The sequence below is a fragment of the Phoenix dactylifera genome, chromosome 11, assembly GCF_009389715.1.
Source record: "Phoenix dactylifera cultivar Barhee BC4 chromosome 11, palm_55x_up_171113_PBpolish2nd_filt_p, whole genome shotgun sequence".
NCBI classification, from domain to species: Eukaryota; Viridiplantae; Streptophyta; class Magnoliopsida; order Arecales; family Arecaceae; genus Phoenix; species Phoenix dactylifera.
In genome coordinates, this window is record NC_052402.1 from 26,524,304 (window position 1) to 26,584,035 (window position 59,732).

General features: G+C 39.2%; 3 protein-coding genes across 5 annotated transcripts in view; 1 reads left to right on the forward strand and 2 right to left on the reverse strand.

Annotated features, from left to right (window-relative positions):
• The window catches only part of LOC103722488 (serine/threonine-protein phosphatase BSL3-like), a 23,828-nt gene extending 18,672 nt beyond the window's left edge, over nt 1-5,156 (reverse strand). The window contains exons 1-6 of one of the 2 annotated variants that reach the window (XM_008813064.4): nt 4,159-5,156; nt 3,779-3,839; nt 3,389-3,467; nt 3,213-3,292; nt 3,030-3,124; nt 2,795-2,894 (exon numbers count right to left, since the gene is read on the reverse strand). In XM_008813064.4, the coding sequence (XP_008811286.2) occupies nt 2,795-2,894; nt 3,030-3,124; nt 3,213-3,292; nt 3,389-3,467; nt 3,779-3,839; nt 4,159-4,543 (800 nt within the window). In that variant the 5' untranslated portion in view covers nt 4,544-5,156. The remainder of the gene's footprint in view (nt 1-2,794; nt 2,895-3,029; nt 3,125-3,212; nt 3,293-3,388; nt 3,468-3,778; nt 3,840-4,158) is intronic. The other variant, XM_008813062.4, reaches the window with a different exon arrangement.
• Nucleotides 5,157-37,798: 32,642 nt separating this feature from the next.
• Nucleotides 37,799-49,508, forward strand: LOC103722489 (putative deoxyribonuclease TATDN1). Of its 2 annotated transcripts, XM_008813065.3 has the most exons (12): nt 37,799-37,946; nt 38,059-38,079; nt 38,173-38,273; nt 38,365-38,422; nt 38,531-38,574; nt 38,675-38,755; nt 39,393-39,463; nt 40,171-40,281; nt 42,765-42,847; nt 43,284-43,500; nt 48,416-48,499; nt 49,184-49,508. In XM_008813065.3, the coding sequence occupies exons 1-12, from the start codon at nt 37,922-37,924 to the stop codon at nt 49,251-49,253; spliced, it is 966 nt and encodes a 321-aa protein (XP_008811287.1). In that variant the 5' UTR covers nt 37,799-37,921; the 3' UTR covers nt 49,254-49,508. The 2 variants fall into 2 exon arrangements, with proteins under 2 accessions (XP_008811287.1, XP_038987913.1); XM_039131985.1 differs by lacking the exon at nt 38,059-38,079.
• Nucleotides 49,509-49,873: 365 nt separating this feature from the next.
• LOC103722491 (RNA-binding protein CP33, chloroplastic) lies at nt 49,874-51,679 on the reverse strand. Its single transcript, XM_008813067.4, has 4 exons — nt 51,080-51,679; nt 50,883-50,984; nt 50,512-50,814; nt 49,874-50,415 (listed from the first exon to the last, which is right to left on the reverse strand). Exons 1-4 carry the CDS (start codon nt 51,488-51,490, stop codon nt 50,251-50,253), a joined length of 981 nt encoding a protein of 326 aa, XP_008811289.2. The 5' UTR covers nt 51,491-51,679; the 3' UTR covers nt 49,874-50,250.
• Between the last annotated feature and the right edge of the window lie 8,053 nt (nt 51,680-59,732).

Genomic DNA, 59,732 nt, shown 5'->3' on the forward strand with positions numbered 1-59,732 from the left:
AGTAGCTCAGAGCTCAGCCACAGGCACTATCATATGAGTTAGATGGCAACCGCCGACAGTAAGGAGAGTGACTTCAATTAAATATTGTATTATGCTTCCAAGGTTGCACTTTGTGTTGCATAAGTCCTTTTCAGAGTTCTATAATAAAAAAAGTGCTTTTTGAGAATAAGAAAAGTGCTTTTTGAGAAACCTTAGTATTTGATAACATCCTTTGAGAAGCATTTCTATAAGAAGAATAAGTCAAAAGGTGACTTTTAGGAGAAGCTAAGAAAAGTAGGTTCTGGCATCTCCTCTCATGAGTTTGTTCCTTGATTTTCAAATATGATAAGCACACCCACAAAATGTAATTCTACAATAATGCGATCGCCAAAAGGCAAATATCCAAAAAAGTAAAGCTTGTTTAAGCACTTTATATGAAAATGCTTCTTGAAAATAATCTTCTAAAAAGTACAAGCAACACCAAACACACCCTTAAAATCTGACCACAGTATTGTTGAATTAGAGCCCATGAAATGTGGATAGAAGTAACATGTGCCGACAAAACACTCTGAGGTTAAAAAATAACGAGTTTACCTAAATAAATGAAGGGCTCCACAAGCTCAAAGAGGTTTACCAGTCACCAGGCATAGAGAGAAGTGAGAGAGCTCAATAAAACAAAGACCACATTAAAAAATAAAGCAAAAGTGACAAGTGCATTCATCTTTTGGATTCATTAAGGGGAACAACTAAAACAAGTAGGTATGGTTTGCAACCTAAATTTGGTATTAAACAATATACAAAACAATCAGTAGACAGGGAAAAATAATATGTTTGAGGCTTTGAGCTGTCCAAATGGAACTGGGCATCCTAGTTTTATGCTTCATAAAGAACTAGAAAATGTGGAAATGTTACTACTCTCATTCTCTACTATGACCGAACAAAGTTAGATATGCAAGACATCACAAACAAAGATGGAAGTGGAACTTTAGGAGTATATTTTTCTTAGACCTCTTTTAGTACCTAGTATCAATTGTTCAAGGACAGCAAAACCCTACTTGTTTGGGCAAGAAGAGAGTTTTGACTACATGGTGCCAAAGTCAGACTCAAAAGGGTTAACACTAATGAATAAACTTGGTGCCCCTCTTCCCAAGAGATGAAGAGATGAAGCATTCTTAAAACATTAGCCCCGATCCCTAAAAAATAGTACAAAATATTTTCCTATAGTATATCTATGTATAACAATTAAAACATCCAAACTTTCAAAAAGCCATTGCTAGTAAAAAAGAAATCGACAAAAGGTACATGAATAGTTTAAAATGCTTTACAAGAATGGTGGTACTGGTAAAAAACTAGAAAGGGAAATTACACATTGATTGACATTGTAGACAATATTTTAGTTATATACATAAGTCAAATGACAGCCCTAGTCCATGAAATCATGAATGTCAATGATCAATAATGATAGCGTAAACCAAGAATGGCAAGTTGAACTACCATGAATCACATAAGAAAAGATGTTCTATTTCTGAGCATGGTGAGAGTAGTTTCTCCAATTCATGAGAAAAACTACCACTAGATATAGAACTGAAAAAAACTGAAAAGAACATAGAGACAAGCTACATGCCATGAATTAACAAACAGTGTGAGAACCATAATGCTACAATCACCTTTCAAGACTATATAAATTAAATTTCAGAAATGAAAAATCCTAAACAAGAAAATATAACAAAAGGCATCAAAACTGTTGTTACTAATTGTAATCCATGATCCAGATCTTATGATCAGGACAGAAATAGCTTTATATAGTCAAGTTCACATCCTGGAAACAGGATCTTTCAGAATCATAAGATCTAGATCCACATAATGGGTCATAAAATCCAACTTGATCATGTAATATACATATTAAATCACATAAAATACCTTAGAATTACTTATCACTAATAACCCTAAAGTGCACAAAATTAGCAAACCAAGCAGGTTTTTAGCAGCTAAAACGTAGGGGGAGAAAAGGGATTTTGGACTCTGTGGAGTTAAAAGTAAGAAGCAAATATCTGTAATTTTTATCCATCAATTAGAATTTAATTTATTTTTCTAAACTATTGTACCCAAAAAGATAATTGAATTAATATATTTGGAATGATGGCCTACAAGCATCTTGAATAACTGGAAATGATGTTTGTTTTATTAGGTCATTAGGCATGTTAAATATGGATTTATTATGGTGGAAATAGACTTACTACATGAATGGCTTTTTATTCTTAATTAAGCTTAATTTTTACATTTCTTTTATATTTTAAAATTTTGAAAGGAAATCAAAAAAAAAAATCTCATAATCGGGATTCGATCCACGATCCAATTTGACCCCCTCTATAATCTATGATCCAATCCCCATCTTAACAATATTGATCATAACAGGACATAGCTGGACCAACATACATAATTTGCATGATAAGCTGATAAATATATCCATCACATAGCTTTAGGAATCCTAACACAACTGTCAATATTAATTGAACAACAGATAAATTAGAAATAAACTTTTAAAGAGGCATGCATTCTTTAAATAATAAAGAAAGACCTTAAATAAGCAATACTGCCATGTTTGGCCATCATGAGCTGACATTGCTAGAGATAGCAGAAAGGAATGAAAGTTTGTTTGTGTCATTATGCTGGCAGTACAGAATTATCAACAAGAGGCCATGCACATAGACTAAAATGCCACAGTACCTTCTTAATGAACTGCATGATCATGGAACTAAATAATATGAAAAGACATTTATCTTATTGGAGAGAAACTGTTATTAAGAATACTCACATGCACGGAGGTGGGCCTTCACCTTCTGGTTCCAACTTCCTCCATTCGTAAGGCTTGGCAGCAGTGTCTAGGGCCCAAACATCAGCTAAAGGCCGCTTCCCTGAAGATATAGTTTAAACCTTATAAACTCATTTACATTAGCAGGAAATGCTGAAAAACATCTAAATTTTGTTGGCAACAATGACATGCTCATATATATATATGAACAAAGAAGTAGAAAAAGGAAATAGCTTACCATCATTTCCACCAATAGCTAATAGAAATCTTTGCCCCACCAAAGCCATCACATGTCCGTAACGTGGTCCAGGGCCAGGTCCTTGGACAACAACCCTGCATTTATGCATAAAGTACCGGAACATTGATTAATATAGTGATAACATAGTAATAAGCAATCAGGTTGCTTAGATATGATCATAACCTATGCCACCGTGGTCGCTGTTGTGTTAAATCCAGAACATGAAGATCCTCCGCAGACAAACCAGCAGGGCCAATTCCACCCTGATTGTATCGCAAAGAGATCCAAAAAAAAAAAAAATTGTGTCCAAACTTAACATAACAAACAAATCTTTCCAAGGTTATTAGCTATGCAAATACCTGAATTACCACCATCGTGCCCACAGCAGTTGCAGCATGTGCAGCCCTTGGGGACGGTGGTTCCCCCAGTGGTGTCAGCCTGAAAACATATGATAGCACTATCATCTCATTGCGGAAGTGGATGTCAAATGTTTAACCATATAGTTCATTAAAGGAGTTTGGAAGATGTTAGTTAGATCCTTATAGTTTTGTTCTGCTAACAGAAGTTGCTTCCAGCCAAACAAAACTCAAAAACATGATGTAAAACACACTATATATGAAAATAAAGTCACATCCCGCCATACGAGTCTTATATCATCTGTCATTTATCTACGTGAACTAGCATCAAGTATAAGCTGATGCTTCATGGTGCTCTATATATCAACAAGTAATCAGCTTTTATGAGGTTACCTTGTCCATTTATTTGACAACACATCGTAACAATGGACGTCAGCAGTTGCACCTGCGAGACCTGAAGCACAGAAAATACAACAGTTGGACGACAAAACAGCACATGAGTAGAAACTCTCAAACCAATTAGCACGGCAGAGCACTTGTATACGCCAAAGATCGAATTTTTAGTCCAATCGCACAGCTCTATGTTCTCCTATCTCACCATTCCCTAATTTTTTGATGAATACTGAGCAGAGGGTCCTCAGAATTTAATCTTCACAGCAACATATCAAGGCAAGAAAAGCAAAATATCTTCTTTGAATCTTTCTAATAGACGAGTATAATTAGGGTTTCATAAAAGGAGGACAACTGGAGGGTTAGAGAGAGAGAGCACATACGGATGCCAGCGCTCCCGGCGGAGGACGGCGGGGCGGCGGAATTGCCCTCGAGGGCGGTAGCGCCGCCGAAGAGAATAAGCCTCGGCCCGATGTACCCGGGCGTGCCCTCCTCCCCAACAGCAGCCACGGCGGTGAGCGTGTGCCCGCACCGGCACCCCGGCCCGTCCTCCTTCTTCTCGATGATCGCGTTCACCACCGAGTAGGTCGGCGCGGGACGGGGCCCGCCGGCGGCGGCGGCGGCAGCGGGCTGCTGCTGCTGCGACGGCGGCCCCTGCGGAGGAACCGGCGCCGGCGAGGAGGCGGCGGACTCTGAGGGGCCGTCATGGTGGTTGTCCGCGGACGTATCGTGGTCGGATTCCGTCGACATGGAAGCGTCCACTTCCATGGTCGCAGTCGGGTAGATCGGAGTGGGGGTTCCGCGGCGGCCTACCGGGGCGATGCGGGCCGAGCATTCCACATCGAGGAGCCCTACCGCCCGATTTATAGATAAAATCGGCCGGAATTCATCTCAGCCGCCGCGGCGGGGGCCGGAATTGATCGAATCTCTCGGCCGTATCGTCGCCGTGTCGGAATGGAAAAAGGAACGAATTATGAGAGTGAGAAAGAGAGAGATCCCCTTTATTTTTCTTTTATTTCCCTCTTCCGACCTCCGTGAACAAATCCCACGTCGCTCGCGCGAGCGGAGGAGGAGAGAGGAATAGAGATAGAAATGGAAATGGAAATAAAATTCGAGGAGGAGAAATTAAATTAGGAAAGGGAAGAAAGAGAGAAGAAACGGAGGAGAGAGAAAAATAGAGATGGAGAATAGAGACACAGATAAACTAATGCCTTGCTCGTCTCCCTTGTTTATTTTTGATTATTTTATTTTTTTCTTTCTATTTTTCTTGCTATTTATGGCCTCAGCTTTCTCTCTCAATTTCTGTCTTTCCGCCGAGGAATAAACGGGAGAAAATCTCCAAGAGAGGAGAGATAGTGAGAGAGAGAGAGACACACAGGGGTTCCCCTTGCTTGGTGGAAGGGGGCGGCCCGATCCGAGGACTCGAGTCTCGACCGTCGCTGGATCGCTTTTCTCACCGGCACGGACCGGTGTCTTGGGTAATGACGGGAAGTACCGGTTTTCCATCATGGGATCCGAATTAGAGAAAGAGAAGAATATAAGAAGGCCAACGGGACTCGTCTTCGACGTCAAAGCACGCAAGAGTCTGCGGTAGGGGTGGAGTGGACAGTGGGGGAGAGATGAGTAGGCTATCATGCAATGCCATGACCTTCTCCTAAAGTTTGTAGGGATCCCATAAGATAATTAATACTAACCGGTAAACATATCATGAAGTTCGAACTTTATGTCTTAATATACATAGGACGAGTCAATGGGAAGGTTATAATTGTGTCTTGTAACAGGACATGATGTTTCCTCGTTGCTTCCGGTAAATGAGGTCAGATGTGTGTTCCAAGGTGGTTAGGAAAAAAGAAAGAATATTAGCCTTAACATGGACACTCTGACATGGTCCTGTTTGCATTTTTGCCATCCTTGGATCCACTATTTGTTTTAAAATAATGGATGAGTGCGTTTGTGAATAAATATATTTGATTCTACCTAGGAGCTAACTGCCATTTGGAGTAGTTTGTTGTAAGTTAGATAGGACCGTGTTGGCTTATAGCTTTTTATATTATCATGGTCCTCTTCGGCCTTCTGTGGAATGGTGCCAATCTTTAGAAGATGTGACCCAGAAGAGTGTTCTTTCGGAACTATATTTGTATGGAGACTAGGTAAACAAAATGTAGGCTTCCTGGTTTAATAAGTCCCGTAACGAGAATGTTTAATAACTCGTTTATGATACTAACACCATGTGTATTTATGTCACTGTCGTGGTGAGTCATGACCTACCTACCTCTTCATGTCTGAATATAATAAACCCTCGATTTAGGGTTCCAATCCTCTGTATTTTAGGAAGGGAATGGGGTCCAATTCCTTAATCATGACTATTTGTGCATCTTGTAATGTCATGTAATATAAAACCCATGAAACTGGCCCGATCTACTGGACAGCCCAATCAGTTTGGCCCAATAAAAAAAAGAGGAAAGCAAATTCGGCATGCGTCGCGCACATGCCTGGAGAGTCCTCTTCCTCCCCAAGATGGTTGGATAGAATCTGACTCCGAGTGAGATTCCGGTCGCAGCCGAGCTCTATTTAGAGCTCCTCACTATCCTTTCTTCCACCTCACCAAAAAACCAGCCCCAATCGAAGCTCTTCGCTGGAGATCTCTTCGGTTTTCTCTTCGAAACTCGGTCGCCATTGAGCTGCCACCACATTCAAATGCCGTCGGAAGCCAAGTAAAAACCCGGGCCCCCTTGAGCCACCCTCTCTCTTCCTTCTGGATGCTTTGAAATCTTGATTTCGGCCAGTGATCGTCAGATTTTGGCTAAGAAGGGGCAAAACCCCTGTTTCTCTTATTTTGACCGGTCAACCTTTGTTTTTCCTCATCACTGGCGAGTTCCGTCGCTGGCGCTCAGCGCAGGAGTTTCCTCCTGATCCTCCACAATAGACTATCATGGTCGGCGATCCGGCCACCGGGTTTGTCTTGTTTCATGACTTGAGGAGTCGGAACCCTTATTTTTGATTGTCTTTGGCGTCGTCGGTTGCCTGTCGCTTGTTGGCTTGCCATGGGTCCCTAACCCCAGGCACCACCTAGAGTCACCCTCTTCCTTCTTCTTCCTTGGTTAGATAGAGAGAAGATTCCTTTCTCTCTCTTCTCTCTCTCTCTCCCATCCTTTCTTTTTTCTCTTTCTTTTCCATCCTTTCTCTCTCTTATTTCTCTCTCTAATGAACTTTCTCTCTCTAGAGATGTTGGATCTAAATATGGCATCTCTCTTCGTAATTCTGGATTAACCTTGGTGATAGTCCTTGATCCATGTTCGCCAGCTGACATGCTAGCCCCACCTTGGCCCTTTTTAGATATTGTTAGAATTGGTCACCCTTAATCTATATCGAAACTCCTGAATCCTAGTTCAGGCATGATGAGATGAACTTCACTTTGATCAGACCAATCGGGGTGTCGAGCACTTCCATTAGATTAGCCCTAAGAGGGTGTTGGAAGTAGGGTTTCTACTTTTGAAATAAAAATGATAAATTCTGATGAAAATATTATTTGTTAAAATATCAAGATCTTAGAAGGATTGTTGAAATTGATTGGATTGATACTTTGGATTGCTCGTAAAGTAAGTAATATTTCACTTTTCTAAATTTATCAATAATCATTAAATTATTATATTCATGACTTTTGAGTGGTATTATTCATGATGCATAAATTTGGTGGATAGTATATCATTACAGAATATGTTATTTTGGAATATTATGATGATAGATAATTTATTATGGATATGATTGATTGATTTTGACACCGCTTGATTTTCAAACTGAAATAGGAAATCTAGAACTATTTTAATTTCAACCTAGCTATGTTAGGGACTCCGCCAATAGGGGCTAATACATTGGCATATAATTTATTCTGAAGATTGTATCCAAGATGATGAGCAACATACCACAAGCAGATATGCAGTCCTGAAGAACTTTACTACAAGATGATATGCGGCTCACTGCAAGAAAATTAACTGATATTATGACCTTGCCATAGGGAAGATGTAGTCATAGCTCATGATTGATAAAATATATTGAATATTTGAAAGAATTTGAATTAATGAGCATAAATTTACTATTTTAAGAAATATTTCGTAGTATATTAGTACATGCATATATGCTCATTTTCTGCAAAATATTATCCATTTGATTGTATGATTTGCTTAGCTATAGCAATCATTACTTATTGGGTTGTTTAGCTTATCACGCGATTTCTTACTATTTTTATAGATCCGAAGAATTAGCACGATCAAGGTTTTTAATATAGAAAAGCGAATAGCAGAACTTTGGCGCAGATTATTTTAGATTAGAGTTTATTTAAATTGATGTTCTATCCTAGAATATTGTTAGAATCATGAGACCTTTAAATATTGAGCTGGTTAGTGAAATAAAGTTTGCATATTATTATTTAAATTGTTTCGCTGTATATTTATGATATTATGTTGAGATGCCTTGCATGCTTGTGGAAAAAAATTTCTATGAGATGGGTGGTTGACATGACCCCCGATTTGTGAACTTGGATCGGACGTGTGACATATAATGACCCGTGCAACGTATTAGATAGCACCCAATGTAATATTATGGTCATGTAACGTCTAACAATACTACAATACATAAATATTCATGATTGTGAAATTGGACTCTATTGTTCACTTATTTTTATATCTAATCTAAAAACTCATTTGGTTTGCAGAAAAAATATTATCTATCTAGAATGTTTTTCTAAGAAGCTGCTGCTTGGGTATATAATACCTAAGAAAGTAGTTTTTGTTCGTTTAGTTGACCATTGGAAAGTGGTATAGAAAACACACTTTTCAGAGTGACTAATATTTGGTTGAGTTTTTGCTTTCTTGAAAAAATTATATAAAATACATGTCATGCCTAACTTTGGATAATATGATTCCTAAGGCTACATAAAGATCTGCTATAAGATTGAGGAAGTGTTAAGTTCAATCTAAAAGAAGAATGAGAATAAGATAGAGAATAATGCTAGATTGATCAACAAGAAGACATTCTATGACTAGGATTCAACCAAGAGACCCGCATATATAATAATGCCTTGCTATAAAGATATCAACTCCACTCTAGAGACCTCTTACAAAATCTTCACCCTCTCCCACCAATCTTGAAGAGTCTGAAACTTCGGCTTAGAAGTATTTATCTCAGTTAGGAATCTGGAAGTTAAGTTTTGCATGCTTCTAACTGGTGCCAAGTCATATCCAAGGCTTAGAATTTTTTCTTATTACTATGCTTTAGCTCTGCTTTTTCATCCTCAAGAAGTTGTACTTCCTAATGAGACTTGGTTAGTTGCACTTTAAGAGGTGCAATCAGGTCTTTTCCTATGTGAAGCTTGTCTTGGACCGATGTGTCTGTGTTTGGGGCGGGCTGGATCTCTTTTTTCCAAGAAAGCGACTTTGATCTCCAATTCATCCATGCAGAATGACAGTGTGTCTACTTTCTTTGATAGGTTTGCGAACAAATGATGGATGTGAGAGATGTTGGCTAGCTTATCATGCAGATCAATGGCCTAATTCATCGAAAGATAAGCTGAATATTATAGAGTAAAGATTACATTCGAGAACTCGACCACATTCTCTGGAGTGATAAGCTTATCAATCAAGATTGTAAGAATGTGTTATAAAGCTTTATTCATCACCATTACTTCCACATTAGTGTTGAAAGTAGATGAATGGTCAATATGAGAGTCAACCAATCAGGTTGGCAATCTAGCAATGGCATTGCTTAGAGACTGGAAGATGAAAAAAGTACCAAGACCCTATAAAAGGGATCAGGTTAGTAAATAAAAAACTATGAAAGTAAAGGCATATAAATGATACCACATGGCCGATAGTTGAGGAGTTGGAGATTGGAGCTTTTGGGGATGCAATTAAAGTTAGAGTGAATAGAAGGTTGGACTCTTCAGTTCGAGGAATCTTAGTCATGGTTTCAGTAGAAGGGATAGAGGTGTGCCCCAATGCTGGAGGCTCTTGGGGATGATCAGGGTAAGGAGATGGAGAAGGGTTAGTTAACTTAGTCGAAGGAACATGGTCTCCTGCAAGCACGACCTGTGGCAAGTCTACAGTATTGGTAGATCATTAAGTGACTCATCTTTTAAGTCTTCGTTGATATCCAATACTATGATGGACTTGCTTTTCTTTACAAGACACTTCACCCTGCCACACTACTTTGAAGAGGTGTAAGTTTAGACTTGTGAACTACCTCTTTTATCTTTTTCGAGGTAGAGACTTCAACCTTTGCTAATATTGGCCGAATTGAGAGAACCATTAATAGAGTTGCAAAGTTAAGGATTAGCCAGAAATGATTGCAACTATGCATTTAAATTTTTGCCGTTGATTGGGATCAGAATCTTGCTTGCATATGGTAAAGATTTATCATCGATTGACTATGAAGTAGAAGGAACATCAGATGCTGAGTCAAGAGGAGAGCTGACATTGATTCGATCCAAGGTAGTGTCAGCACTCTCATAACGAATACTGATCATGCCAGCATCCCACTAGCCCATAAACTCTCCGATCATGGCAGGCCGAAGGTCAAGCGGAACAAAATGGTAGTCCAAGCATAATTGTTCATAAAAAAAGGTTTGTTAACGTACTCAAATGCAACTTGAAAATGAGCAGCCGAGCAAAAAGTTAAGTACTCGAAAAATAGAAGGGCGGACAAGGAAATATCTTGGACCAATCCGAATAGATGGGCAAATAAATAAGAAGAGTAGTGCTCAATCGTACACATATTATTGACGGATCTATCTATAATTGAGCCGACATGAAGATCTCTAGGGATCAGAAAATCTCTCGAAAGAAGTCCCACAATCTTGATCTCTATTGAGGATACATAGGCTTTTGGGAATACTAACTAGGCAAGTGTTGGAAAAGGAAAGAAAGCAAACTGAAGATTTATATATCTATAAAAGGAGCCTTCGTGGAAGAACTTGAAATACTCTGAGAAAGAGAGGAATGGATCCTCCAAGAGAGCATACTGATGACTGATAGGAATGACGTTAGCTACATCGGTTATAGATAGGCAAATCTCTAAAAAATAGGCATATAACGAAATATTAAGCGTCCTGAGGGGACCTCCGCATCACCAATGCTCAGTGGTGATCTCCCTATGTTTTTGGTAAAGATTGGCTAATTCAAGAGGAGCTAGGATTGTTGGATGGTCTTCAATTAGGGTAGCAACCAACCTGAGGTATGTTTTGACCACTTGGATTGACTGAAAGCATAGAAAATACCTACAGATTCGGACTAGAAAAAGAAGGCAATGTATTCTTCATGGAATATCGGCCTAGTACGATGGTGGAAGATTTGTATATAGAAATTATAGCTAGTTGATTTATTTAAAGGTAGGCCAAAATTATCTTTGAGAATGTTAATTGAGTTGTTAGCATTGAATTGTTCGCTTGTTGGTCTGAGGTTAAAAAAAAAAAACTCAAGTCTAGCAGGCTTAGGCTATTCATACCGTGATTTAGATGGAAAGTGTTGGTTAAATGAGACCAAAAATCTAAAGGGGCAAGAAGCAAAGGTCGATTAGCCAAAGGTGGGAAATAGAAAAAGATTTCCCAAACAGATGATTTCTACTGGAAAACACGATTGAACCACTGATTCCAGAGGTCACATCGGATGGACCATGGCCGATGATAACCGGGGTTCTTCTAAATCAAGATTTTAAAGCCCAACCTCCCATAAAGAAAAGTTTCTTTCAGATGGTGAGGAAAGATGGAAGAAAAAGGTTTGACTGCCTGCAATTTTAAAAAAAATACCTAATATGCAAGGATTGGAGGGTTTTTGATTCAGTATCTCAGGATCTACAGACCGCATAATCCTAAAATGTTCAAGTTCTTTCTACTTTTCATGGATAAGAGCATGGAGGAAAGTAGAATCTTGGCTTATCTTGTTGCCGAGCAAGAGTAAGGGTGCAACAACTCATGGAAGGCGAAGAGATCTAAGAGAGCAAGAGTCGCAAGAAGCAATGGTAGGAAACAAATTTGTTAATTAACTAAAAATTATATACACACACACGCACACATATTCCTCTATCCGTCCATTCCCTCCTCTAAATTAGGGACTTAGTTTTTCGTGAGACTTCAAATTTTCTTATAAAAATTAATTTAATTTATTAATTAAAAAAATATAAAAGTTGTTGCCCAAGGTGACAACCCAAGAGGGGGGGGGGTGAATTGGGTTTTCTAAAAATTATGTTCCCTAATTTTTACTTTGAATAGACTGCAGCAGAATAATAGGATGTTATTTACTTAAGCTCTAGGCAATTACAAGTAAAGCAGTGGAAGATTTAGCTAGAGCAATTATACTATGGCTTTAGGGTGCAATTGATCTAAAATTAACTTATAGTTGTATGATCAATCTTAATCTATGTGTATGGTAAGAATGGAGTGGAAGCTAAGCAAATCACTTATAACTCTATAGAAAACAAAGCTAGAGATATTACACAATCAAGCATGAATGGAAGGCATGAAATACAAGAGATAAGGCATCACAAACACAAAGATGTATAGTGGTTCGGTGCACCCCAGCACCTACATCCACTCCCCAAGACCTCTTGGGAATTTCACTATAATCCCTTAGATTACAGTCGGTTGTTTTACAAGCTCACAACCCAACTTGTTGTTTTGCGAGATCACAACGAACTCGGTCGGTTTTCACAGGCTCACCGACTAGAACCAACCGATTGTTTTCACGGGCTCACAATCCAACCCAGTTGGTTTTCCCAAAGGCTCACCAACCACAACCTTACAATGATTATTTTTCGGGTTCACAATCAACCCAGTTGGTTTTCCCCAAAGGCTCACCAACCACAACCTTACAACGTTGGTTTTTCCCTTTGGCTCACCAACAAACCTTATCCCCTTGATTCAATCCCTTGATTGAATCAAGTTACAAGATATTAGAACAAGAGTTTGAATCAAATACAAGCTTCTCAAATAAGCAAATATAGCAAATGTAAATAAGTAAAGAAAAGAGAAGAAGCCCTCAAACTAATTTGTAGATGGAGGAACTCGGCTTCTTCTTTACTTGATCCTCCTCTGATTTGGCATGAAGTAGAGGATCCCCGAGGCAGCACACGGATGGAGAGGAAGCTTTCGGATTCACTTGGATGCTCTTCTTCTCTCTATTTCGTTTTGGATGGCCCTTTTTGTGCTTATGGGAGATTTCCTTTGTAATCTCTTTGAGATCTCTTTCCTAGATGATCTCTCCCACTTCCATGACTTCTCCCCTAGCTCTCTTCTTGTTTTTATAGCTTTAGATGGCGTGGAAACAAGAATATAGCCGTTAGAGACAAGAAAAAGAGCCGTTGGACACAGTCTGCACTTCCTGACAATATTACCGTTGGGATCGGAGTCGACTCGCGCGATCAGGAGTCGACTCGCCTGTTGCAGGAGTCGGCTCGTGCTTTACTGGAGACGACTCGGCTACTGTTCCAAATTTGAATTAATGTGCTTGCCTCGACTGGGAGTCGACTCGACTTAACCCGGAGTCGACTCGCCAACTTCTGGAGCTGACTTGGCAATTCTGGAGTCGGCTCTTCCACTGAAGTCCGTGGATCCAATTTTGAATTTTGTCCTCTCGAGTCGACTCGACTGTCCTGGGAGTCGACTCGAATCTCAGAGCCCGAACTCCCGATCCTCTGTCTTTTGGCTCGTCCAGTCTTGGAGTCGACTCGAACTTCCTTGGAGTCGACTCGGCTCTCAGCTTGCGAAACACAGCCTTCTGCCTTTTTGATGTGAAGCTGTCTTGGAGTCGACTCGAGCTGTCTGGGAGTCGACTCGAATCTCAGAGGCAGTAACATGGTTTTCTGTCTGTCGATGGTCGCGGAGTCTCGGAGTCGACTCGTGCAATGCGGGAGTCGACTCGAATCTCAGAGTCCCAAAAATGCTCTCTGACTTTTTCCTTGTGTTCCGCTGAGAGTCGACTCTTGCTTTCTTTGGAGTCGACCTACCAACCATCGGAGTCGACTCGCGTTCCACTGGAGTCGACTCGAATCTCAGACCCGAAAACTGCTCTCTGACTTTTCTGCCTGTGATTCCTAGGAGTCGACTCATACTTCCCCGGAGTCGACTCGGTAAACATTGGAGTCGACTCGAAATCCTCAGGAGTCGACTCGAAGACTATTCTTTTGAATTTTTCTTTTGATTTTACTCTTCCAAATTGAATCCTTTGAACTTTAAGCTTGGGCCAATAAATTGTAGCTTTCTTCCAACTTGAGAGCTTTGGAGGCCTTCTTGTGTTCTTCCAACTTGCTATGTTCCTTGCAAAATAAATATCTTTCTTCTTGCAACATAAACATTAGTATCTATACTTCAAGGTTTTGTGATCATCAAAATCAATCCATGAATCAATCTTTGGGTCATCAATCTCCCCCTTTTTGATGATGACAAAACTTGGAGTATATGCAATATAAAAGATATTGATTTCTAGAAGTAATACATAGCTAAGTTGCATGAAGTAGAAAACATATATATTTAAAAACATACTTCATGATAATGCTTTAGATTTAATCAGCTTAACACAATCAACATATTTAAATTTTAAGCTGATTTGTATTCAATTCAAAGTAATAAAGCATTCTGAGTATATAGCATATACTTAAGATATTTCTCCCCCTTTTTGACATCATCAAAAAGATAGTGAAACATTAAGTACAAAGATCAGAGCAGAACACATCGAGTGTGAATTCAAGAGGTTTTTTTTTTAATATGATACCACAGATAGTTTTCTAATCAAGTGTAGGTGGAATCTTCCTTAGGTTAATTCAAGAAGTACCACATGAGTGGAAATCTAACCTCTCTTCACTAAGTATGAAAGCTTGTTCATTTAAGATCTTTTGCCCAATCTATTAAGTATTTTATCAACATGAGAGCAATTTAATTAATTTTCAGAGTAAAAGATCAAAACTTATATATTTGGAAAAACATATCATCATGTTGGATCATTAATTCTTAATGACTTCAAAGTTCTTATATGATAATAAGAGCATTGGGGCACAAATACCAAAATATGAGTTTATGCAATTTTTGATACATCTTTGAGCTCTTTTAAAGACTTTCTTTTATTTCTTTAGAAAATAAGCACAATTTGATACATAAAATAATGAATTGGCACAAAATAGAAGTTCTAAAGAGCAAGCCAATTAAAACTCATTAGTGAGGTTCAAAATAGATTTTCTAAGAGATACTCAAGAAAATTTAATACATTGTTCTCCCCCTGTTTCATTAAATTAGAGGCTCTCAAGATTTGTAATTTGGTTCATGAGTGATGCATAAGATATACTAACCAAATAACACGCCTCAAGGTGTATCATAAAAATTTTCAGATTTAAGTTTCAGATGATACATATTGGAGAGTATTAGGATTACTTTTCATTTAGTATTCTTTCTCTCTCCTTTAGCTATAGATTTATGCAATTAAGTCCAATAAGACCTTTCCTTCTGAAATTTTCTTTCTCCCCCTTAATTGATCATTCCATTTTAAGAGTTTAGAATTTGTAGATAATGTTCAATAAAATTGTCAATCTCAAAAATATGTTTTCTATAAGTTTCAGCTTATTTTCATAAGACTCAAGGTTTGAGATAAGACAACCTTTATAGAACTCATCTTAAGGTATAAACTTATAATTAAAGCATGTATTGCAATATAAGGATGTTCATCAAAATCAATCCATAAAAATCAAGGTATGCATCAAATTAAAGTGTCTTTGGGATAGGATACTGAATATCTAAAGCTCCCCCTCAAAAGATGCATTCTTCTTTAATCATTTTAAATTGTTGAATTTCAGATTATAGTGATAAACGTGAATAACACTGAAATTTTGTAATATCGAGAATGTAGAGTAATCTAGTATTATTCCAAAATTTGTAGTAATTACTCTTTCTAATTCTTTACGAACAAGTTATGCTTTCTCTTAATCTTAGAGAAAATGTATAGAAATATCAATCAGAAAATGATTCATTTGAAGCTTAGTTTCTTTCAACCGCATTTACATTTTCTTTCTTTTAGAATCATTTGAGTGAGCTGAAATATTTCTAGTTTTAAGATCATTCACTCTATTGATGGAAGTTTTTAATAATGTAGGGGAGAAAAACATATAGATGATCATTGAGGTATATATATTTATAGAACTCAATTTCTTAATCATAGTTTTTCACCAATGTATTCATGAAACACAATAAATCTTTTTAATATCAAAATAAAATCATATATTTAGAAATTTTTGTTTGCAATCAAGATCATCGAAAGACACATCATTTGGACCAATATTAGTACACTTTGAAGATAAGAAATGATATGTTTCGGATGCGTATCGGAGCAATCAACCAAAGGCATCAGAATTAATTCTGTTTTTCTTACATTAAGATTTTATTTAGAAATCATATTGAGTTTAAGCTTGTATACAAAATCAGATTCTGAATTACATAGGATTTTCAATTGAGGCTTTCAAAATCATAATTTGAGATATGTATCTTCCACATTATAGCTCATCTTAAATCATTACGATTGAAAATACATATTTCAAACATATAAGAGCATATTCAGAATCTTTGTATTAAATGTTGAGTTTTGGTACGAATTTGAATATTATACACCAAATTTAGGCAAGTTGAAGGATAGAACAAAATCAATTTATTTTCCCTAAATAGAGATATCCTTCTCTTCTCCTTTATTCAACTTTCAGGTTTTAATGATGATTGTTAACAACTAATCTGAAAATTTCTTTTCAATAATGCCAAACAAAAATTTTATGTAATATTCCAAACATTCAATCAAGTTGTCCAAGCATGGAGCATTACAAAATATTGAGAACCCATAAATCAAGACACCATACCATATACAAAATATATCATGTGTTGAGTCATGCATTAAAATACTAAGAACAAGCATGTCAAGAATCAAAATCTATTCCTTTTCAAATAAACTCCCCCTATTTATATATAATCTTGCACTGATTTCATCCTTAAAGTATGTTTTCAAGTGTTTAAAAAATTGACTTGATTCTTCTTATATACTTTTATTAACTTTGTCTTTCATTTTTACTTTCTTATGCTCTATACTCTATTTGCTCCCTATCCGGTGGAGTTGGGAAGGGGCACGAGGTACTACCACTAGCCTCCCTCTTGTGCCGTCCCTAATATGCCCTACACCGAATAGTTGGGTCAAATAGTGCCGGGTACTACCACTAGCCTCCCCATTGGCACCATCCCTATGATGAGCAATATAGAAAGGTTAAAATGTTCACTCCAAACTCTCCCTGTTTGAGTGTAATTAATTATAGATTTTATCCCTTCCAAATGTGCCGAATATATTATGCTTGTTTTGCTTTTCCTTAAGATTGAAGTACTTGCCTTTGCTCAGATTTTTCATCTCTTGAACAATGTCCATTTTCTTTTCTTTATCTCTCTCTCTTTTTGTCATTCTCCAGTGATTTACATGAAAGAGTAGAATAAAGAGATAATCTTATGTATCATATAGATGTATATTATGCAAACAACATTTTCATTGTGCTCAAGGATTCATAACTTCTCACAAGTTATTTTACATCAAAATTTTAAGCATATACTTGTGTATTTCATGGTTATGATATAAGCTAAGAAATCATTTAGTTTGGGCAAACCATGAAACAATTTCTAAAAGCATAAGTCAATTAATACATATATGGACATGATATCAAAAGATTAACAATTAATGATTTTAATCATGTCATAATAAGATTTAAAGTTATTGACTTTGCTCAGTTAATTTATGAGAGAGATATCTAGAATTACTTATTCATTATATGTTCTTCAAGCCAAACTACATTTCTTATGTGTGAACTTTTGGCTGAAGAAGATCCTCTCTCTTGTTTGCATGTGAATGTTTATTGTATCTTATGTGGAGGTGTCCTTCAAGCTAAAATCACTCATTTTCTTGCTCAAGGATTTTGCATTATTACCAAATTCCTTTTCTTTCTTGAAAGAAAGTCTTTAGTTTCTTTAAGATACAAAACATTCATATAGCATATTTCTTAACTAGGTAACTCAACCTAAGATATGATAATAATTGAATGTTGAGTCACTTTACTCAAGAAATTGCCTAAACATAAGCAAACATATGTCACTTGAGCTAAAGAGATAGTTTCATTAACCAAGACTGTTCAAGGACAAGCATGTGAAGCAATAGGAAGATTCATCAAGGTCAAATTAATTTCTTATTTTCAACATCAATTTAGCTTAGATTCTATTTGCTTAAGATAATTATCAATAAGGCATGCTATCTAAGTTTTGATCAAATTGCCTTAAACATTTGTTTCTATCAAAATTCAGATTATGATTTATTTGTTATCAATAAGATATGATTAATTAAAGTTAGATTGAAGTCTTGCACAAGGTCACATAATGAGCATACAATCTGGTCTACTAGCTGTATGATAAAATAATTATTCTATCATGCTTCAATACAGCTTTAACACAATAGATCTACTTTGCTCATCCTTTTCAAATTCTACAAGATGGGGTCATAGATATACCTTCTTCATGCCAATCTTCTATAAGAGTTTTCTTGTGGACTAACGTTGGTCAATGAAGATCCCCTTTCCTGTTTGTCTTAATTTGGAGTTTGAGAGAAGATGTTAATTCATTCATCATATTTCAAACTCACTTTGCAATATAACTCTTCATTAGTAGAACCAAAAATGATGTCATCAATGCATACTTTGAGCAAATAAGATATCACAAATTCATCTTTTTGATGCATAGATTTATCACTATTACTTTCTATCAAAAAGGTTGCTTAAGCTTTTATATATCATACTTTTGATGCTTGTTCTAAATCACATATTGCTTTATCATATATGTAATGTGTATTTTTAAATATGGTGGTTATTTTTCATAGATCTCCTTTTTAATGAAGTAACCACATAGGAGTGAATTCTACACATTCATTTGACAGAATATAAACCTCATGAAGCAAGCACATGATAATGATGATCTTTACTTCTAATCATGCAAGAATCTTTATCAAGATCTATTTTCTCTTTTCTTGATTTAGTCTTTTAGTAGTCATTAATTTTTCTTCATTAAGTGCATATGTAAAAGATTAACCATATAATTTGATTTTAGTATTTTGATAATAAATCATTAGTCTTATAAGGAATAAAATGAATTGATACTTCTACAACTAGAATTTTTCATGAATGTTCTATATGCATTGCTTGATGAATGATATCCAAAGATAGAAATATCTTTATTAGATTTGGCATTATTTTTCAAGAGAACATATCAAGCATAACATGTACGACTGAAAAATATGAGAGATACGCAATAGTTCGTTTTCTATTTTTCAGAAGATCAAAAGAAGTTTTCATCAAAGATAGATCTAATAGAAGTCATATGTATGACAAGCAGTGATGATAGCTTTTAAAAATCATTTAAGTAGATGACTATCATACAACATTGCCTTTTTCAATTCTTCAAAGATTCTATTAATCCTATTTTACCTAAGGTGTCCTTGGTGCTGAAATAATCGAATTTAATATTATTTTCTGTGCACAACTTGACATAAAATTGGTTTTCAAAACTATGCCATGATACATTACTTTCATAGTTTGCAAACCTTTATCATTTGATCGCTTTTTGTGAGTTTGTGCCAATGCAGAAAATATTTTAATTTGAGTGCCAAGAACAAGACTAATGTAAACTTTTGAAAACTTAGTGTTGGAAACAACATCTTTAGATTTAGAAATTGATTCTTGTTTGTTTCCTTAGTTAACATGCATAGCAAACTTTGACCTTTCAGAAGATAATCTAAGTAAGCCAATGGCAAGGTCTTTTGAGATTAAGTACATACTAGCATGAGTTGATTTTATATGCCAAGGATGGTTTCTTGGTATTCATAGTGCATATATTCAAAAGCATACCAAGTACACATTATCATATCTATGATCAATAAACAATAATGCCATGGATAATAACTATCAATCAAGCATATAGAGAATTCATAGAGTTATTCTTAATAAATTGATTAATCATTTAGCAACTTATCCAATAGTGAGTAAAGTATACTATAAATGAAATGATTTGATTATATTTCCAAAAGTATTTTCTATATCACAAAATTGATCACTACTAGCAATTTTTATATCAAATACTAAGCAAAAATAATGATGAGATGCAAGGATTACTGATTTTTGTTAATAACTTTTCATAAGTATATTTTAAGTTTCTTTTGTTCCATGGGTATCTTGGTACACCTATGTGTTCATCCTCATTTTCTCATTTTGGGTACCCAAGCTTGCTTGGGTCCTTGAGATTTAGGACATATGGTTCCTTTTGGAACCCATATCTGTTTAATATTAATAACTTTACCATTTGATTTAATTGTGTTAGAACGATAGGTAAAGTTGTTATGCCCATTCTTTTCGTTTTTGAAATAAGTTATCTTATTTAATGGTTTGTTTGGTGAATTAATAACCTTTTTCTCTAGAGATTTATTGTTAAGTACAGAAGTCAAGCCAAGTTTTGATTTATCATAAGTAACATATTGGCTTTCAAACATCATTTTTAATCGTTCTGAACTTACGGTGAATTTGTTAATAAAAGATTTTAATTGATTAATTTCTTTACTTAAGTTTTGATTTTCTTTAATTAAGCTATGATTTTTCTGAATCAATTCTTCTGAAAATGACCTTAAGCTTTCATTTTCAGAATTTAGTTTCTTAAGATTTTTATTCTTTACAGTTAATTTTCTACATTCACTATACAACTCATGAAAAGCATTTAATAATTCATCATAAGAGAATTCTTCTTGAAAATCATTTGAGGTAAGAGTAGATTCAGATTTTACCTTGTCTTCTTGTGCCATAAAGCACAAGTCAGTTACCTCTTGTAGTTTCTTGGAGCTAATATCATCATTGTTGCTCCTAACCTTTATTTTTTGGCTTGACTCTTTCTTGGTCAAGGCTTTCTTCCTTTTTATCTCTTTCTTCCTTTCTTCTTGCTTCCTCTTTTTTCTTGTCTTTAGGAAGCTGATTTGCCTCGGAGTCGACTCGGACCTTATTGGAGTCGACTCGGCTAGCTTGGGAGTCGACTCGGAACTACTTGGAGTCGACTCGTTCACAGGGTCTTCAAGACTGTGTCTCTGCCTTTCAGACTGTTCTCCTCTAGGAGTCGACTCGGACGAACTGGGAGTCGACTCGGCTACTGTGGAGGATTCTGCAATCTCATTGTTAGTACGCAATTGAAGCACATGTGAGCTAATCTGAGATTTATCATAAATAATTTCTAAAGTATCCCAGATCTCCTTAGCAGATAAGCATGCAGAAATTTCATTAAACTTCGTTTCATGAATAGCACAATATAATATGTTCATAGCATTAGCATTCAATTGTGCTAAGTCCTTTTCATTAATAGTTTTAGAGAGTGTATGAAGGTCATTTATTATGATCTTCCATAAATAATAGTTTTGTGATTGAATAAAAATGCGCATGCGTGCTTTCCAATATGTGTAGTCTATGCCATTAAACAGTGGAGGCCTATCAATTAACTGTCATTCTCCTAGAAAACTATCTATTTGAGTTGTCATGATCTTTGGCTCCTGATCGTGAGATCAATAATTAATCTTAGAGCACCTGCTCTGATACCACTTGTTGCCCAAGGTGACAACCCAAGAGGGGGGGTGAATTGGGTTTTCTAAAAATTATGTTCCCTAATTTTTACTTTGAATAGACTGCAGCAGAATAATAGGATGTTATTTACTTAAGCTCTAGGCAATTACAAGTAAAGCAGTGGAAGATTAAGCTAGAGCAATTATACTATGGCTTTAGGGTGCAATTGATCTAAAATTAACTTATAGTTGTATGATCAATCTTAATCTATGTGTATGGTAAGAATGGAGTGGAAGCTAAGCAAATCACTTATAACTCTATAGAAAACAAAGCTAGAGATATTACACAATCAAGCATGAATGGAAGGCATGAAATACAAGAGATAAGGCATCACAAACACAAAGATGTATAGTGGTTCAGTGCACCCCAGCACCTACATCCACTCCCCAAGACCTCTTGGGAATTTCACTATAATCCCTTAGATTACAGTCGGTTGTTTTACAAGCTCACAACCCAACTTGTTGTTTTGCGAGATCACAACGAACTCGGTCGGTTTTCACAGGCTCACCGACTAGAACCAACCGATTGTTTTCACGGGCTCACAATCCAACCCAGTTGGTTTTTCCAAAGGCTCACCAACCACAACCTTACAATGATTATTTTCCGGGTTCACAATCAACCCAGTTGGTTTTCCCCAAAGGCTCACCAACCACAACCTTACAACGTTGGTTTTTCCCTTTGGCTCACCAACAAACCTTATCCCCTTGATTCAATCCCTTGATTGAATCAAGTTACAAGATATTAGAACAAGAGTTTGAATCAAATACAAGCTTCTCAAATAAGCAAATATAGCAAATGTAAATAAGTAAAGAAAAGAGAAGAAGCCCTCAAACTAATTTGTAGATGGAGGAACTCGGCTTCTTCTTTACTTGATCCTCCTCTGATTTGGCATGAAGTAGAGGATCCCCGAGGCAGCACACGGATGGAGAGGAAGCTTTCGGATTCACTTGGATGCTCTTCTTCTCTCTATTTCGTTTTGGATGGCCCTTTTTGTGCTTATGGGAGATTTCCTTTGTAATCTCTTTGAGATCTCTTTCCTAGATGATCTCTCCCACTTCCATGACTTCTCCCCTAGCTCTCTTCTTGTTTTTATAGCTTTAGATGGCGTGGAAACAAGAATATAGCCGTTAGAGACAAGAAAAAGAGCCGTTGGACACAGTCTGCACTTCCTGACAATATTACCGTTGGGATCGGAGTCGACTCGCGCGATCAGGAGTCGACTCGCCTGTTGCAGGAGTCGGCTCGTGCTTTACTGGAGACGACTCGGCTACTGTTCCAAATTTGAATTAATGTGCTTGCCTCGACTGGGAGTCGACTCGACTTAACCCGGAGTCGACTCGCCAACTTCTGGAGCTGACTTGGCAATTCTGGAGTCGGCTCTTCCACTGAAGTCCGTGGATCCAATTTTGAATTTTGTCCTCTCGAGTCGACTCGACTGTCCTGGGAGTCGACTCGAATCTCAGAGCCCGAACTCCCGATCCTCTGTCTTTTGGCTCGTCCAGTCTTGGAGTCGACTCGAACTTCCTTGGAGTCGACTCGGCTCTCAGCTTGCGAAACACAGCCTTCTGCCTTTTTGATGTGAAGCTGTCTTGGAGTCGACTCGAGCTGTCTGGGAGTCGACTCGAATCTCAGAGGCAGTAACATGGTTTTCTGTCTGTCGATGGTCGCGGAGTCTCGGAGTCGACTCGTGCAATGCGGGAGTCGACTCGAATCTCAGAGTCCCAAAAATGCTCTCTGACTTTTTCCTTGTGTTCCGCTGAGAGTCGACTCTTGCTTTCTTTGGAGTCGACCTACCAACCATCGGAGTCGACTCGCGTTCCACTGGAGTCGACTCGAATCTCAGACCCGAAAACTGCTCTCTAACTTTTCTGCCTGTGATTCCTAGGAGTCGACTCATACTTCCCCGGAGTCGACTCGGTAAACATTGGAGTCGACTCGAAATCCTCAGGAGTCGACTCGAAGACTATTCTTTTGAATTTTTCTTTTGATTTTACTCTTCCAAATTGAATCCTTTGAACTTTAAGCTTGGGCCAATAAATTGTAGCTTTCTTCCAACTTGAGAGCTTTGGAGGCCTTCTTGTGTTCTTCCAACTTGCTATGTTCCTTGCAAAATAAATATCTTTCTCCTTGCAACATAAACATTAGTATCTATACTTCAAGGTTTTGTGATCATCAAAATCAATCTATGAATCAATCTTTGGGTCATCAAAAGTAAAATCTATATTCTTAAATACTTATTTACTTTGCAATATTTTGGATTAGAAAAATCATATTATTGAAATTGAAACTGCTCAAATTGAGTTTCACTAACATTCAAATAAAGAATCATGTAAACTATGATGAGTGGAGAGCTTAGCCCAAGTTTAGCCTCTATTTAGTTATATACTAGCATATAACCTTCACGATATGCATGGTGCTTCTTTTTTTTTTTCAATTATTCTTGAAAATGCTATATCAAATACGTATAATAGAATAGATACTAGATATGGAATACAATGTAATAGATATAAGAGACTAATTATTTTCTAAAATAAATATTTGATATTAATTATATAAGAGACTAATTATTTTCTAAAAAGGTAAATATCCATCCCTATCTAGTCTTTTGATGACATTAAGCTATACAAAGGGTGGATATAGTCTAGAGGGGTCGGATAAGGATTGTAGAGGTGGTTAAAAGAAGAAGAATCGGATTTTGACAAATTTTTCCGGCACTACGGAAAAACTGTGTCGAAGTCCTATTTTCGGCGAATTATTTAGGGAGTCAAACGGCCTCCGATGATGATGCATGTTATCTCTTTAGAATCCTCTGTGAGTGTAGAATGTTAGGTAAAAATTTTATCAAATTTGGAGTCCTGAAAGTGGATCAAAACTGGGATGAAGTAACCCACTGTCAGTTCGGATTACTGTTCATCCGGGTGGAAAATAGGGGATTTCATGCTATAATAGAGTATTAAGCCTAGATCAAGCTAAAAGGACCTTGTACTCATGCAAAGGAGTCCCTAATACACATAAATGGTGAGTTAATTAATTAAAAAGGAAAAGAAGAAAGAAAAGAAAAGATTTAGGGAACAGGGGAGTTGAATCAATTAAAGTTCCCTATGTTATAATTGGCACGTAGATTATAGCCCTTGATACAAGACTAAATGTATTGTAAATGCATGTCACAGTTGGGCAAGAAGCGAGGGAACAAGAGGAAGAAGTTCCCCACTGCCTGCTGTAGATTTTTGGAGGCGTATCAGGGCTGTGCCGGATTGACAGGTGAGTGGGAGTCATGTACTTTGCACCATGAGCATCCTTAATTCATTTTCATGAATGTCGCCAAGTGTGAATTGATTCCACTTGAGCATATTGATTGATATTGTAGTAGATTTCTCTATAATCTTGATTCTCCATGCTTGATTATTCTGTACATGCATTTGAGGGAACATTGAGAGAAATTACGAGGGGTTGATAAGTAATCAAATTGATTCCGAATTGTGAAATGATTTCTTTTGTAAATTGATTTCATTTCCTCTATTTTAAAGACTTGTGAGTCGTAGCTTGATTATACTCTTTTATGAGTAATTAAATTGGTTCCAAATTGTGAAATAACTTCTTTTGTAAATTAATTTCATTTCCTCCATTTCAAAAATTTGTAGAGCCTTTTTAGTGGTATATTGAGTTATATTGCACTTCCTTGACCCTCACTCCTAACCCTGATGTTAGTTTATGATTGGGTCAGGATCGAGTGAGTGGTAATCTTGATTATACTCCTTTTTAGTAGAGTATTGGGAGGGTGCATTATGGCATTTATGCATAGCTTGGCAGTATCTGCAGGACACCTATAGTCGATGGGGTTGAACATCGGCCTTTGTGCACATAGTAGCCTTCTGGGTGGGCGGAGCCCAGTCTCTTCCTAGGGGGGGACACGGCCCTAGGCGTAGGATCGGCCGATCCTACGACTTATATTCTGCTTGCCGCCGGGCATAGTAAGACCCCGCGAGGTGCAGTATGGCTTTCCGCGGATGTAGAATTCCCGCGAGGTGCCGTTTAGTATATAGATGTGAGATGGATTTCTGTCCTGGATACTGGCCGGCATTTATATGATCAGTATGGTGTCTTATCCTGCATATGCATGTGACAGTAGGAAGTTGTTGCTGGTTCGCCTGGGGCGTAAAACCCACCTCCCGATAGCTGTCTAGCATTTATGTTATCGGTATGGTGTCTTATCCTGCATATGCATGTGACAGTAGGGAGTTGTTGCTGGTTCGCCTGGGGCGTAAAACCCACCTCCCGACAGCTGTCTAGCATTTATGTTATCGGTATGGTGTCTTATCCTGCATATGCATGTGACAGTAGGGAGTTGTTGCTGGTTCGCCTGGGGCGTAAAACCCACCTCCCGACAGCTGTCTAGTGATGATTTACATATTGGTGTGGTGTCATATTCGATGTATGCATATGGCAGTAGAGAGTGGTTGCTGGTTCGCCTGGGGCGTAAAACCCACCTCCCGATAGCTGTCTTGTTGATGATTCAGCCTATTGACACCTGATTTATATGATTCAGTACTATGACATGTTGAGCATATTCATGAGTAGCATATATGTTGACTTGATTATTCCATATATGCTTCAGATGAGTTGATATTGATTGTGGTGATATTGATGACTTACTCCATATTCTTTATGTTGAGATCATGTTCATCTTATTATTGATCTTGAGATTTCACCTCGAGCCATGATTATATCTGGTCTCATGTGCATTGTACTCTCTACTCCACTCACTGAGTATTTATATACTCACTCCCCAGTTTGGTGTTTTTGATTGCAGGGCAGGTATTGTATAGAGAAGAGCAGGATTAGTGGTTGCCTGCTAGCTGTGCCGCTCCATAGTATAGTATAGTATAATGTAAATAGAGGTTTATACCTTTTGGTGTATTATAAGCCTTCTATTGTATATAGTGCATAGTTACAGTCATAGATCCTGTTGTGGATATGGGTTTGACCATGGATGGAATGGGAACCAGATTTTTATACAGATGAGTTATATGCCTGAGATAATGTATTGATATATATTGTCCAGGTTCATTATGTGACGGATTATGTGATTGCTGCTCTGATAGGTAGTGTGTTGTATGTATTGAGATAATCCTGACAGGTCACTATAGGAAAAGTGATCATTTTGTGCATGTATCATGCCAAATTTTTCAAGATCTATTGATGATTGATAGGTAGTAGGGTTCTACGCGGTGGCTGGTGGCCTTATGCCTACCCGCACCCTAGGACCGTCGCGGCGGCCCGCCAGGAACGGGGCGGGGGTCGTGACAAAGTTTGGTATCAGAGCAAAGGTTAAGAAGAGTCCTGTCAGAGCAATAGGATGAGTCAGGATTAAGTATAGGATTATACTATGGAGCATAGGATTTTTCTGTATGTTATTTTATGAGTCATTTACAACTCAGTAAAATATATCATGACTCAGTGTGTAACGACCATCCTCTCTTTTTGACTTTTTAGAGAGATATAAAGAATACCTCCAAGGAGAGGACCTGCTCGTCCTGGAAGGAGGATGGAGCCAGATATAGTATTGGATGCGGGTTCTGCACATGTCGAGCCCCAAAGAGAAAAATCTCCTCCTGCTAATAGACGGAGGGTTAATGATCAAGGAGAGGTAGGAAGTAGAGATGCATTGATGGAACGGTTACTGGCGGAGAATCAGGCTCTGAGAGAGCAGATTGCTCGGGGGAAACCTCCTGCCCCGTCAGTAGTATCAATCTCACCTCCTGTACCTGTGCCAAGAAGTTTGGCTAGGCGGGCTCTAGATGATGAGGGGATTACTGTACAGGAATTTTTGAGGCTCAGAACCCCGGAGTTTAAGGGGGAAGAAGGTGAAGATCCTCAGAGATTCTTGGAGGAGACTGAAAAGATGATACGGAGACTGCCCTGTTCTGATGCAAGAGCTATAGAACTTGTAGGGCTCACAATGAAAGAAGATGCCTGGGGCTGGTACCAGAGGCACGTGGAGGACAGATTGTACAGTAGGAATCCTCCAACCTGGGAAGAGTTCAGGCAAGCAGTGATGGATGAGTTTTTGTCTCCGGCTGAGAGGCAGAATCGGGCTCTTCAGTTTGAGAGGCTGAAGCAGATGCCCGGAATGAGCGTATCTGAGTACGCTCGTGAGTTCACTAGATTGGAAAAGTGTGCTCCTTACATCATCCCCACTGAAGCTGCCAGGATAGAAAGATTCAGGCGGGGTCTGATTTCTCCGCTTTATAATGCAGTACTGGCAGTAGAGGTCCCCACCTTGTCTAGGCTGATTGATAAAGCAAAACAGTGGGAGACCAGAAACAAAGAGGAAAGAGCTGAAAGAGAACAGAGGAAAATGAGTATGGGGAAAGGGCAAAGCAGTAGAAATAGATCTGAGGGAGTAGATCTCTCGGAGGGCCCGACGGAGCAGTCTATACGCTCAGCTCCACCTGCCCCACGTAAGAGGAAATGGAGGGAAAGAGGTCAATTACAAGATACTTTTCTGCCATCAGTACCTCGTCCTCCGGTCACTATGGCCAGAACGGAATCCAAGTTCCAATCATGGCCAGTATGTGGCATATGTGGGAAGCAGCACCCTGGCAGATGCAGAATGGGTCAGGGAGTGTGCTACAGATGTGGACAGCCGGGTCATTTTGTCAGAGAATGCCCGCAGGGTGCCACCCAGCAGTTTGTGCCTTTAACATCCTACCCTTCTGTGCAGATGGACAGGCCTAGTAGTAGGAAGCCTGTAGGCAGAGGTAGAGGTCAAGCACAAACATCACAGCAGAGTGCTGAACCATCTCAACTGTCAGCTCCAGTAGGCAGAGGGCAAGGAAGGGTGTTCACGGTAAATCCACAGGAGGCACGGGCATCAAATGCAGCTGTGACAGGTATACTCCTCATTGATAAGATTAAAGCTAGAGTGTTATTTGATTCTGGAGCTACCCATTCATTTGTGTCCCCTTATTTTGCTAAAAAGTTAGCTAAGGATAAGATATTAATGCATATCCCCTTAGCTATTAGTACACATGTAGGGGATAGTATAGAAGCGAAGTATGTATATCCTACCTGTGTGGTAGAGATAGAAGGTAAAACACTCCCAATTCATTTGATTTCCAATACCACACCGAGCAGAAAGTGAAGAGAAGATACACTCACCCCTTTGAGTAATCAGATAATTTACTCTTTTAAATTCGAGGACGAATTTTATATAAGGAGGGGAGGATGTAATAACCCAATTTTTTTTTTTTTTATATAAAAAGGGATAGAATAGTCCTTTAAAATTGATATAAGGGGTAAAATTGGAAGGAATCAAAAGATAATGGCATAGTTGTAGATGCATTGAAGTGGTAAGGGTAAAATTGGAAGGAATCAAAAGTTAATGGCATAACGGTAGATATGTTGAAGTGTTAGGGGCAAAATGGGAATTTAATAATATTAAACAAAGAGTGAATAGTGTTTTGATGTGATTTAATTAGGGGGTTTGCTATGGCTTTTGGATGGAAACCGAGAGAGAGTCACAGGGGAGTCTCAGACGGACAGAGAGGAAGAAAAAGAAGGAGAGGAAAGGAAAGGAAGAAAGGAAGAGGAAGGAGATCCCGGTTGCACTTCTAGCTGAAGGAAAAACGCAGATCTCCTTCCCCTCTACGCAAGGACCTCGATTTCCAAAAAGAAAAAGGTAAATATCCATCCCTATCTAGTCTTTTGATGACATTAGGCTATACAAAGGGTGGATATAGTCTAGAGGGGTCGGATAAGGGTTGTAGAGGTGGTTAAAAGAAAAAGAATCGGATTTTGACAAATTTTTCCGGCACTACGGAAAAACTGTGTCGAAGTCCCAACTTTGGCGAATTATTTAGGGGGTCAAACGGCCTCCGATGATGATGCATGTTATCTCTTTGGAATCCTCTGTGAGTGTAGAATGTTAGGTAAAAATTTCATCAAATTTGGAGTCCTGAAAGTGGATCAAAACCGGGATGAAGTAACCCACTGTCAGTTCGGGTTACTGTTCATCCGGGTGGAAAATAGGGGATTTCATGCTATAATAGAGTATTAAGCATAGATCAAGCTAAAAGGACCTTGTACTCATGCAAAGGAGTCCCTAATACACATAAATGGTGAGTTAATTAATTAAAAAGGAAAAGAAGAAAGAAAAGAAAAGATTTAGGGAACAGGGGAGTTGAATCAATTAAAGTTCCCTATGTTATAATTGGCACGTAGATTATAGCCCTTGATACAAGACTAAATGTATTGTAAATGCATGTCACAGTTGGGCAAGAAGCTAGGGAACAAGAGGAAGAAGTTCCCCACTGCCTGCTGTAGATTTTTGGAGGCGTATCAGGGCTGTGCCGGATTGACAGGTGAGTGGGAGTCATGTACTTTGCACCATGAGCATCCTTAATTCATTTTCATGAATGTCGCCAAGTGTGAATTGATTCCACTTGAGCATATTGATTGATATTGTAGTAGATTTCTCTATAATCTTGATTCTCTATGCTTGATTATTCTGTACATGCATTTGAGGGAACATTGAGAGGAATTACGAGGGGTTGATGAGTAATCAAATTGATTCCGAATTGTGAAATGATTTCTTTTGTAAATTGATTTCATTTCCTCTATTTTAAAGACTTGTGAGTCGTAGCTTGATTATACTCTTTTATGAGTAATTAAATTGGTTCCAAATTGTGAAATAACTTCTTTTGTAAATTGATTTCATTTCCTCCATTTCAAAGATTTGTAGAGCCTTTTTAGTGGTATATTGAGTTGTATTGCACTTCCTTGACCCTCATTCCTAACCCTGATGTTAGTTTATGATTGGGTCATGATCGAGTGAGTGGTAATCTTGATTATACTCCTTTTTAGTAGAGTATTGGGAGGGTGCATTATGGCATTTATGCATGGCTTGGCAGTATCTGCAGGACACCTATAGTCGATGGGGTTGAACATCGGCCTTTGTGCACATAGTAGCCTTCTGGGTGGGCGGAGCCCAGTCCCTTCCTAGGGGGGGACACGGCCCTAGGCGTAGGATCGGCCGGTCCTACGACTTATATTCTGCTTGCCGCCGGGCATAGTAAGACCCCGCGAGGTGCAGTATGGCTTTCCGCGGATGTAGAATTCCCGCGAGGTGCCGTTTAGTATATAGATGTGAGATGGATTTCTGTCCTGGATACTGGCCGGCATTTATATGATCAGTGTGGTGTCTTATCCTGCATATGCATGTGACAGTAGGAAGTTGTTGCTGGTTCGCCTGGGGCGTAAAACCCACCTCCCGATAGCTGTCTAGCATTTATGTTATCGGTATGGTGTCTTATCCTGCATATGCATGTGACAGTAGGGAGTTGTTGCTGGTTCGCCTGGGGCGTAAAACCCACCTCCCGACAGCTGTCTAGCATTTATGTTATCGGTATGGTGTCTTATCCTGCATATGCATGTGACAGTAGGGAGTTGTTGCTGGTTCGCCTGGGGCGTAAAACCCACCTCCCGACAGCTGTCTAGTGATGATTTACATATTGGTGTGGTATCATATTCGATGTATGCATATGGCAGTAGAGAGTTGTTGCTGGTTCGCCTGGGGCGTAAAACCCACCTCCCGATAGCTGTCTTGTTGATGATTCAGCCTATTGACACCTGATTTATATGATTCAGTACTATGACATGTTGAGCATATTCATGAGTAGCATATATGTTGACTTGATTATTCCATATATGCTTCAGATGAGTTGATATTGATTGTGGTGATATTGATGACTTACTCCATATTCTCTATGTTGAGATCATGTTCATCATATTATTGATCTTGAGATTTCACCTCGAGCCATGATTATATCTGGTCTCATGTGCATTGTACTCTCTACTCCACTCACTGAGTATTTATATACTCACTTCCCAGTTTGGTGTTTTTGATTGCAGGGCAGGTATTGTATAGAGAAGAGCAGGATTAGTGGTTGCCTGCTAGCTGTGCCGCTCCATAGTATAGTATAGTATAATGTAAATAGAGGTTTATACCTTTTGGTGTATTATAAACCTTCTATTGTATATAGTGCATAGTTACAGTCATAGATCCTGTTGTGGATATGGGTTTGACCATGGATGGAATGGGAACCAGATTTTTATACAGATGAGTTATATGCCTGAGATAATGTATTGATATATATTGTCCAGGTTCATTATGTGACGGATTATGTGATTGCTGCTCTGACAGGTAGTGTGTTGTATGTATTGAGATAATCCTGACAGGTCACTATAGGAAAAGTGATCATTTTGTGCATGTATCATGCCAAATTTTTCAAGATCTATTGATGATTGATAGGTAGTAGGGTTCTACGCGGTGGCTGGTGGCCTTATGCCTACCCGCACCCTAGGACCGTCGCGGCGGCCCGCCAGGAACGGGGCGGGGGTCGTGACAAAGTTTGGTATCAGAGCAAAGGTTAAGAAGAGTCCTGTCAGAGCAATAGGATGAGTCAGGATTAAGTATAGGATTATACTATGGAGCATAGGATTTTTCTGTATGTTATTTTATGAGTCATTTACAACTCAGTAAAATATATCATGACTCAGTGTGTAACGACCATCCTCTCTTTTTGACTTTTTAGAGAGATATAAAGAATACCTCCAAGGAGAGGACCTGCTCGTCCTGGAAGGAGGATGGAGCCAGATATAGTATTGGATGCGGGTTCTGCACATGTCGAGCCCCAAAGAGAAAAATCTCCTCCTGCTGATAGACGGAGGGTTAATGATCAAGGAGAGGTAGGAAGTAGAGATGCATTGATGGAACGGTTACTGGCGGAGAATCAGGCTCTGAGAGAGCAGATTGCTCGGGGGAAACCTCCTGCCCCGTCAGTAGTATCAATCTCACCTCCTGTACCTGTGCCAAGAAGTTTGGCTAGGCGGGCTCTAGATGATGAGGGGATTACTGTACAGGAATTTTTGAGGCTCAGAACCCCGGAGTTTAAGGGGGAAGAAGGTGAAGATCCTCAGAGATTCTTGGAGGAGACTGAAAAGATGATACGGAGACTGCCCTGTTCTGATGCAAGAGCTATAGAACTTGTAGGGCTCACAATGAAAGAAGATGCCTGGGGCTGGTACCAGAGGCACGTGGAGGACAGATTGTACAGTAGGAATCCTCCAACCTGGGAAGAGTTCAGGCAAGCAGTGATGGATGAGTTTTTGTCTCCGGCTGAGAGGCAGAATCGGGCTCTTCAGTTTGAGAGGCTGAAGCAGATGCCCGGAATGAGCGTATCTGAGTACGCTCGTGAGTTCACTAGATTGGAAAAGTGTGCTCCTTACATCATCCCCACTGAAGCTGCCAGGATAGAAAGATTCAGGCGGGGTCTGATTTCTCCGCTTTATAATGCAGTACTGGCAGTAGAGGTCCCCACCTTGTCTAGGCTGATTGATAAAGCAAAACAGTGGGAGACCAGAAACAAAGAGGAAAGAGCTGAAAGAGAACAGAGGAAAATGAGTATGGGGAAAGGGCAAAGCAGTAGAAATAGATCTGAGGGAGTAGATCTCTCGGAGGGCCCGACGGAGCAGTCTATACGCTCAGCTCCACCTGCCCCACGTAAGAGGAAATGGAGGGAAAGAGGTCAATTACAAGATACTTTTCTGCCATCAGTACCTCGTCCTCCGGTCACTATGGCCAGAACGGAATCCAAGTTCCAATCATGGCCAGTATGTGGCATATGTGGGAAGCAGCACCCTGGCAGATGCAGAATGGGTCAGGGAGTGTGCTACAGATGTGGACAGCCGGGTCATTTTGTCAGAGAATGCCCGCAGGGTGCCACCCAGCAGTTTGTGCCTTTAACATCCTACCCTTCTGTGCAGATGGACAGGCCTAGTAGTAGGAAGCCTGTAGGCAGAGGTAGAGGTCAAGCACAAACATCACAGCAGAGTGCTGAACCATCTCAACTGTCAGCTCCAGTAGGCAGAGGGCAAGGAAGGGTGTTCACGGTAAATCCACAGGAGGCACGGGCATCAAATGCAGCTGTGACAGGTATACTCCTCATTGATAAGATTAAAGCTAGAGTGTTATTTGATTCTGGAGCTACCCATTCATTTGTGTCCCCTTATTTTGCTAAAAAGTTAGCTAAGGATAAGATATTAATGCATATCCCCTTAGCTATTAGTACACATGTAGGGGATAGTATAGAAGCGAAGTATGTATATCCTACCTGTGTGGTAGAGATAGAAGGTAAAACACTCCCAATTCATTTGATTTCCAATACCACACCGAGCAGAAAGTGAAGAGAAGATACACTCACCCCTTTGAGTAATCAGATAATTTACTCTTTTAAATTCGAGGACGAATTTTATATAAGGAGGGGAGGATGTAATAACCCAATTTTTTTTTTTTTTTATATAAAAAGGGATAGAATAGTCCTTTAAAATTGATATAAGGGGTAAAATTGGAAGGAATCAAAAGATAATGGCATAGTTGTAGATGCATTGAAGTGGTAAGGGTAAAATTGGAAGGAATCAAAAGTTAATGGCATAACGGTAGATATGTTGAAGTGTTAGGGGCAAAATGGGAATTTAATAATATTAAACAAAGAGTGAATAGTGTTTTGATGTGATTTAATTAGGGGGTTTGCTGTGGCTTTTGGATGGAAACCGAGAGAGAGTCACAGGGGAGTCTCAGACGGACAGAGAGGAAGAAAAAGAAGGAGAGGAAAGGAAAGGAAGAAAGGAAGAGGAAGGAGATCCCGGTTGCACTTCTAGCTGAAGGAAAAACGCAGATCTCCTTCCCCTCTACGCAAGGACCTCGATTTCCAAAAAGAAAAAGGTAAATATCCATCCCTATCTAGACTTTTGATGACATTAGGCTATACAAAGGGTGGATATAGTCTAGAGGGGTCGGATAAGGGTTGTAGAGGTGGTTAAAAGAAAAAGAATCGGATTTTGACAAATTTTTCCGGCACTACGGAAAAACTGTGTCGAAGTCCCAACTTTGGCAAATTATTTAGGGGGTCAAACGGCCTCCGATGATGATGCATGTTATCTATTTGGAATCCTCTGTGAGTGTAGAATGTTAGGTAAAAATTTCATCAAATTTGGAGTCCTGAAAGTGGATCAAAACTGGGATGAAGTAACCCACTGTCAGTTCGGGTTACTGTTCATCCGGGTGGAAAATAGGGGATTTCATGCTATAATAGAGTATTAAGCATAGATCAAGCTAAAAGGACCTTGTACTCATGCAAAGGAGTCCCTAATACACATAAATGGTGAGTTAATTAATTAAAAAGGAAAAGAAGAAAGAAAAGAAAAGATTTAGGGAACATGGGAGTTGAATCAATTAAAGTTCCCTATGTTATAATTGGCACGTAGATTATAGCCCTTGATACAAGACTAAATGTATTGTAAATGCATGTCACAGTTGGGCAAGAAGCTAGGGAACAAGAGGAAGAAGTTCCCCACTGCCTGCTGTAGATTTTTGGAGGCGTATCAGGGCTGTGCCGGATTGACAGGTGAGTGGGAGTCATGTACTTTGCACCATGAGCATCCTTAATTCATTTTCATGAATGTCACCAAGTGTGAATTGATTCCACTTGAGCATATTGATTGATATTGTAGTAGATTTCTCTATAATCTTGATTCTCTATGCTTGATTATTCTGTACATGCATTTGAGGGAACATTGAGAGGAATTACGAGGGGTTGATGAGTAATCAAATTGATTCCGAATTGTGAAATGATTTCTTTTGTAAATTGATTTCATTTCCTCTATTTTAAAGACTTGTGAGTCGTAGCTTGATTATACTCTTTTATGAGTAATTAAATTGGTTCCAAATTGTGAAATAACTTCTTTTGTAAATTGATTTCATTTCCTCCATTTCAAAGATTTGTAGAGCCTTTTTAGTGGTATATTGAGTTGTATTGCACTTCCTTGACCCTCATTCCTAACCCTGATGTTAGTTTATGATTGGGTCATGATCGAGTGAGTGGTAATCTTGATTATACTCCTTTTTAGTAGAGTATTGGGAGGGTGCATTATGGCATTTATGCATGGCTTGGCAGTATCTGCAGGACACCTATAGTCGATGGGGTTGAACATCGGCCTTTGTGCACATAGTAGCCTTCTGGGTGGGCGGAGCCCAGTCCCTTCCTAGGGGGGGGACACGGCCCTAGGCGTAGGATCGGCCGGTCCTACGACTTATATTCTGCTTGCCGCCGGGCATAGTAAGACCCCGCGAGGTGCAGTATGGCTTTCCGCGGATGTAGAATTCCCGCGAGGTGCCGTTTAGTATATAGATGTGAGATGGATTTCTGTCCTGGATACTGGCCGGCATTTATATGATCAGTGTGGTGTCTTATCCTGCATATGCATGTGACAGTAGGAAGTTGTTGCTGGTTCGCCTGGGGCGTAAAACCCACCTCCCGATAGCTGTCTAGCATTTATGTTATCGGTATGGTGTCTTATCCTGTATATGCATGTGACAGTAGGGAGTTGTTGCTGGTTCGCCTGGGGCGTAAAACCCACCTCCCGACAGCTGTCTAGCATTTATGTTATCGGTATGGTGTCTTATCCTGCATATGCATGTGACAGTAGGGAGTTGTTGCTGGTTCGCCTGGGGCGTAAAACCCACCTCCCGACAGCTGTCTAGTGATGATTTACATATTGGTGTGGTGTCATATTCGATGTATGCATATGGCAGTAGAGAGTTGTTGCTGGTTCGCCTGGGGCGTAAAACCCACCTCCCGATAGCTGTCTTGTTGATGATTCAGCCTATTGACACCTGATTTATATGATTCAGTACTATGACATGTTGAGCATATTCATGAGTAGCATATATGTTGACTTGATTATTCCATATATGCTTCAGATGAGTTGATATTGATTGTGGTGATATTGATGACTTACTCCATATTCTCTATGTTGAGATCATGTTCATCTTATTATTGATCTTGAGATTTCACCTCGAGCCATGATTATATCTGGTCTCATGTGCATTGTACTCTCTACTCCACTCACTGAGTATTTATATACTCACTTCCCAGTTTGGTGTTTTTGATTGCAGGGCAGGTATTGTATAGAGAAGAGCAGGATTAGTGGTTGCCTGCTAGCTGTGCCACTCCATAGTATAGTATAGTATAATGTAAATAGAGGTTTATACCTTTTGGTGTATTATAAACCTTCTATTGTATATAGTGCATAGTTACAGTCATAGATCCTGTTGTGGATATGGGTTTGACCATGGATGGAATGGGAACCAGATTTTTATACAGATGAGTTATATGCCTGAGATAATGTATTGATATATATTGTCCAGGTTCATTATGTGACGGATTATGTGATTGCTGCTCTGACAGGTAGTGTGTTGTATGTATTGAGATAATCCTGATAGGTCACTATAGGAAAAGTATCATTTTGTGCATGTATCATGCCAAATTTTTCAAGATCTATTGATGATTGATAGGTAGTAGGGTTCTACGCGGTGGCTGGTGGCCTTATGCCTACCCGCACTCTAGGACCGTCGCGGCGGCCCGCCGGGAACGGGGCGGGGGTCGTGACAATTTGACATGCTTATAATAAGAAATGAAAAAGTATTACATATAGAGAGTATTTAAATGCAATATATTGAGGTAATTAGTGATGTACTTTCACTTTTAAGTGAGATCATAATTATAAAAATTCAATTAAAATTAATAAAATATTAATATAATCTAATAACCTGCGTTGATATGGGCATGTACAATACTAATGATAACTGATAAGTGCTTTTCATTAATGCTAGCATAATAAATATAGTTATTAATAATATCATTAATTTCTATATTAATTTAGGAATACTAATGAAAAGTTTTTTATTTAATATAGTTTAAGAAGTTAATAAGCTTTTTATTAATAATATTATATTGTTATATTTTAATAAAGATCAGATTAAATAAAAGCCCTATTTATTATCCGAACTAAAGAGCTTTATCAATAATGTGATTAATATAGCACATATGTGACGGATGGAAGTTTTGCTTTAGCATAGCCTTCATTTTTAATGTATGTATATGTATGTGTGTGTGTGTGTGTGTGTGTGTGTGTGTGTATTAGATAATAGATTTTTATGCTGCCAAGGAGGAAGCACTATTAGCTCCTCAAGAAGACAACCTTTATAATGAATATATCGCCATTCTTTCATCCTTGTAGGCTGTGGCCCTCTTGGAAATACGAAGGCCTGAATGGAGAGAAGTCCACTGCCAGATATTCAAAAAGAGGCGGGTGATATTAAAATTATTCTCGGAAATAACAGCGTTATAAAATGCCGCCATAACATTACTTAACTATGATTTTACGATTATATCCCTGCTCTCTCGTATCATAAAAAAAAAAAAGAAGCTTTACTGCCTCGCTCGATTTATCAAAGTCAGAACTCAGAAGCCTCTTGCGAATTATTCCCTCTCCTCTCTTTCCCCTACTCTTCTCATCAACGCGAGACACCCAATTATTTCCCCATTCGCCGCGGCGATGTCTTCCACCGTCAGAATGATAGGCAAGTTACTGCTTCCATCTCCCTTCCTCCTCTCCTCTCTCTCTCTTTCTTTTCCTCGTTGCTGTCTATTAATCTCGCTAATTCCCACTCTTCTCAAATCGCTGGAGAGAAGACATTGCCGTCAACCTCACAGGTGAATTAGCCATTACTCTCTCGTCTAGTTTTCTTTTCCCATTCACCAGAGCTTAACAAAATCTCAAAACTAGAGATCAAAATTTTGCTGCAGATAATATGTTCAAGGGGATATACAATGGCAGGCAATATCACGTGGCAGACATCCCGGCTGTGCTGGCCAGGGCGTGGAGTGCCGGCGTCGACCGCATCATCGTGAACTCCGTCTCTCTCCTTTCAAGGATATTGCTTCTTTTGTACTCGAGCTTATTAATCTCTCTCTCTTTTTTTTTTTGAAATGTAAAAGGTCACAGGGGGTTCGCTTGAGGAATCAAAGGAGGCCCTCGCCATCGCAGAGACCGATGGTTTGTTTGCTATGGTTTAGCTGCATGCTAGCATATGACTTGTTCGATTTAATTCCCCAGATAAGCTAAATCAGTTTACTGTTTTTGATTCTCTGCTATTTCGTGCAGGACGACTCTTCTGTACAGTTGGTGTGCATCCCACTAGATGCAAGGTGATTAGTCTCCTTTAGCTGGTCACTAAATGGTAATAGACTGTGATTTTTAGCCAATACCAAATTGAATGTTTAGTCCTTTTACTGTTTTTTTTTTTAGGAGTTTGAAGAGAGTGGTGATCCTGAGAAGCACTTTCAGACACTTGTGTCGTTGGCCAAAGAGGGAATTCAGAAAGGGAAGGTAGGCTCTGCCTTCACGGTTTCTTGTAATTGGCATTCAGTCATGTATTAGAACTATATGCTGTTGTTTTGAGGACCGGGGAAACTCTGTTCCTTCTCAAGAAAACTGTTCTGTAAAATTAGCAAAAGGAAATGCTCGTTGAGCCTATCTACTGGCATCTTGAAATGTCCCATGTGGGTTCTTCCCTTCGAGAACATTTTGATGTTATATAGAAAAAGCATTTTCTGAAACATTGAGGGAAGTTGACAGACATAGTTACTGTGGAGTTATGGACGAGATGAAACTGAGAGAATATAACATGGACTGTGACAATTTGAGCACCATGTTTTTTATATGTATGTTAAACATAACCTTGAAGGAAGTAGATTACATAGGTTAAGCAAATGTCATATTGGAGGATATGAAGCTTGATGCTGCATATTTGAAAAAAGGGCAGCTGTTGGCATTTGAATAAGTACATAAGACGAAGCCAGCTTTCACATCTATTTCTAAATGAAAGATCATATTTGCTTTCGTTGCTACTTCTGGATTATGAATTAGGAGAATTTCTTTTCCTTTCTTTTTTTTAGTATATGCATCACCGAGCATAAAGTATCTCTGTATTGGTCTGAACCTGTAAAATTCAACTTTGATGTAGGTGGTGGCAGTTGGTGAATGTGGACTGGATTATGACAGGCTTCAATTCTGCCCTTCTGAAACACAGAAGAAGTATGTTGAAAACTCATTTTATAATTTTATAAAATTTTCTCCCTCTTGCTCTTTCTCTGTGCATGACCATATACATGCATATGCCAATAGGCAATAGAACAATTCTATTATAGATATATTGAGACATATTGTCATAAATGGGCCAGGTATCCAATATAACACATCTGTACACTAAAAAATTATGCAAAATGTTGAATATAAATGCTCTACATACTTAGATAGCACTTTTAAATTACAATGGACTAACAGGATAAACTATGTCCCGAAGGAATGAACTTGACAAAGCTGGAGGCAGCTAAAATTTAGTCATTAAGTATTTAATGCAGTGTCCAGGTGGTGCAATCCAGGTTAATGTTCTAGCAAGTATATGAAGCTTTCAGAAGTAATTGGTTATTATATACATGTACTCACCTGCCCTCCTTTGCATAATAGCTTGTAAATGCGGTTTTAACCATGATCAAGAGCTTTCTCATGGTTTCAACTATGCTAGACTGTGCTGCTGAACTTTTAATACACAAAAGCGTGATACTCTGAGATTAAATGATGTCTAGCATGCCTTCCCATGTGGATGCACACGCGCATGCAGCACATTCTCATGCATACTCACTCATGGTCATAGGCCTATCCATGATACACGCATCCATGTTATGCATGCTAACGTTGACTCTATGCTAGTATTATTAATATTTGCAATGCTTTTCATTTAGGTACTTTGAAAAGCAATTCGAATTGGCAGAGGCTGTGAAACTACCCATGTTTCTGCACATGCGTGCTGCTGCTGAAGACTTTTGTAACATTTTAGCTCAAAATAAGCACAGGTAATCATGGAGACTGCAAAACCAAATGGTTTTGGTTTTGTAACACTCCAACTTCTTCCAGTTCTGTTAATTTTATGAACATCATATGGATTTTGAAATCCAAATAGAGTGACTAGGTAAAGTCATGGGCAAGCTTCTCCTGTAAACATGAGCATGATTTGTTGACAAGCTTGACCTGTAAAATAATGACTAAGCCAGGTCTAGAACAAGCTTTACCAAATCATTTTAGGTTTTGTAACATCACAACTTTTTCCAGTTCTGCATAGTTTAGGAACATCATATTAATTCAAATCCAGATAGGTGATGGTGCCAAGTCATAGAAGAGCCTTACTTATAACATTAATGTGATCTGGTTTTCCATCATTTGGAAACTCATTGATCGAGAACTTGAAGGCTACATTTGGTGAGAAAACTCCCATCTTATCGAATGGCATAATTAGCAGGCTATTTTTTAAATCCTTCGTTTTTAAAGAAATTAGGGACGGTGGGTAATACCATTTAAACCCCCTTTGCCTTGTACTGAGTGATACAACCAGGCAGCAGGTCCTAGGGAAGCAGTATAACCTCTATAGAAAGAAACGTGGATCATACTATCCCCAGAGGAGTATCTAAAGATTACAAAGCAAATATAGGAAAATCTGCTTTCTCAAACTTATAGAGACCTTACCAAGATCAAGATGACCTTGGTATATAAACCGGCATCAAAAGTAGCAGTAACAGTTACAGGACACTAAATCAGATTGCCTTTGCAGCTGCATATTCAAAAGGCAAACAACAAAAATAAACTCTTTTCATACAGATTGTTTTTCTGTTTACCTTCATTAATCTGTTCTTACTCTTGATCTTGTAAATAACCACTATTAATATTTTTTGTGGAAGATGAAATTTCATCAAGCTGATTGAAAATTCATTAGTTTTAGTTGAAGTAACATAGGTCTTTACCAAGGTGTGCCGAACCCGGCTGAACTGCTCAGTTTGGGCTGTACTGAGCCGATTCAGTGTGGGACCAGGTCGATTCAGCTGTGGGAGTCAGAATCGGGTTCGACTGTGGAAGTTAGAATCGTTCTCAAACTGCTCGGAACCGGTCTGAACCCGCCGCGAACCGTTCGGAGCCAGCCGGTTCGTAGTGGAACTGGTGTGAACTGCCTGATTCGCAAAGCCTTCTCGGGCCTTCCTTCACCATTTCTTCAAACCTCCCTCTTTCGGGCCAAAAAAATGCGCTGATATCGACGATTCAAGGAAGATCCAACCTAAAACAAGGCATGCCTCTTCTTTTCTACCTTATGAGACCACCATTTATTGGATACAACCATAGAATGGTCTTCAATTCACTGATGAGTTTCAGTTTATGCATGCTACACAGGATATGGATTACAGTACACAATCTGGTAGAGCCCGTGAGGATATGCTTGCATATAGGAGACGAGCTCGAGATCATTCAGGAGGACATGATGCAGCTGCAGATGACCTCGCACGTGGAGTAGGATTTATTGACATATCAGGTTCCGAGTCGTCAATTGGATCATATTATCCGCAGCTACAGGCAGCTTATGATCCATACGGATATAGATATGGATATAGTGTGTCTGAAGCATTGTCTTCCGGTGCTTATTACCCTACGCAACTTGAAGTATCTTACGAGTCGAATTTTGCTACCGGCATATTCGGATAGACTTCTTTATAGCTGTATTATCAGTTAGATGACACCTCTTAGAGCCAGAGATTTATCGAGAGATCTGAGAGTGGTTATAACCCAGAGTGCGTTCTTTGTGGAATGAGTGTAAAAGACTACAATGCCGCTTGTTTAGAGGGATGAGCTAATGTGCCTTCTGATTATGCTAATGATTGATATATCTACGAGAGGCATCGCCACTCGATGAGATTTTAGATATCGGTATGTATGTTGTACTTTAAATATATGTAATTGATTGTATTTTATATTTTGTATCTCACTAATTGAATTTATAATATTTTATGTTGCTTTTTGTAGCATGCAACATTTCACTAATTATTTTATATTTTGCATCACTCTAAAACATCAAGAGGTATCATTTAGGTTGTATCGGGATCACATAAACATAAAAAAATAAAAAATATCAAATTATACTTAAAATCATTGATAAAGTTGAAAAAAATGATTACCAATATATCAAACCTAAAAAATATTGAAAAAACATGGCGTGCCGGTTCGGAACCAGCACATCTCTGCGTAGCGTGCGTTGGTAGGGTCCCGAACTGGTACGATACTGAACCGGCCGCCAACTGGTATGGGTCCTGGTACTGGTTTGGCAGACCTTGGTCTTTACTGCCTTTTCCTATAACTAATGGGAGTTGTAGGCCTTTCATGCTCATAGATTAATTAGTTTTTATAAGCTAAGATAGGTGTATGTGTGCAGATGTCTCTTTCTGTGCATTTACATTTGTATGCACAAGCTATAACACTAGGTAACGCTTTGAAAAATCACTTTTTGTTTATTCAACAGGTTCAGTGCTGGGGTTGCTCATTCATTTACTGGTAGTGCAGAAGATCGTGACAAACTTCTATCATTTGATAATCTTTTTATAGGTGATCAGTTAAGCTCTTTATCCGTGCCTTGCATATTAGAACAACTGTCAATTTTATCACATTGTTAAGTAGTTATGGAATTTGTCCAGTGGAGATCATCTTGGAAGGCATTGTTTTACAAAATGGCAATTTGACTGTGTTGCATTTTCTCTCTCCTTCAATTGGAACAGTTTCCTTCAGTTGTGACACCATTCTTGAGTTTCTAATATGCTCATGTCATTCTCTGAATTGTGATTGAGAAATTGTCCATTTCACTTGTTTTACTTATTATACTCCATGTGAAGTTGTGAACTGCATGTGGTCTTTGTCTTGGTCAATTTATATGAATTTGGAAGAATGCCAGTATAAGCAGTCCAAATCAGAAAGGTTCTGTAACCAACAGAAAGCAGTCCAAATCAGAAAAGTTTTAAAAGTTCCTACATCTATGACTGAATAGGTGTTAATGGGTGCTCTTTGAAGACAACTGAGAATCTTGATGTTCTGAGAGGCATTCCAATTGAGAGGATGATGATAGAGACAGACTCACCATACTGTGGAATCAAGAATACTCATGCCGGCATAAAATTTGTGAAATCAGTCTGGCCTTCTAAGAAAAAAGAGAAGTATGAGCCTGACTCAACTGTTAAAGATCGCAATGAGCCTTGTATAGTTAGGTAAGTAAAACTTATCTCAATATTTGCTTTATGAGCTTTTAATATTCTGACTGTGTCTCATCTATTCATCTATTTCCAGTAGTCAGAAGTCTGGTGTGTAACTAGTTACTCAAACTGTCACTATGTGACATTATCAACTAATGAATGCATTGCAGTTATATGTTAAGAATTTATCTATGTATATTTGTAACTTTGATTCATTGACTTGAACTCGTTTTTCCCAAATAAAGGGATTTCGTTGAGTTAATGCCATTTTATCATTACTTGTTCTTTAGCCAACACTTGTAATGATAAAGGAGAATTATATATGCTAGCTGAAGAACAAATAGCATTAAAGGAAGCATCTTATATAATTTAGTTATGTAATCTCTTTGGCATCTAACTGTTACATCTAAAACCTTTCTTAGTTGCTATATATTAGTATCTCCATCTTTCTTCAGGGAGATACACATGATTCTAGTAACTGGTTCACAAGTTGTATAATGCCTTCAGTGGCTTTAGCCCTTAGCAACAATGCTAAATGGATCGACTTATAGCCATGAACTGATATTTCTGGTTTTTGTTGCTTGGCTTGCCTGATATGCTGCTTCAGAATAACTGTCTAAATTTTGAAGCAAATACTTGATGTTAATTAAAAGGCAATGTATTTAACCTAAGTGCTGAGTTATGGACAAGATTGTCCTAGAAAATATACAGATGAATAGAGAAAATGCTTAGTGGTCCTTTTACTGCCTTCTATGTAATGTGGAAGCAGCACATACTATGCCAGCTCATTGGTTCTCGCTTGACAACTTGGTTACACAAAATTACTTGTAAAGATTTTTTGTGTCATAATTAAGTGAATTTGATAACATCAGTTATTAAGTTGTTTCAATTGTCAATTGATATAAAATTAAGGAGTATGTTAAAATTCTGATTTTGTTAATCCTCCTATTTGAAAAGAGGATCTGAATGATCTTCCAATCCTTCAGATGAGATTAGGTCATCTTAATTTTTTCAGATTACATAGAAAATGGAAAGAAAAGAAGAAAAGTCAAATAACTTCATTTCGGTTAGAATTTCAATTCTTCTTTGTGTTCTGATCTTGTCCAACTGACTAAAAATAATTTGTTTATCTTCCTTCTTTGTCTTGTAAAGCAATTTATGTCACCTAAATATGTCTAATATATGACTTCGCCTTGTCCACAAACTGTATACCGTAAATTAGATTGGAAGGCTAACTATTCATGATTGTTATTAATGCTTTAAGAATTGCAAGAAAATCAGTGTAATATAGACTCTAAGACACCCTAAAGTTTTCATCTTTCCTTTTTGTTATTATCATCTTTGTATTGATGCCATTTGATGTTTATGCATGATGTTTGCAATGAAAAGTTCGAAAGCTAGATCTTTTTTCTTTGTACAATTTTTTGACTTCCTCAATGTGAAGTTCTTTTGTTGGTGCAACCAAATGATTAGCCAAGATGAAGTTCAGTGGGTTGCTTCATGATTAAAATCATGACCATGATTATTGATTTGATGATATGAACATCATATTATTGGTATCTATTTGTGTGGGAACTTGATTTGCTGACTACCACATGCTAATATTCTATTGTGACATAGAATGTGAATATTCTCAACTTAAAATAAATGGAGATCATCTAATTTCTGGAATCTGATGTACATATGGTCATTCAAGAAAGTCGTGGCAATCCAATTTGGGTTTCTCATACGATCTACATTGGGTTGAGGAGAAAATTAGGGTCCATTGTTTTTTGCAAAATTAAGTCCTATGTTACTTGTACATACAATACATACATGGATGCATGCATGCAAGCATGTAACTTGTACACAGATGGTTACATGCTTACATAGTACTTGAACACTATACCTTTTTCCATGCGATTATACATGCTATCGTAAGAAAGGTTGCGTAGTGTATCGAAAGTTAACAAAAACATAAAAGTTATTTGCGGTAACTTTTTTTTTTTATTTTAAAATTCAAGGTCTCATTATTTCATTTTGTTGATATTATTTTTTTCGAATGATATGATATAAAATTGAATATTTTTTGATGACTTGCTGGCTTGGAACATTAATCCCTACATACCTGCAATAATGGTTCTTAAGATTTTTAATTATAATATTATTAATTAATTTTAAAATATAATTTTAGTTTTCAAAGTATAGCTTCTCATATTTTTGTTTCAAATTTTAGGCATAATTTAGCCCTCCATAACATCAAGAATTAAAACAATTAGATTAGTTTCAATGCTACTTCAACAATTAAACCCAAGCTAATCGATAAAACTTGCTCCACTGCATTTTTCCCAGCATCACCTTTCTGCTCTTCTCCTCCCAACCAAACCTTCCCTTACCTTCAACCGCACCTCGTCATCACCTTCCCAAACCCCATATGCTGACTACATGAGCCATATGTATTTGTAATATAAATTGTATATATTAAAAATTGAATGAAGGTACTAAGATGCTTAAAAGAAAGAGACACCAAAGTGTTAGATGGCATGACATGATGAATAGTAACCTTAGATTTCGTATTTTGATCTTCTACTCATGTTTTACGCAGAAAAATATATAATGGCTAGATGCCACTGCTAAAATCTGGAATCCTTTCAGTTACCTGTTTTTACATGCATATGCATAGAATTGTTAATTTGATAGGGTCATGTCCATCCGTCAACAAGTATCCTGCAATAATTCAAATAATAAAAAAGATAATAACTGTTCACCATAATTAAGAAAAAAGATGAAACCCCCAAAAAATTGTTGATTATGGAATCACAGGCATCCATTAGATTCTCCTTTGTCTTGAACTAGTAACATGATAAAGAAAATATATTCCAAAACATTTTTATTAGTTTATGGTATGATAACCATCCATCAGATATTTTATCCACTTGATTTGTGCATTGCATTTGGTGCGATCGTGCTTGCTGGTTAGATACTTATCCTTTTGATAACTACAAGTAGTTTTAAATAGGTCATGCAAATCCTTAAAATCTCAATCTTTCATCATAAAATACTCCTTTGTATGACTGCATCTCATGTATAGAGAGATGAAATGAGGGTTGCAAGGATTAGTGCTACATTAATGTCATGTCAAAGAAGAGGTGAAGGACCTGGCTAGGTCTGATACTCTGCTGCTGGACCGGTGCAGTGCATTCTCATATCATGCACCAAGATGTGTAAGATGCATCGCCACATGCTCTGAATGATTGTTGCTGTTGATACATTGCTTGTCTTCCAAATCTTTACGAGTGATTTGTGGGCAATTGGACATTTGGTCCAATGCAGTTCTAGCAACATATGTCACACCAAAAGTTTATGAGATACATGGTCACAATAACATTACATGGGCATGAATGTTGATGTATTATGCATTCACATTCACACATCTCAATTCGTGATGTTTGGCTAGTGCTGCATTGGATCTTCCAATGAGCATTGGATGTTCTCGTCCCATGATGAAAGAGAGGATGTATTATAGAAATATGGGTTTTGTTGACCACGTTTTCCTTTCCTTTCCTTTTTCCCCCTTTATTCCCCTTTTTTTCTTTTAAAGCATGAATGAAGTATCACCTGGCATTTCCCCATTTCCTCTGTTGTAGGAATCACCTGGTTTGTGGCTAGCTTGGGAGGGTGCGAGGCATGGTCTTTGGGTATGTTACAGAGTCAAATATTTCCATGCAATGATGGATTTTGGTGCCTGTAGTACATATGTTTTGGGGACTTTTATTAATGCATGGAATGTGAAAGGCAGGAAATCTAATGGATGCTGGGTGCAGCATGGGAGATGTATGGCATAACAGTTGATGAGTCTGAGGTAATCGATGGGAAAACAAATCCATCTGAGAAAACCAAAAATTTGAAAACGGAAAAGTTGAAGTACAGTCTAACAGCTCAAGAAAGGAAAAAGACTTCTTTTTTCATTTTTCTTTTGCAAGGATAAATTGGAGGACTCTACCCAGGAAATAGCGCGATGTGCTGATGGGAAGGTTTTGAGCATAAGGAAGAAATCCTTCCCCACCACGTATCTTAGAAAAGGATTCCATGGTGTGGATTATCTCTTTCTCAAACTGATGGTTCAGGTTACAGGAATGCCAGCCTTATCTCATTTATGTGGAAACTTACTAGCATCTCCATGAGTTGGTCATTTGGAAAAACTTAGCTTTGCAAGATCATAATGGTTGACATTATACTGTCTATGTTCCTGTTTGTGATGTATGCTCCCATCTTTTCCAATCTTTAGCTATTGTTCGACTTCATGTAATTTTAAGGAGGACCTGCATAAAGAATCTAATGAAAACATTGATTAAGTATATACAAGAGATCCCAAAAACAATTTAGATGATTACCATCTCTACAAAACAAAGAGAAAAAATCCTTTGATCTGTAAAAGTCTTTGTTGAGCCAGTTTGAATTCAATTTTATTTGTCAAAACCATACAGTTGTTGTATGTTCTTTGCTTTGTAATGGTCCAAATGCGAGGCCAATAAATGAAAGGAAAACTATGATAATGAGCTGACTGAGAGAGACGATTTGTACAAGAACTAGGTTTGAGCGAGTCGATCATTATTTCTATCGAAGTGCTTATCAAATAGTCCATATACGAATATAGTCCAGATTAATATGAGAATTAGTTAAAAAAATGTTATCTCCCGAATCTTGTTTAATGCATTTCATTTTACTTTACAAAATCTGGTTGCACAGCCCTTTTATGTCCATGTTTCATTTGTCAACTTAGGAAACTCTGGTCAGTTAATATCATTGTATACAGTCTGCACTTTCACAGGCACTCACTGTCATATATGGAAACCATAAGGTAGACTTAGATTTTTTTTTATTTAGGGGAAGTCTCATTGTTACTTCTTTATATATTTGATTGCAAAAATGTTGATGCCTTCTTTTCCAGGCAAGTCCTTGAGGTGGTTGCTGGTTGTAAAGGTATTGGTGATGCAGAACACTTGAGCAAAACATTATACCATAATACTTGCAGGTAATTTCAGTATGTTCAAGAGAAGGTTAGAATCTACCTTTATCTGATGTATGCATCTTAGTGAGCAGAGATAATAGGCTAGAAAAATGCTTTCACATAAAATTTTCCTATCTGATAGCATTTTGTCTGCTTCAACCTATTCCCTTTTTTTTTTTAAAAAAAAAAAATCCTTTTGTTGTTTTGCCCTTACTTTTCTCCATTCAGATCATGCTAGGTCATCCTATGTTCTTGTAGAGGTCTGAGCCAATTCCATCAGAACATCCAATTTTATCTGCCACATCTATTGCATATTCTGATCATAATATGAACAGCAATCCTTTTATTGTCCAACTACTGTAAGCTCAATGCTTTGAGCAAGTTACTGTTTTTTCTTCCTTTTTCTTATGTGTATGTCGCAGAAGTGGGGGTGCTTGACTGTTGAAAATAGTAGATTTTTCTCACTGATATTTTTCATCCTCTCCACTTTGGGAAGCATCCAAATTATCGACGGGCATGGAATGCCTAAAAAACTGCCATATATATTAAGATTGGTTGTTTTGCAGGAGGAATGACTGCTTATTTGATATTCAAATAACTTGATGTTTTCTTGGTGCTCATATCTATTTACAATTTTTTTTTTTAATTGTTTAAGTTCAACTACTTATTCTGCATTCTTTGACTTTAATCAAACATTCATTTTTGCAGGGTCTTCTTTCCCCAAGACTTAGATACAGCTGCAGATGCTCTTCTAGAAAGTGGTCTTAACATCCAGTGAAGAACTTGTATGAATTTGGCAGAAGAGGGACGTGTATCCATCATGGTGATCACTAAACAAGTCATATCACAAATGACTAGTGCCAAAATTGAAGTTCTCCATGGTTTTTTTTTCATGTTCTGCGATATACTTTTTTATTTTTTTTATTATTATACTTCCAAACATGTTGAGACTGTACGTATATATGACTTTCTATCTCAGTAGTTTGCAGCTGCATTGCAGCAATGAAATAAGCTGTGAAATTTTTTGATGTTTGTGAGGAAATTTATTGATAAGTGCTGCTACTATATCCAAATTGCCAGGTTCATGGACTACCATAAATCCTAATTATTAGAAAGAATACATTGTCTGCACTGTTGAACAGTCATGTAGGGTAACCAGAGCAACATTTTTAGATATATACTTGTGGTTCAAAAGTACAAGGAAAAAATTCACTGATACCATTGATTAAATGAATTTGATGCATTTTTTAGGTTGTATTGCAACTGGAAGCTTTTCTAGGAGTTTGCAGTTGATGTCACAAGTAATACACAATGAAACTGAATCTTATGAATCAAAGTGAGTGTCCATATTCATGTTAAGCAATATGGCTGGTCCTAATCAATCCAGTCCCACATGCATGCAGGAAAAAGGGCAATATTTTTATTGATCAGCAGCAAGCTTCCACAGAAATTAAATTACAGACTCTTCAAGTCCAACTAACCCAAACCAAAACTGGCAATCCCATACTGCAACAGAATTAACTAAGTTTAGAAAGTAAAAGACATTTTCCTAGTCAATTTCCAACATCCCAAGGCCTTTGAATACGAAATTATCTTCAAGACATAATGACCAGAAACATTGTTTAAGTTATTGCAGACCTTTCCATTTTTGATCAGAAGTTCATGATGTTCTGTAAATTTTTCACCCACAACACACCACCATACCCTCCAAATCACCCCATGATCTTGTAGAACTGCATTGAAGCATCATAGATCCCTACTCATCCAACCGTTCTTCAGTAGCTAACACTAGACTGCACTGAGCTTTCTTCTTTCCCAGACACCTCCAATGAAGCTGATGAGGCTTCTTGAGAGTCAACCTCTACTCCAGAGTCCTGTGAAGGACTGGCGGCCGGAGTCCTCGCTGCCGGACTCAATCGCAGAGGCCGCCCTTCGACCTCCTACATAACCAGAACACATTCAAATTCTTTTATTAGATGATGACACCCAATTACAGAGTGCGAATTATCCCAGATAGAAAAGGATGAGACTTGTACCACTCCATTCATGGTTTCCATGGCAGCCTGGGCCTCCTTGGCAGATGCGAAGGAGACGAAGCCGAATCCCCTGGACCTGCCGGTATCGCGCTCGAAGATGACCTTGGCACCAAGTATGCCAGGCTGCGCAGCAAACGCATTTCTCAGATCCTCGGAGGTGACGGTCCATCCAAGATTGCCAGCATAGATCTTGTGAGGGCTATCAATGTACCCCCGGGTCCTCATCCTCGGCCCCATCACCTCCCTCTCTCCTCCTCTCGGCACCTCCGGGAAGTTTACCTTCACTATCCTGCCCCCCACTTGCTGCCATCCAAGAAATCAATTTCACAAACACGTGATAGGAATGAAAGAAATGCTGAGAGAAGACTCACAGATCCATCGAACATCCGGATGGCTTCATTGGCTTCCTCGACGCTGCCCATGGTGACGAAGGCGAAGCCCCGGCTCCGGTCGGTGACGCGATCATAGATTACCTGGTATGGTTACAGATTCTCTTTGATCTCCTCCTCTAAAATTAGATCAAGAAGAATCATAAGGGATCGCGGGAGAGGAGGGATGGGGATTAGACCTCGACGGTCTCGACGGTGCCAGCCTGGCCGAAGACCTCGGCGAGCTGGGTGGGGGTCATGGAGAATGGGAGGTTGCCGACGTACAGCCGCGCCGCGTCCCGGGGTCGCACTGACTTGGTCGCGAGCGGCTGCTGCTGCTGCTGCTGCTCCTCGTCTTCGCCTTCTTCCACTTCATCACCGGCGTCCGGTTCGTAGCCGTCAGTGTCGGTGTACGCGGCAGCGGCGGAGGCGGCGGCGGCGCCGCGGAGGAGGCGGTGCTGGGAGAGGAGAGGGAGGCGGAGGATGGCTCTGAGGGGTGGTTTTACCGGGATAAGTTTGGTTTCGGGAAGGATAGTGGCGACGGCGGGAGAGCGGCAGGGAAAGGACGGGATGCCGTGGAGTAGAGAGCGGAAAGTAGCGGCGGCGGCCATCGTCGGAGGAAGGCAAACTGGTTGCCGACTTCGTTATACCGTCCTGCGGCTCGCCTGGATACGGTATCTTATCCTGAGGAGGAGCTACTCCACCTAGGTAACTCTCGCTGGCTCACTACGGTGAACTTGTGAGAGGTAACCTTACCGACCAAACCAAAGGTAGCTCAGCTCTGGGCGGCCAGAAATTCCAGTTGCAGCTGCTAGTCTGTAGAGAAGATGCTGATGCACCTACCGTCCAGATCATCCGAAAATCGAGTCGTTGAGGCTTTGAGAGAAGGGAGGGGACCGGTCGAGTTGCAATTTTGCAGTTAATCCCCTCACCCAAAAGTTCACCTCACATGAACTTTGACGCCTCCTATCCATCCCCCATCCCATTCTTGATAGTTGATACGACTTAGATTCACCATTTTTAAAATCTCTTCTAACAACTTAGCTTGTCAATCAGACGACAATACATATTCATCAAAATCAACGGCCATTCAAATTTCTGAACAATCAGTATGATTGATTACATCTCGATGCGACCTCAACATGCCCAAAAAGAAATATAGTAATCGATTAATAGATAAAGAAAGCGGCCGATCATGACGCACTTGAAAAGAAATACCTTAACAGCTCCGATCAGCAGATGTGGAAAGAGCTTAACTACTCATCCGCGAATTGTGCAACTCTAATTGTATAGATTCATTTTCTTTTCTTTATAAATATCAAGCATGGAGACCCTAAATATGATGAAAAATCTAAATACGATATTCTGATACTTCTATTTCTTTTCTATCTCTCCTTACTTGATTTAAGTATTAGAGGGTGGCAAGTTAGATATGTTCCGGCGACCCTTATATTCTGGCGACCCTCTGGCTGTTTTTAAGTATTAGAGGGTGCTACGCTCCTTCAACTCAACCGAGCAGAGTGGCTCATCTGTGAACTTGTCTTCATCTTAAAGTTTGGTGGAACAATAATTAGAAAAATACCAAAACTATCTGTTAACAGCTCTTCGTCCAAAACTATTAATAGTTTGTCTTCATCCATGTTAGAAGGAGAAGAGATGTGGAGAAAGGAGGAAAGTAAACTTCTTTTCTTATTTCTTGAAGAACAGCTATAGCCCTCCTTTTATATGGGAAGATGGTTATCGTGTACAACTCATATACAGCTACAGCTACAGTATAGGTCATCTACAGCTATAACTACAGTATAGGCTCCAACGGCTAGTTTACAGCTATAGCTAAGCTAACATCCTCCCTCAAACTCAAGATGGGAGCGAAGATGCCAACTTGAGTTTGCGAACCAAATCACGATGACGCCCCGGTGGATGTGCCTTCGTAAAGATATCAGCAAGCTGATCCGCAGAAGCAACATATATCAACTGAATAGTATCTTGCTTGATATGATGCCGAATGAAGTGACAATCTATTTCAATATGTTTTGTTCGCTCATGAAATACATCGTTACGAGCAATCTGCATGGCACTCATATTATCATAATGAAGAGGAGAATGGCTAGTCAAGGAAACACCCATATCATGTAGTAACCATCGAAGCCATAAGAACTCAAAGGTAGTATCTGCCAGTGCACGATACTCAGCCTCTGTACTGGAGCGAGAGACAACTGTTTGCTTCTTGCTTTTCCAAGAGATAAGAGATGACCCAAGTAAGAAACAATAACCTGTGGTAGAGCGACGATCTGTAGGATCTCCGGCCCAATCAGCATCAGAGTAGGCCTGTATATCTAGAGTGGAGTGGGCTGAAAAATAAAGGCCATGAAACAATGTACCCTTAACGTACCGAAGGATACGTAACACTGCTGCATAGTGTGTAGAGCGTGGGGCATGCATAAACTGACTAACCAGGGTGACTGCATAGGAAATATCAGGGCGTGTCACGGTCAGGTAGATGAGACTGCCAACCAATTGCCGATACAGAGTTGCATCTGTCAATGGTTCACCATCGGTGGGAAGAAGCTTAACATTCATTTCCAGAGGACTATCCACGATCTTGCTATCTGTCAACTCAGCACGAGATATCAACTCGGAAGCATACTTAGCCTGTGAAAGATAGTAGCCATCGGAGTTGGATGTCACCTCGAGACCAAGAAAGTAGCTGAGGGATCCTAAATCCTTCATTTCAAATTGCTGTCCAAGAAATTGCTGAAGTGTATGAATTCCTAACACGTCATCTCCAGTGATAACCATATCATCCACATATAGCAAGAGAAGAACAATACCAGCCTCGGATCGGCGAATAAATAGGGCAGAGTCATATGCACTAGGAGTGAAGCCCTGTTGAGTGAGGACTGAGCTGAACTTGGAAAACCAAGCTCGAGGAGACTGCTTGAGGCCATAGAGCGCCTTTCGAAGACGACAAACTTTTCCCTGTGGATGAATAAGACCTGGGGGAGGTTGTAGATACACTTCCTCAACTAAGTCACCATTGAGGAAAGCGTTCTTAACGTCCATCTGATGCATCTTCCATTGCTTAACAGCTGCAACTGCAAGTAAGAAACGAAAAGTGGTAAGACGTGCAACTGGAGCAAAAGTTTCCTCATAGTCAATACCATACTCCTGGGTGAATCCTCGAGCCACAAGACGGGCTTTGTAACGTTCCACTGAACCATCAGCGTGAGTCTTGATCTTATATACCCACTTACATCCTACTGCAGTCTTTCCAGGAGGCAAGTCAGTCAGATCCCATGTATGCGTATCATGAAGAGCTTGGAGTTCATTAGACATGGCCTTCTGCCAAAGGGGATTAGAACTGGCCTCGCGATAATTGCGAGGCTCATAGAAGGTAGCAAGGGCATAAAAACAGTGATAATCATTAAGATGAGACGGGGTGGATCTTACCCTATTAGAGCGGCGAAGAGTTGGAAGAGGCTCGGAAGTTCCGGTTGTGATGATCAGATCAGTGGACGATCCAGACTCTGTGGAATCGGACGTAGAAAGATTACCTGATGAGCTCTCATTACCTGCATCAGAAGGGGAATCTGGAAAGAGATCAACAGTGGATCTATTGAAGATGGAGGAATACTGAGGAGGACCCGTGAAGAGTGGAGATATGCTAGTAAACATCTTGTGTTCCCAAAATTGAACATGTCGGGATATACGAAGTCGCTTGGCTATGGGGTCATAACATCGATAGCCTTTATGTTCGATACCATATCCAAGGAAACAACAAAGACGTGAGCGTGGTCCAAGTTTGGTATGTTCATGTGAAGGAAGGAGAACAAAGCAAGCACAACCGAAAACTTTTAGAAAAGAGTAATCAGGGACTTTTTCATTAAGAACTTCATATGGTGATTTATTTGAGATAGTGGAAGAAGGTACCCGATTGATGGTATAGACTGCTGTAAGAGCAGCCTCTCCCCAAAAGGACTCAGGTAATGCGGCAGAAAGAAGGAGAGACCTGACAGTGTCCAAGATATGTCGATGTTTTCGTTCGGCACGACCATTTTGCTGAGAAGTATAAGGGCAAGACCGATGGGATACGGTTCCATCTTGTTTAAGTGCTTCCATAAATGAGGTAGAGGTATACTCCATAGCGTTGTCACTACGAAAGACTTTTATAGGTCGACCAAACTGGGTTTTGACCATCTGTTGAAAGTCACGAAAAATGTCAAGCAACTCAGAGCGATCACGTAAAAGATATATCCATGTATATCGTGAGTAGTCATCGATAAATATCACAAAATATCTTGATCCTCCCTTAGTTGGAACAGGAGCAGGTCCCCAAATATCAGAGTGTACCAAGTCAAAAGGTGCAGTGGAGAAAGAAACACTTTTAGTAAAGGATAAAGCATTTTGTTTTCCTAATTGACAAGAGACACAATCAAAAGGTTGAAAATGAACTTTTCCTAAATGACCACTCGAAACTAAAGACTGAACGCGAGATAGAGAGGCATGCCCTAATCGAGAATGCCAGAGACTCGAAGATACAGCAGCGACTGATGGGATAGGACTAGAACTAGGTACATGTAATGATGTGAGCTCAAACAAGCGGCCAATTTTACGCCCGGTCCCAACGAGCTGGCCCGTCTTCTGATCCTGCACATCACAACCTTTATCAGTAAAGGATACTTTAAGACCATGTTCCACAAGTTGACCAACAGATAACAAATTGAAAGACAATTTTGGAACAAGATATGTATCAGGTAAAGAAAGAGTAGGAGTAGAGACAGACCCTACATGACTAACATCCATATGGGAGCCGTTAGCGGTATATATCACAGGAACACGATTTAAGGTTGTTTTCAAAGGAATTAAGGAGGAATCAGAGGTCATGTGATTACAGCAGGCGGAGTCAATAAACCAGGAAGAAAGTTTACCTGAGATGGTAGAGAGGGCAGTGCGAGATAGAACCTGATGAACTATTGCCTCAATATCAGCTGTAGTAATAGATGAAGTGGGCATAGAAGAAGAAAAAGATGCAGAATCCGACGATCCAGTAGACGCAGCAGCTGCAATCCGGTATGGCGAGACTGTATAGGCTTTCTGAGCTGCTCTCTCGTCAGCCTGTTTCTTCCTGCACTCTGAGATCTTATGGCCTAGTTTGCCACAATAAAAACACTGTTTCTGAAATTTACTAGTCTTTCCCTTGTCTGACTTTGAAGGAGTAGCTGCAACTACTGGAACAGAAGCAGAATGAATGAGAGGAGTGGGTAAAATACCAGCTGATGTGGCCATAACCATATCAGTAGAAACACCTCGCCGAGTAGCTTGGCGAGTCTCCTCAGATATAAGCTCGGTGAGGGCTACCTCAACAGTTGGCCGAGGAGATCGATGAAGTAAAGAAGCCCTGGTGTTCTCAAATTCATCTCGAATGCCCATCATAAGTTGAATAAATTGCCGACGATCCCTATATTCCTGAAACTTCTTGGCAGAGTCCTCATCTGTAAAATTAGGATCAGCCTGGGAAAGCTGGTCCCAAAGACTGCTAATCTGTGAATGAAAGTCAAGAATAGATTGACCAGATGCTTGACGCAACTGGTGAATCCTAGACTCCAATTGAAACTGGAGAGCCAAGTCACTCGAGCAGTTATAGCGATTTGCCAAGAATTCCCATGCGAGCTTCGCATTTCGAAATTTGGGAAGAAGAGTTTGAATAGAAGGCATAGATGTATTAATGAACCAAGAGAGAATCTTATAGTGTGTACTCTCCCATTCTTCCCGTCGTTCTTCAAAATCAGCATCGGACTCTGTAGAAATCTGTGTAGGAGCCTTCTTGTCTCCGGTGACGAATCTCCATAATCTCCGCCCAATAAGAAAAACAGACATTTGTTGGGACCAAACATTATAATTGGTCCCATCCAAAATAACCTCAATAGGGCGTGTAACATCAGTTGACATAGCTATGATTGAAATCTCAAGCAACTTCTCCCTTCCCTTTTTTTGTTTTTGTTTTTTTTTTGTTTTGTTTTTTTTTTTGTTTTTTTTTGTTTTTTTTTGTTTTTTTTGGAGAAACGTGATGAGAGACTTTTTGTACGTTTCTTGTAGCTCGCTTCTCAGACCATGACCAAAATTTTTTCTATTTGCCTCTATACTTGGGACATGAGGATGGGCAAAAGAATGTACCTTGGGCAAAATGGCTGTGTCACGTCTCGGGTGTCAGAAAGACGTGACCAAGGCTCCTTGATCTTTCGCCTGCAGGGAGACTCGAGAAGCTGCTGCACAGGGCGGCGGGAGCAACAGCTTTATGTCACCTTTTGCGACGGGATGTGCTGCTGCGGGCGCCCAAGATTACGTCAGGAGGAAAAGACCAACGCGGCAGTGCAGCGGCAAGTTCTTGTGGCGGTTCCGGCTGTCGGACAACGTGAAGACGAAGAGGGCACCAAGGAGAAAAATGGAGTGCTCACGGCGACCGTTCCCAAGGAGAAGACCAAGAAGCCGGAGAATGGAGTGCTCACGGCCACCGTTCCCAAGGAGGAGACCAAGAAGCCGGGGAATATAGAGCGAAAGAAAGCCGGTTGCCTCTACAACGGGCAGCGGACAGTCCTCTTCTCCGGAGCCGGCGCCTGACGTCGAATGGGCTTCTCCTCCAGCGACAGACGGCGGAAGCTCTTGCACTGCTGCGGTAGGCCGGTTCTCCACAAGAAAAGGTATGGCTTCTAATGGAAAGCCACAGTGAGAGGAAGCACGTGCCAGATCCCAACGATCCCGACGATACCACCGCCGCCGAAGAAGAAGTGGCCGGCAGTGGCCTACGAGATGGAGAGAAAAAAAGATTGCTTCAGGATTTCTATGGCTCTGATACCATGTTAGAAGGAGAAGAGATGTGGAGAAAGGAGGAAAGTAAACTTCTTTTCTTATTTCTTGAAGAACAGCTATAGCCCTCCTTTTATATGGGAAGATGGTTATCGTGTACAACTCATATACAGCTACAGCTACAGTATAGGTCATCTACAGCTATAACTACAGTATAGGCTCCAACGGCTAGTTTACAGCTATAGCTAAGCTAACAATCCAGACCTCTTTGTTTCTTTTTTCTTTTTTCTTTTTTTGAGAAATCTGTAAGTTTCTATTTTTCCCTATTCTTCCTTTAAAACCTCTCCCTTTTCTTACGCATAACAAGTTCCCCTAAGAAAATTTGGAAGTGCACTCTCGATTTTTTCCCACTCTTTCGGGTACAAGAGTTGTGGTCACAACCAGAGGAATAGAAAGTAGCGAAGAGAAATGATTTCGTGCACTCACGGGAGGGGCCGAATATAAATGACAAAAGGAATATGACCAAAAATACTAGTATTTGAGTAAGTTAAATAGCACTATTAGTTACTTTCGGTTATTGATGGTTATCAAATGGATGAAAAGGCACGGAGCCTTAGGTGTATGAAAAGGTGCGGAGAAAATTATAAATACATGCAAGACTTTCAAAGCCAAACACCATCTTACGTTCTGCCTTTTACTTCTCTCCTACTGCATTTGACAAAGCGACTTCTTCTACTCTACCTATTTACCTCTATGCAAGTGGTTTTTTCTAAGGCCTTTTGATTTGTTCATTGGTCAAAGGTGGGTGCGTGGGATTGCTTGCTAAACGAATCAACAATCTAACGATAAGTATAATAATCCAGGACCTCATCTAAAAAAACTAGTCGGAAGGTATTTTTAGGCTATCTAGTTGTGTATATATATATCCAAGAACACCCCAACGGATAACTAATATGTGATTAAATATATGCCCATACGGGTCCTCACATACTCTACTCATTTAAACCCTAATGTCCTTATCCGGCTATCATCCAAATCCATCCAAATCTAATAAAAAGCACTATGATCGGCCCATGTCAGCTATAATGAGCTCGTGTTGCAGTATTTTCTAGTTCACATAGGTTATGAACTAGATCCGCTTTAATACCGTTTGTCACAAACCCAGGACCTCATCTAAAAAAGCTAGTCAGAAGGTATTTTTTAGATTTTTGAGTCTTGTATATGTACCCAAGATCTATCAAGTGTATAGCTAATGTAGGACTAAACACATGCTCCCATAGGTCTTTACAATAAATGATCCATCATCTATTTTATTAGTTAATTGGGACCAATAAGTTTTGGGAGAGAGGGGTAAGCAATAGAGAATAAGTAGTTGAGACAACTCTGTAATCGTTAAAGTAATTGTAGTTCAAGTTGTTTTTTAAAATCTTTAGTCTCATATTTGAAGAATTAATGCAAGTTAGACTCATTGCATCCCCAACTAAGTGATCTCTAGTTCAATTGGTGGACCAATGGAAGTTTTACGACATACACATGCCCATGCTCAGCTCAGTCATCCATGTAGTGTTCGCGCCAGTTGTGAGTACAAACCATGCCAGGCTTTTTTTTATTTACGAGATTTATTATGAGAACTTATTAGGTAGAATAATTCTATCAGTTAGGATTATAGACCACCCAATGAGAGCTCACCATGGCATCTATTCAAAATAAAAACACTGTCCACCCTTAGCCACACCAAAATTAACTATGGCTAGATTCTCAGATGTATGGCATGTGTGATCAATAAAAAGAATATTTTTTGGTTAAAGATAGAAAAAAAGGAAAGACTAAAAGAACCAAATTGTCACCTCTCCCCAGCCCACCATCGGACCTCAGCTCCATCTCGCTGGCCTCCTCCCTCCTCAGAACCAAACACCACTACCTCGACGCTGTCGTCGATCTATAGCTCGCTCCCCTGCCACCATCCTCCTCGCCATCCTTTTCCCAGCTCCATCTTGCCAGCTTCCTCCCTCCTCAGAGTTAATACCACAACCTTAACGCCATTGTCAA

Coding starts and splice junctions, on each gene's coding strand:
- LOC103722491 (XM_008813067.4), bottom strand. CDS start 51,490: ATGGCCGCCGCCGCTACTTTCCGCTCTCTACTCCACGGCATCCCGTCC. Junction 50,985..51,079: donor GCACCGTCGAGACCGTCGAG/GTCTAATCCCCA, acceptor TAACCATACCAG/GTAATCTATGATCGCGTCAC. Junction 50,815..50,882: donor TCCGGATGTTCGATGGATCT/GTGAGTCTTCTC, acceptor CTTGGATGGCAG/CAAGTGGGGGGCAGGATAGT.
- LOC103722489 (XM_008813065.3), top strand. CDS start 37,922: ATGTCTTCCACCGTCAGAATGATAG. Junction 37,947..38,058: donor TTCCACCGTCAGAATGATAG/GCAAGTTACTGC, acceptor GCTGGAGAGAAG/ACATTGCCGTCAACCTCACA. Junction 42,848..43,283: donor ATTTGATAATCTTTTTATAG/GTGATCAGTTAA, acceptor ATGACTGAATAG/GTGTTAATGGGTGCTCTTTG.